Genomic DNA, 72,089 nt, shown 5'->3' with positions numbered 1-72,089 from the left:
GATAACAAAAAGAAGAATTTCAATAAGAATACCAAACCTCAAGGGAAATCCCCTCAAAATGACCACCATCAGAAGGACAATAATTCTCAAGTTGAGAAGGATCAGTGTAAATAGTGCAAGAAGCATGGACATTACTAGAGGGACTGTCCAGACTTCCTAAAGAGCCTTCTGAAGAGAGGTGAGCACCATATTACATTCATAGATGAGTCCTTGTATTTAAGTTATGCAAATTATACTTGGTGGATTGATTCAAGTGCAACGGTTCATGTTGCAAATTCATTACAGGGATTCCATATGAGGAGGACCCTCCAAAGAGGAGAAAGAAGAATTAAAGTTGTAAATGGAGTTGAAGCTAAAGTTAAAGTCATTGGAGATCTCTCTCTAGAATTAGATGATGGTTTTAGACTTCAGCTTTCAGATATTCTTTATGTACCCTCTTTGCGTAGAAACTTGATAAGTGTTTGAAGATTAGATGATGATGGATATGATTGCCATTTTGGTAATGGCAAATGTTGGATTGTGATTAATAATAAGTGTGTTGGTCCTGCCTTCCGACAAGACAAGCTTTATTTATTATCACTTTCTGAGAATGTGAATGTTGTGAGCACTGAGAATGAGAATATTTTCTCGTCTATGAATGCAACAAATAAGCAAAAGAGAGGGTATGATGTATCTTTGAAATTATGGCACTGTCGTTTAGGCGATATTTCGAGGGGGAGAATAGAGTGATTGATTAAGAAATTAATTCTTCCGCCTTTAGAATTTTCAGATTTAGAGCAATGCATTGATTGCATAAAAGGAAAGTACGTTAAAAAAAAAGATGCCAAACGAAGCGTAGGAATTTTAGAAATAGTTCACACAGACATTTGTGGTCCTTTTCCTATGAAAAGTGTGGATGGTTATGATTCATTTATAACATTCACATATGATTATTCTCGTTTTGGCTATATTTATCCAATTAAGGAAAGATCGGAAGCGTTGGATAAATTTAAGATATTTAAGGCTAAAGTAGAAAATCAGTACAACTTAAAGATTAAGGTAGTAAGATCCGACCGTGGGGGGAGAGTACTACGGTCGACACATGTAACACCCTCTGTGTTACATGGTGTTATTCCTGCTAAACATTTCATAAGCATCTGAATTATGTGCATATGTGTATGACATGGATTATAATTCGATGTTTGGCATTTGAAACATTCATACAAAACATGAGTCCGTGGTTACGTTTCATATAATACCGTTCTAATCAAATTGTTCTGGAAACAAAAAGGCTAAAGAATGTTTTGTGAATGGTGATAGTTAGCTAGTCAAGGGCAAGGATAGTTAGATAGTGTGTTCATAGGTCAAAATGGGGATTCAATGTGAAATCGTTCGGGTGCGACGTCGTTTCGCGTAGGTTTACAAATGGGTCGATGAAGCTGCCTTTGGCGATGGTTGTAGAGCGATCAGCTTAGGGTGTGGTGCGATATCTTGGCTCCGTTAGATAGTCCAACATACCCTCTTGTGCATCGAATAGTTAGTTCAGCTTTTGGAGCATCGTGTACGAGTTTTCTGCCTGCTTTAAGAAGCGTGCATGGCACTTGAGTCAGCGCCGGGCACGGTCACCACATGCTTAGCTCGCTACTGGCTTGCCAGCACACTGCCGCACCGGCCGCGTTTGCTGCCACGCTGGTCGCGTCCCTGCGATGCGCCTGGGCGTGGGCGCGCGCGCACGGCACTTGTGCTGCGAGTCTTGGCCGCCTGCCACCGCGCTGTCCGCGACCACCACCACTGCCAGCCTACCGTCCCTACTGACCCGCCCTGCACGTCGAGGCGTAGTCCTCGTCCTCATGCCGCCGTGACGCTGACACGCGCTGACCCTGCGTCTTTGGCCTTGGCCATTTGTTGCCCTGCTGGCGCGCGGGTCATCTCGTCGGCTGTTGCGTTGTGGCCAGGCCGCCGACCAACTCTGCCGCGTCATGCCCTGCTCTGCGCTGCCTTGGCCGGGAGCACACCGGGCCCGCGCTACACGCCACCCGTCGCCATGCCGGTTCTACGCCCGTTGACATCGCTTTAGCTGCTCATGTGCTGGACGACAGCCTACCCCGCTGTCACCTCGGCGTCACATCACGCTGTGTCCCTTGTCGGACGCTACCCGCTGCGTCGCCGTGCCGTTGCCCCGTCGGCTTGCTGCCGCGCCATGCTGACTGGCGCCTGGAGCCACATCCTGCTGCTCCCCCATGGTTGTGCACGCTAGTAATTGCATTGACATCCACCGCAGGTCTGAGCCATGCCACGCCAGAGCCCCGGTCCTCACGGTAGCCATGACCGGTGGGACCTCTTTCCCCCAATTCGCCGCAACCTCAGTACCATAATCAAATTGACCACGTGTTCGACTCCGCCAGATAGCCTGTAGCCCTACCGACCCCACCTCATCGTCTGTAGTTTGGTCCTATGCTCCAATTTCGAATCACCGCTCGCCGGGTCCATAAGACCATGGGGTCCTATGCCGTTGGCTAACCAAGCAACCAAGGCAGCTCGGTCAAATTCCTCGCGCCACTAGCCTCCCTTTCAGTCGGTTGTCACCGTGCTCGCCACAGCCTAGGCCCTACCACCATAGAGCAGCCCCTGGCACACCCATGCCATTGCCGTGCTCCGCCGCACCGCATCACACGCACGTGGCCAGCTCGGCCTGAGCCATCTCCGGTCGATTCATCACGCCTTTCGGTCATGTGGTGAGTCGCTAGTGCTTGTCTGCTACTTGCTTTGCCCTAGCCGTGCTGATGTTCACTAGAACAGCGTCGCCATACTTGTAGGGTGCCCGCCATCATGGTCTGAGCTCGCTGCGATGTCCCAGTGCGTGTGTCTCTGCTCTGCACTTTGCGTTCACGCATAGGTGAGTGTCGGCTCGTTATTTTGGGATGGGGAGGCCTGGGGTGGCCGGCGTGGGTCGCCGGTGCCAGCCCCGTCACGCCGGTGTGCGCGGGTGGCCGTGGGGGTGTCGCCAGTGAGAGGACAAGTAGTTCAGAGGGCATATCTATAAAGCTATAGACTAGCAAAATAGTACCGTAGAGCTTGTAGCAAATACTGAATCATTCGAGGGTGTCTATGCATAATTGCCTTCGCGCGCAGGCCTTCCCCCATCGTGGGTCGTTGGTCGGCTGGGCCGCGCCTCCGCGTGGGCCGCGCGGTGGCCTGCTGATGCACGTGGGCGGGATGGCACGCTGGGCTGGGCCAGCACGAGTGGGCCGAAGGAGTGAGAATCGATTTTCATCATTTCCAGTAAATAAGAGAAGTTTATTTGTTTTAGTTATGAATCCAACTTCGATAAATCGTAGTAAATTGCATTGTTGTCCAAAAATAGTGAAACCAAGTTTGTTAGATTCACAAAAAATGCCATCTATCTGTTAGTGTAGTTAGTTCATAGTTAGCTGTTATGATGATAGGCTCATAAGATTTAAGTAGAAAGCTTAGCGTTAATCGATCAATAATTGCAGGAATTATTGTGGCAAATCGACAATAGCTTTAGCTTTGAAAATTTTACAATAGGTTCCCTAGGCCATTATGTACTTGCTATAAAAATTGGTAGCCGTAGAACGAGTTACTTAATAGCGTAGTATTTATCCTTGCTTTATTGTATGTATCGTAAATCGACGTTAGGAGTAGGAATATCTGTAGTTGCCATAAGAATGTATGTCACGTTCATACTTGTTAGTGGTGGTGGTACGTAGCTTAGCCTTAGTGGGTATACCTCACTTAGTAGTTTAATAGATGTACTTTTAGGCTAAGAGTTGTTGTTGTCATCTTATTAAACATTGCATCATCATTTCATGTAGATCACGAACAGGTAGACTGCGTACCCATCGGTGAGCCAGAGTACGACGAGGTGATCGAGGAGTACAAGGAGGAGCTCTTCGCACAGGAGGAAGTCCAGGAGCCTATTGGTACTGACCTTGCTGACCCGGCACCTGCCCAAGGCAAGCCCCGGTGCATAACCCCTATTTTTAAAAGATCACTAAATATATATATATATATATATATGATATGCATTTACGTTACAGGCATTTTATGGAAACTACATGCATAAGTATATCTACCCATGAGTCCTACTAGTACAGGTCGAGTAGCTGCTATGCTCAGGATATCGGTAGCGTGAGTAACCTGCCGTTACTCGCAAATAGGTGATTAAACTATGATATCATGATGAAATAATGGAAAGGTAAATGGTGACCGGGCAGGGATACGGATTTGGTACTAGTGGGTGTGAGGGGTTGTGTCCTGCGGCCAACAGGGCATAGCCCGGTTACACTTTTTCCCTGTCTGTGTCGATTAAGGACCGGTCGTTGCATATAACTCTAGGCAAGTCACAGATTATTGTCCCGAGCGCATACTTGGGTATGGGCATAGGGAAGGCTTGCTGCTCTCTTGCCATGGATCCGGCTCTTTCCAGATCGACTGATGGGAAGAGGGGGTGGTGGAGGTCCTTTCACCACACTGAGTCCGGGACTCAGGGGTGGGGGCTTGGACTCCAAGTTTGGATGGGAACCTAGACACCTGGGACAGGAGAGTGGTGGGTTAGTCCTGCTTGTGCCTAGGGTACAAGCGGGGCGTGTGTCTTCGGGGCACCCAGCTGGGCACATTGATTCGTGAATCACTGGGCTATCCAATACGGCTTGTCTGTGGTTTAGCACGTAGTAAGAACTAGAAGTGGAAAAGGAGAAGGAACAGCATCGATTGCTCAACCCTTGCTTAAAAGTAGAACAGGTGCTTATATAGATTGACTAGATGAAAACTTAATACGGCTGATGATAATAATGTGTAACACCCCAGGTGTTTGCCATCAGTTAAGCAATGGGTTTGAGCTACAACATGGTATATTAAGTGATGATGAAGATATCAAGGTCAAACCTATAGAAACGAGCCCTAACCTAAACTTGGATATTGCACCTTTGCTCGCCTATAGACCCCTTTTCAAGATATATGCTTGGGTGGTGTTATTGGAATATCTTCATGTGTCTCACATCAATACCCATCTATATTGATCCATGGAAAAGTTTTGTGAAGTTTGGAATCAAAAAGTCACATGAAATGATAAGTTATATCCTTATTGGAATGACTTTGCTAAGTGCTTGAATTGCACTATTAAGTGAATGAGAACATGAGATGTCAACCAAACCTTGCAACCTTGCCAAAATGACTCTAGATGAACTCTACAACAAAAGTCATGAAAGGTTCATATTGGGCAAATGCCAAGAAAATGCTCCAATGGATCAAAAAGGATAATTTAAGCTTCATCGTGATCCTACTTTGGTCAAAGTAGAACAACAGGTTCTATACTAGTTTTGAGGTTGGACCTTAAATGAAAGTTGTAGTACATATCATGTAGAACAAACTTTGTTTTTGGACTAATAGCTAGATCATCTTGGAAGCAAGTCAAATCGAGGTCACAAGATCAAATTTGCTGCTGATTTCAGCACTTAGAAATATTCTAAGTCTGGAATTTCGCTAAGCAACGACGTTGGCATTCCGCGTTCTCCGAAATTCGTTAAGCAACTTGAGTTGGTCCAAAAATAAAAGTTGAAGGTTATATTATGGAGAAGAGCATGCAAAAAGTTGCACTGAGTTTGACCGAGTTTTGACCTCTAAAGGCGAGTTCCCGTGACCGTTATCTACATATTGACACTGTCATTTTGAGGCTTAATTACCCGCTGTTGAAGAGCTCTAATGACCTTGGTCTCTAAATGAAAAATGAAGAGCAGTTCGTGGGCTTCAAACTTCATTTTTGTCCCAAGGACTGATTCGGCCTGGAAGTGGTCCGAATTGGCTCCCCACGTCGCCCTCACCGATGCCCGCCACCTGTTCGGCAGCTTGCCGACGTGGTCGCCGTGCATGGACGCCGCGCACCCCCGCCGTTGCCGCGTGCCTGGCCTCGCTGTCGCGCCCCTGCTGCTTCAACCGAGCGCCTTAGCTGCCCCAGTCCCCATTCTCCTCTCCACTCTCCCTCCCTGGCGCTTTTCCTTCGCGTGCACGCACGCCAGAGCGCGGTCTCCATGGGCGCCGTCGCTGAGCTTGCCGCCGCCGCGTCCTCGCTGCCTCCGGGCTTCCCCGCGTGCACCACCACCTTCTCCGTCGTGCGCCGCTCCCCCTGCACTATTTTTCCAGTCACCGCAGCCGCCGTAGCTCACCGCCGCCGGCGTTGCCTGTTGCCGCATCAGGCCCTCCTGCAGCCTCTGCCGGCCGAGCCCAGGGCCGGGCGTGGCTCTGGCTGGCCCGGCCGCACCACCGGTCGGCCTCCCCCCTCGCGTCCCTGGCTGGCCGAAGGCCCTCGCCGGCCGGCCGAACCGGCAACGATGGCCTCCTCTGCTGTGATTCACGTGGAGGACCTCGCGCGACAATTCGACGAAAGTCAAGGTCCTATCTGCGAAGTCAGTGACTCATGTGAATAGTGCCGTAAGGACTGGTTTGTAATTATTTTGCAGGAACTTTGGAAATTCATAGTAAATCGTAGAAAATTCGTAAAATAGTAAATGAGGACTTTTTGGAATCCTTGTGAAATTGTCTATGCAGTGGATCTATAATATGACATGTTTTAGTTTAAATATTTTGCGGTAAAAATAGATTTGTGCAGTAAGGTTGTAATGCTAGTTGAATTTGTTATTTTTCATAACTGTAGATCTAGGGCTCCAAATGAAGTGAAATTTTTGTGGCATGCTACTCATGTGATAGTTGATGTGTGGTAAAAATTTCATGAGTATTGGATGAAGTATGAGTGAGTTACTGGTTTATCTTGCTCTCACATGATTTCTTGCTTTAGCAACTTGTCTTTTTCATAGAGGTTGCTATACATATTCAAATGGAGTGAAATTTATACAGTAGACTATTGAGAGGATATGTGAGCCACTGTAATTTTTGTAGAAGTTATTGTGCACTTTTGGTATATGTTCATTAAGTCACCCTGTTATCTAAAATAAATTAAGAAATGCATTAAAAGAATTTATTTGGTCATGGACACTAGGTTTTCTGGTGTTCTTTAGTCATGTGTGAAATGTTGGTAAAGTTGGTTTTGCCCAATTATGTATTTGCAACATAAGTTAATAATTATTTTCTTGCCGATGTGGTTTATGGACAGATCTGGGAACTTAGCAAAGTTCTTCATGATAATGTGCTTTGTTGTAAAACTTGTTTATACAAAAGTTGTAGATAATTCATGTATCTAGCTTCTATTAAAATTTGGTGTCATTTGGCCAAGTAGTTTAAGAGTTACAGCTGTTTAAAGTTGGGTTTCAGAAATTACTGTTTTCTGTCAATTGTGGACCAGTTTCTGTAAATGGATATATTTGACTTAGTTAACTTGAGAATCATGCTAAGATGATTAAAGGTGAATTTTAGAAAATTTCATAAGCTTTCCATAATGTCTTCTTGCAAGTCATTTGGATTTGTGTAACTCCAGTTATAGCTAAATCTTGTAGCTGTTGTTTGCATGTCTAGAAATTGGCATATTCCAATTATAGTGTTTGCTTGTATATTGTTAAGTGTGACTTAGGCCTTGAATGATGACTGAGTTAGAGCACTTGAGATCTTGGGAAAACTTGTGTCATGATTGGTGTTGTCGTCTTCTTTGCCATCTTAGCATGATAGATTGTGTGATGTTTAAGTTAAGCATCGCAAAGTACTTAAGTGTGTTAGTGTAAACTATGCTTGTCTTGCTTGCTATTTTGTGATGTGTCTCATGGTACTATTCTTCATATTTATGCACTTGCATATTGCATCTCATCTAGGTACGCTAGATGAACCACGTGAAGGACGTGATGTTGGAGCCAAACCCGAAGACGGTGTTTGATGGATCTGTCCCGAAGATGGAAGGACTAAGCGAATGCTAGGACCTGAGACGTCACTAGGACGGTGCAAGCTAACTGAACTGACTTGTGTCGGATCCCAGGCAAGCCCCGAAGCATTATAAGTCTCCTAATTTATAAAAGCAATTCTTTCTATATATGAGTTATATATTGTTGCATTAAGTTGTAGGAGTTGATCGAAACCGTTGATGCATTTAGAACTATCCTTGCCTACATTATTACCTTTTTACCCTGTCAGGTCAGGATTGAATAACTGCTTAGCCTTGCTTAGACCGGTAGCGATCGGTGATATCCGGTCACCTACATTTATAGGTGGTTACTGGAAGAATTTAGCTATGGAAAGAATGATATCATGGAATTAACCATGTGTGATGGATAATTGGAGACCGGACGGAAAAAGTTGGAGGCAACCAGACAGGGTTCTGGGGTGCTGTTAGTTTCCGTCTGTGTCGATTAAGGACCGACCGTTGTTGGGCCTCGAGTCATGTTGAACGCATGCCTTACATTTAGCTGGCCGGATAAAGTACCTTCTGACCGCGAAGCTGGGAGATTTTTCGGGCCGAGTAGATTGCCCGCAGCGCACTGTGCCGGAGCAGGTGTGGTAGGACATGGGGGTGAGATGATAAGACCAAAGTGCAGTCGGTCGGCCCCTGGGTACATGTGGTTCCTGGCAAACTCGAGATTCCTGGAAAGTTGACTCGGTGATCAATATCTCACTTTAGCGGGTGAGTGAGGTTTATGTAAGGAATAAATCACTAGCTGGTTAGGAATCGATTTGAATCGCCATCGCTCCTGGATAGTGAGCACTTGACTCGAGTTACTGCATCGTAGTAATTATTATGGAACAATGATGGTTATCTGGATGGTATGGGATATGCTAAATCTAAATTGGTAACTGGATGTTATTGGTTAATCAAGTGATTGCTATAGTACAGGTGCTTACCTAGATGGATAGGCCATAATAAAGATGATGCAAAGTACTTAAAATGGTTTCTTCATGATAGCTTATGCTTTTCGCAAACAAGTCAGCTAGCCCACTAAAGAAAGCCTTGCATGATCCTTGGTGTCATTTGTTTTGGTTTTCGACGGGTAAGTCTGGCTGAGTACATTCGAGTACTTAGGGTTTATCCCACCTTGTTGCAGGTGATGTTCTCGACCTGTTGATGATGGTGGCTAAACACCGGTGGGCTCGGTGATTCTATACTTACTTCTCATCTATATGCTTTTGTCGGATGATGTCACTATGCTAGCAATATATTTGGAACTTATATTAATGTAATCATTTGAAAGCTATGTTGTTTCCACTAAGCGGTTTTGAAACCCCAAACTTGTACTATTATTTGTTAACCCCTTTGTAATATTATTTCTGCTGCAACCCGATGTATGTGATGTGTATTTGCTTAATCACGCGATCTTGGTTGTGATGTTGATTTACCGAGGTCTTTCGGGACACTCGGCGGACTACCGGGTTTATATGAGTGAAAGTATGGGTGTGTCAACGTGTTAGCGGGGACAACCGTACTTGATCTTGTATAAATTGGGCGGTTCTGTCACAGCTGGTATCAGAGCGAGATTAAGCATAATACTGTCAAGTACATAGTTTTAAAAGTCAAGTTTTGGTTTTAAAAAGTCTATTTTAATTAAAACTTTAGCTACAGGCAAATTTGTCAAAACTTATTTACAAAACTATGCTAGCGACATCTTCTTTTATGCCCAGTTAAGGACTATTAGGTGGCTATCTAAGTACTAACTTTGAGGGATGTACTGTATTGCAATTTTTCTTTCGTCGTCCATACGGCGTGCTATTGTATGGATGCCATTCGCTTGAATGGTACTGTATGGATCAATTGCCTCTACGCCTAGGTAAGTGTGAGTTGTGAGAGTATGACCGTCCAACTGTCGATCTAGGGGAGAGTTAGCTGTGGTTACTGGAATATTTACATGTTACACACATGTATATATGAAGGTACTTAATTGCGGGTATATGTATCGGGTAGCTATGGATATCAAAGTATATACATCTGGGGATGTATATATGGAGAGTATCTTAGTTTACTGCTTTCATTGTGTGCTTATTTATCTCTTTGTGGAGATGGGCTGCAATGAATTTGCCTGCAGGTACGCTAACCACGAATGCGTAGATTGAATGTAGCTGACGACTAGCTATATATTGAGAGAGTACGTGTTATGCCACCGACATAGAACATGATTGCCACCTTAGGCTGGCAATTTCGTGAGGACGAATAGGACGAGCATGCATCATGATTGTGCTTGTGCATAAATATGCTTTCCTTCCTTTGTTCTAAGTACTAAGTAACTTGTGATCGATGTATTGCACTATCTTCCTTGTGTGGAGTTAAACCAGAATGCCTTGTTCCATGTTGCTTGAATAGGAAGTGCTTGAGAAAAGTGTGTGCTTAGCCTTGCTAGAAATAGTTGTGGTTACATGCTTAACCTATAATGTCCTCTAGTTTAGCCAAGTGGTGGGTATGTATGCTTGTGATCTAATTAGTGCCATAGTTATCACCCCTTTTGTCCTCGGTAAGCATACGAGTGTTGAAGAGCGCTATCCTAGAACCACGTCCAAGTTTTGGTAATCTCATAGTTGTCGTCTCCAGTTAAGTTCTCTCTTAGGAGCCTAAGCCTGTATATGTGGTTGCTAGCCTTGAACATTGCGCTACGAAGACCTTTATCCATGCCTTTGCTTGACCTTAGGCCCAAGCTTGATTCCCTTGAATGCTTGCATGTATCGTGGTTGTCCCACTCCTATGAGGGAGGACCTTGCTCAAAAATCCTTGTTAGATCTCATTGCTCCTTCTTCTACTGATGAGCTGGTGCAATGCTAATCGCTATCTACCCTACTTTGGAACCTTTTTCTCGCAGATCATGTCGTTGCCTTATCAACCGAATCCTTAGTCAGTGCCTTGGCTCTGTCCCTTAAATCTTGTTTATTTTGTCTCCAACCTTCCCACGTCTCGAGATGTCTATCAGTCTTGGTCTCATGTTGTCGCTCAACATGATCAGATCTTATGATAATCTTTCATCTGGTAATCACCTTGGTAGACGCAAGGCGTGCGTGGAATTTAATCAAGAATCTCATACTTAGTTGTCTTTGGCAATTAAGCTATGTTCTCTTGCGCTATGTTTTGATCTTTAGATCACCTCCTTACTGATTCCTAACCTTGTGACTATCCTTGTTTGCTATCCTTCCTTCGCATAGTGCTTGCTCCTATGTAACCCAATTTATGCCATGTGAGATTTCTTGTGGGTTGTACGTTCAGTAATGGTGCCATGATTAGCGATCTATGGTGCCGCGACGAAACCGAGAGCCTCCTGTGGGTGCACACACAGGGCTGTGCTGCTCGGCACACGCTGGTATCAAGGTTTCTAGTCATGATCCATTGCAGAACTGCACCGATATGTTATTCTCACTTGAGCTCTTCCTTGGTTATCTCTCCTTATCATGTCAAGAGATATATATGTCGAACTAGATGCAATAGGACTCCCTTGTGAAGTCGTCCAACGGTTAACCTTTGAAGAGCAGGTCACTAATAGGAACCTAAACAGACTGCAAGAGGGTAGACAAGTGACTCTGCTCGACGTGACTGTCCCTATAATGATGTCGGTCATCTAGTGAGCAACTTATGTCATTTTCATTGGATCAGAAAGGTGCACCACACTTAAGGTTGAACAAGTTATCAGTCGGATGATAAATGGACCAGGATATTATGAGCTATAATAGGTCACCTGGTATATTTGAGATTCCTGTCTAAGTTCTCAATCTTTAGGTGCATAAGGATGACGTAGACGAACCGACCTTCTTTGGTGTGACCCCTTTCTGCTGACTTCAATGGCGACCATCTGTAGGCTTCGACCACAATTTTTATTATCAAGAGTGAAGATTTGGAACCCTTTTAAGTGTTGAGGGACAACTGATTTGTTACCAGTAGGAAAGTTAGTCTTCAGTTAGGTAATGACTATTTGGTAACTATGAAGGCCAGATCTCACAAGACAATGTTGATCAAGGAAACAGCAAACCTGGCCCCACGATGCAAGTGCTACTTCTTCTCCAAATGTGCTATCAAGTCAATTCCATCTTGGACGATCATGTATATAGTACAAGATGTTGTATCGTCTAGGTAGGAGCTAGTGAAAGCACGTCCCTGATTTTAGTTAGCATCTTTGTGCCCCAAGGTGCCACTAACACATGTGTCCAGACTCTATTGGATGAAGTGCCGAAGGATATATAGGAATGGTTCCTTGTCAATGTAGAAATGCCCTACATATGGAATAATGTTTTGTGCCCTGCGAAAACAGCCCACCAGTCCAATGCTTGCGCATCGTCAAGTTGGTGTCTAAAACGATGGTTGAAGTATTACCAGAGAAGCATGTAAGGAAAACTCTCGCCTCCATCCTTAGCTAGGGAAAGGCTGCTGCTACTATGAGAAAAGTAGAGAGTGCAAAACACACACCTCAACGTGTGAAGCAAAGAAAAGGGAGAACACGAAATCTGTCCAGATTTTGTGGCACTAAACCGGTTATCTTCAAGCCGGCGATTAGTGACTCAAATGAAGTTGGATTGACCCCAAACTTGGTGACCTCATTCCTCACTTAGGATAGGTCGATGCCTCAAGTTTGTTGGAGTATTGGTTGAGTAAAACATTGGATTTGAGAGATATCTTGTCAGGCTCGGTTTGCTGCCATTTCAGAACAGAGCAGTTTTGGTAGAGGAATTGTTTGGATGGTCAAACGGTGTTTGGTTGAGTTGAATTTTGGTGAGTAGTTAGAAGACCCATGGATCTACATGCCCACCAAAATTTATGTATATTGGAGTAGTAGTTTGTGAGATATGAATAGAAAACAAAAGGGTACAGAATCTGCAATTTTGCTGTGACTGCGTTCATCATTTGCATTAGACGGTTGTGTTTGTCATTCTGGCCAAGGAATTACAACTTGTAGGTATATTGCTGTTAGACAACCCTCCATACCCTTGAGAAGACTAATTGCACCCCTATGTGCCTTGCCTTTACCCTCTTAGATCCGCAATGCGTGAGCAGTCAAGGTGTTCTAGAAGTCAAAATTGTGCCCTTGCAATTCGAAAGCAATTGGAATGGTGTCAAACCGTAGATTTTCGGATTATGGTTTTTGAGATATTGATTGGCCTAAGAATGGAAGCCTCGATGTCAAATATAGTTCAAGAAAGCTGGTTTTTGCTACGATGCAAGTCAACCCAACTTGCTGTGCAACTGCACCACGAAGGCAAATTGTACTCAACCTGATTGGTAGTGAACTAGTCCCTAGTTTTATGATTACTTGCAACTTGTATTGTCCTCCAAGCCTCGCTAACATCCTTCTACGTCAATGGTTCTCCAATGCTGACATGCCTTTGGTACCTTATGTGTGTTTTTACCCAAGAGATTGCATCAGATTCAACCTAGATCACTGTTGCAACTTGGATACGAAGGCTCCCTAAGGAATGATCATCGAGAACGTTGAGCCGACAGAGTCAGCTACTATGTTTACCACTCACTCAGCAGACTCAGACCATACAATATTGTTATCAAAGAAAGAGCACTGCGCACATGGAACATTATATAGCTTTCCATCAGTTGACATTTGAGTAATTGCACCGCTACAATCAGTTTGGATATTGGTTAACTAGCTTCTCATACCCTCAAAGGATGTTTACCTATTTATGATCACATCCTTTATGAGAAGTTGTGCTCAAGCCACTTTAATAGAGAACTGCTTTTCAAACCTTGGGAGCAAATATAGCACCGTTGCAAGGAATATCCGTCAACCGACTACGGTCTAGTGCAAAGTCCATATGGTCTGTGCTATATCCACTTGGGAAGTAGATGCTGCAAGTATTTAGTCTACGTTTGTATCGCTCTTCGTACATCAAGGGCGAAGTACGTAGGACATTGCTATCTTGGATTCCTCCCAAAGTAACAATACATCATGAAGGCCAACGAAGGAAATTCTTCAGACAAAACTTACTACAAAGGACAAGTATCAGAAAGTGTCTTGACCAAATTAGCCTCTCTTATGCTTGAAGCTAGGTAGCCTAAAGCTATGGCTGATGTTGGAAACTAGATGACATGTTTCTCTTCCCTTAAAAGTCTTTCGCATCGAATCTCGGGACGCGATTCCTTTAAGGGGGGAGGGCTGTAACACCCCAGGTGTTTGCCATCAGTTAAGCAATGGGTTTGAGCTAAAACATGGTATATTAAGTGATGATGAAGATATCAAGGTCAAACCTATAGAAACGAGCCCCAACCTAAACTTGGATATTGCACCTTTGCTCGCCTATAGACCCCTTTTCAAGATATATGCTTGGGTGGTGTTATTGGAATATCTTCATGTGTCTCACATCAATACCCATCTATATTGATCCATGGAAAAGTTTCGTGAAGTTTGGAATCAAAAAGTCACATGAAATGATAAGTTATATCCTTATTGGAATGACTTTGCTAAGTGCTTGAATTGCACTATTAAGTGAATGAGAACATGAGATGTCAACCAAACCTTGCAACCTTGCCAAAATGACTCTAGATGAACTCTACAACAAAAGTCATGAAAGGTTCATATTGGGCAAATGCCAAGAAAATGCTCCAATGGATCAAAAAGGATAATTTAAGCTTCATCGTGATCCTACTTTGGTCAAAGTAGAACAACAGGTTCTATACCAGTTTTGAGGTTGGACCTTAAATGAAAGTTGTAGTACATATCATGTAGAACAAACTTTGTTTTTGGACTAAGAGCTAGATCATCTTGGAAGCAAGTCAAATCGAGGTCACAAGATCAAATTTGCTGCTGATTTCAGCACTTAGAAATATTCTAAGTCTGGAATTTCGCTAAGCAACGACGTTGGCATTCCGCGTTCTCTGAAATTCGTTAAGCAACTTGAGTTGGTCCAAAAATAAAAGTTGAAGGTTATATTATGGAGAAGAGCATGCAAAAAGTTGCACTGAGTTTGACTGAGTTTTGACCTCTGAAGACGAGTTCCCGTGACCGTTATCAACATGTTGACACTGTCATTTTGAGGCTTAATTACCCGCTGTTGAAGAGCTCTAATGACCTTGGTCTCTAAATGAAAAATGAAGAGCAGTTCGCGGGCTTCAAACTTCATTTTTGGCCCAAGGACTGATTCGGCCTGGAAGTGGCCCGAATTGGCTCCCCACGTCGCCCTCACCGATGCCCGCCACCTGTTCGGCAGCTTGCCGACGTGGTCGCCGTGCATGGACGCCGCGCACCCCCGCCGCTGCCGCGTGCCTGGCCTCGCTGTCGCGCCCCTGCTGCTTCAACCGAGCGCCTTAGCTGCCCCAATCCCCATTCTCCTCTCCACTCTCCCTCCCTGGCGCTTTTCCTTCGCGTGCACGCACGCCAGAGCGCGGTCTCCATGGGCGCCGTCGTTGAGCTTGCCGCCGCCGCGTCCTCGCTGCCTCTGGGCTTCCCCGCGTGCACCACCACCTTCTCCGTCGTGCGCCGCTCCCCCTGCACTATTTTTCCAGTCACCGCAGCCGCCGTAGCTCGCCGCCGCCGGCGTTGCCTGCTGCCGCATCAGGCCCTCCTGCAGCCTCTGCCGGCCGAGCCTAGGGCCGGGCGTGGCTCTGGCTGGCCCGGCCGCACCACCGGCCGGCCTCCCCCCTCGCGTCCCTGGCTGGCCGAAGGCCCTCGCCGGCCGGCCGAACCGGCTCCGATGGCCTCCTCTGCTGTGATTCACGTGGAGGACCTCGCGCGACAATTCGAGAAAAGTCAAGGTCCTATCTGCGAAGTCAGTGACTCATGTGAATAGTGCCGTAAGGACTGGTTTGTAATTATTTTGCAAGAACTTTGGAAATTCATAGTAAATCATAGAAAATTCATAAAATAGTAAATGAGGACTTTTTGGAATCCTTGTGAAATTGTCTATGCAGTGGATCTATAATATGGCATGTTTTAGTTTAAATATTTTGCGGTAAAAATAGATTTGTGCAGTAAGGTTGTAATGCTAGTTGAATTTGTTATTTTTCATAACTGTAGATCTAGGGCTCCAAATGAAGTGAAATTTTTGTGGCATGCTACTCATGTGATAGTTGATGTGTGTTAAAAATTTCATGAGTATTGGATGAAGTATGAGTGAGTTATTGGTTTATCTTGCTCTCACATGATTTCTTGCTTTAGCAACTTGTCTTTTTCATAGAGGTTGCTATACATATTCAAATGGAGTGAAATTTATACAGTAGACTATTGAGAGGATATGTGAGCCACTGTAATTTTTGTAGAAGTTATTGTGCAATTTTGGTATATGTTCATTAAGTCACCTTGTTATCTAAAATAAATTAAGAAATGCATTAAAAGAATTTATTTGGTCATGGACACTAGGTTTTCTGGTGTTCTTTAGTCATGTGTGAAATGTTGGTAAAGTTGGTTTTTCCCAATTATGTATTTGCAATATAAGTTAATAATTATTTTCTTGCCGATGTGGTTTATGGACAGATCTGGGAACTTAGCAAAGTTCTTCATGATAATGTGCTTTGTTGTAAAACTTGTTTATACAAAAGTTGTAGATAATTCATGTATCTAGCTTCTATTAAAATTTGGTGTCATTTGGCCAAGTAGTTTAAGAGTTACAGCTGTTTAAAGTTGGGTTTCAGAAATTACTGTTTTCTGTCAATTGTGGATCAGTTTCTGTAAATGGATATATTTGACTTAGTTAACTTGAGAATCATGCTAAGATGATTAAAGATGAATTGTAGAAAATTTCATAAGCTTTCCATAATGTCTTCTTGCAAGTCATTTGGATTTGTGTAACTCCAGTTATAGCTAAATCTTGTAGCTGTTGTTTGCATGTCTAGAAATTGGCATATTCCAATTATAGTGTTTGCTTGTATATTGTTAAGTGTGACTTAGGCCTTGAATGATGACTGAGTTAGAGCACTTGAGATCTTGGGAAAACTTGTGTCATGATTGGTGTTGTCGTCTTCTTTGCCATCTTAGCATGATAGATTGTGTGATGTTTAAGTTAAGCATCGCAAAGTACTTAAGTGTGTTAGTGTAAACTATGCTTGTCTTGCTTGCTATTTTGTGATGTGTCTCATGGTACTATTCTTCATATTTATGCACTTGCATATTGCATCTCATCTAGGTACGCTAGATGAACCACGTGAAGGACGTGATGTTGGAGCCAAACCCGAAGACGGTGTTTGATGGATCTGTCCCGAAGATGGAAGGACTAAGCGAATGCTAGGACCTGAGACGTCACTAGGACGGTGCAAGCTAACTGAACTGACTTGTGTCGGATCCCAGGCAAGCCCCGAAGCATTATAAGTCTCCTAATTTATAAAAGCAATTCTTTCTATATATGAGTTATATATTGTTGCATTAAGTTGTAGGAGTTGATCGAAACCGTTGATGCATTTAGAACTATCCTTGCCTACATTATTACCTTTTTACCCTGTCAGGTCAGGATCGAATAACTGCTTAGTCTTGCTTAGACCGGTAGCGATCGGTGATATCCGGTCACCTACATTTATAGGTGGTTACTGGAAGAATTTAGCTATGGAAAGAATGATATCATGGAATTAACCATGTGTGATGGATAATTGGAGACCGGACGGAAAAAGTTGGAGGCAACCAGACAGGGTTCTGGGGTGCTGTTAGTTTCCGTCTGTGTCGATTAAGGACCGACCGTTGTTGGGCCTCGAGTCATGTTGAACGCATGCCTTACATTTAGCTGGCCGGATAAAGTACCTTCCGACCGCGAAGCTGGGAGATTTTTTGGGCCGAGTAGATTGCCCGCAGCGCACTGTGCCGGAGCAGGTGTGGTAGGACACGGGGGCGAGATGATAAGACCAAAGTGCAGTCGGTCGGCCCCCGGGTACATGTGGTTCCTGGCAAACTCGAGATTCCTGGAAAGTTGACTCGGTGATCAATATCTCACTTTAGCGGGTGAGTGAGGTTTGTGTAAGGAATAAATCACCAGCTGGTTAGGAATCGATTTGAATCGCCATCGCTCCTAGATAGTGAGCACTTGACTCGAGTTACTGCATCGTAGTAATTATTATGGAACAATGATGGTTATCTGGATGGTATGGGATATGCTAAATCTAAATTGGTAACTGGATGTTATTGGTTAATCAAGTGATTGCTATAGTACAGGTGCTTACCTAGATGGATAGGCCATAATAAAGATGATGCAAAGTACTTAAAATGGTTTCTTCATGATAGCTTATGCTTTTCGCAAACAAGTCAGCTAGCCCACTAAAGAAAGCCTTGCATGATCCTTGGTGTCATTTGTTTTGGTTTTCGACGGGTAAGTCTGGCTGAGTACATTCGAGTACTCAGGGTTTATCCCACCTTGTTGCAGGTGATGTTCTCGACCTATTGATGATGGTGGCTAAACACCGGTGGGCTCGGTGATTCTATACTTACTTCTCATCTATATGCTTTTGTCGGATGCTGTCACTATGCTAGCAATATATTTGGAACTTATATTAATGTAATCATTTGAAAGCTATGTTGTTTCCACTAAGCGGTTTTGAAACCCCAAACTTGTACTATTATTTGTTAACCCCTTTGTAATATTATTTCCGCTGCAACCCGATGTATGTGATGTGTATTTGCTTAATCACGCGATCTTGGTTGTGATGTTGATTTACCGAGGTCTTTCGGGACACTCGGCGGACTACCGGGTTTATATGAGTGAAAGTATGGGTGTGTCAACGTGTTAGCGGGGACAACCGTACTTGATCTTGTATAAATTGGGCGGTTCTGTCACATAATGCATCAATAAGGACTCACTATTAGTATTGTTTTTTGCTAAAGAGAACCAGCAACCATAAAGCCTAGCATATCACTTGGAGTCAGGAAAGTATTCCCACTAGTCGAATAAGTCTTGCGAGTACATTGTGTACTCATGGTTTATTTTACCCCTGTTGCAGGTGATGCTTGAGGAGTACCTTGTGTGGAGGATCATTCTGGTGGGCTCAGACGGAATCCTCGTTCCTACCGCTAGATGTTATTTTTAAATTCCGTTGTTTATCATTTCGAACTCTGGTATTTGGGTATTGTAATAATGTACTTTTTAAGAAACTCTAATGTATGAAATGTACTTGTGTTGTAACTCGTTCTCATTATTGGATCCTCGAGAAAAATGTGGATCTTTCGGGTTCTCCCTCAGGGTGTGCCTGACGGACACCACTCGATGTAGCTTGCTTTCGGGGTGCTTAGTGTCTGGTGGAAGATGAGTGCCTCCATAAGTATGCTATTTTGGGCGGTTCTGCCACAACACACCCCATATGGCCAAGTTCATGGACCTTTTGCAAGGTTCTTATAGGAAAATGGCATAGTTGCCTAGTATTCTACACCAGGCGAGCCTCAGCAGAATGGAGTAGCTGAAAGACGCAACCGTACCTTAATGGATGTGGTGAGAAGCATGATAAGTTACTCTACCCTACCGATAAGTTTATGGATGGAGGCGTTAAAACCACCATTCATATTCTTAATCGAGTGCCAAGCAAGTCAGTGTCCAAAACACCGTATGAGTTGTGGACAGAAAAAGAACCCTCGCTTAACTATTTATGTGTGTGGGGTTGTCCAGCTGAGGCTAAAGTCTTTAACCCAAACATAGGGAAGCTAGACTCCAAGACAGTCAGTTGCCATTTTCATTGGCTATCTAAAAAAGTCAAAAGGTTATCGCTTCTATTGTCCCAACAGGCAAACGAAGTTTGTAGAAACAAGACATGCTGTGTTCTTGGAGGATGATATGATCAGGGGGCATGGTAGCGCGAGAAATTAGTTTTGAAGAGAAGCGGGTATACATGCCCACTCCTATGGTTCAAGAGCTATTCTTCACGCTACCTGTTGTTGCTATACCAACAGTGCAAGACACTATAGTAACAGCATATGTTGTTAGTTCTCCTGTGGCAACAATGAATGAACATGAGGAACCTGTCCTTCAAGATCCCCTAGAACCCGTTGTCACACATGAGGAAGAGCAACAACAGCCTCATATAGAACCAACGTCATCTAACGAGGCCCTTAAAAGGTTTCAAAGAGTCAGAAGATCAGCCATTCCTAATGACTATGAAGTTTATGAATGTGAGGAATTTCAAATGGAGGGTGATCTCACCTCATTTGAAGAAGCCATGAGAAACGCTCACTCATCCAAGTGGCTTGAAGCCATGGAAGATGAAATGAAATTAATGAAAACCAACGGTGTTTGAGACTTAGAAATAATTCCTAAAGGAGCCAAGACAGTAGGCTGTAAATAGGTCTACAAAACTAAACATGACTCCAAAGGGAATATAGAAATGTTTAAAGCGCGACTTGTGGCAAAATGTTTCAAGCAAAGAGAAGACATAGATTATAATGAGACATTTTCTCCAATCTCATGTAATGATTCTTTGAGAATCATAATGGCGCTTGTAGCACATTATGATTTAGAATTACATCAGATGGATGTAAAGACGGTGTTTCTAAACGGGGATCTGGAGGGAAATGTTTACATGGCACAACCAATAGGCTTTGTTGTGGAAGGAAAAGAACGCATGGGATGCTGCCTAAAGAAATCCATTTACGGATTAAAACAAGCTTCAAGACAGTGGTATTTGAAGTTTGATAGTACAATAAGAAAGTTTGAGTTTCAAGAAAATGTAGAGGACAATTACGTTTACGCAAAGTTCAAGAATGGAAAATACATTTTCCTAGTCTTGTATGTGGATAACATCTTGCTCGCTAGCAGTGATGTTAATCTACTACTAGAAACAAAGAAGTTCTTGCCCTCGAAGTTTGATATGAAGGATCTCGGTGAAGCTTGGTTCGTCCTTGGAATAGAGATTCACCGAGATAGAGAAAAGGGAGTTTTAGGATTATCATAAAAGGCATACTTAGAAAAAGTTATAGAGAAATATAGTATGCAAAATTGTAAGTCTTCATCTGCTCCCATAGTCAAGGACGATAGATATAGGGAATTTCAATGTCCCAGAAACCAATATAAGATCGATCAAATGAAAACGGTTTCATATAGTTCAGCTATAGAAAGTTTATAGTATGCTCAAATGTGTACTCGCCCTGACTTATCATTTGTTATCGGGTTACTTGGCAGATATCAGAGTAATCCAAGAATAAAACACTAGAAATTAGTAAAGAAAGTTTTGCGTTACCTGCAAGGTACAAAGGATCTCATGATAACGTACAAAAGATCTGATTCCTTGCACATAGAGGGGTATACACATTCTGATTATGCGGGAGATGACAGAAAATCCACGTCAGGATACATATTCACTCTCGCAGGAGGAGCTATATCGTGGAAAAGCTCAAAGCAAACCGTCACTACATCGTCCACAATATATGTCGAGTTTGTAGCATGTTATGAGGTCACAGGGCAGGTGAATTGGCTAAAGAAATTCATGCCTAGGTTGAAAGTGGTAGACGACATACATAAACCAGTCAAGTTATACTGCGATAATAATCCAGCAGTATGTTATACTCACAACAATAAGTCAAGTGGTGCTGCCAAACACATTAACATAAAATATTATGTTGTGAAAGACAAAGTCCGGGATCATATAATTAGTCCATATAAGAACAGAAAAGATGCTCGCGGATCCGCTTATAAAAGGCTTACCACCCAGCGTGTTTAAAGAACACTTAGCCGTCATGGGTTTAAGGGAAGGCATATGATTCCTAGACAATGAGGGCCTAGTTGAGAACCCGTTTCAAAACAAAGAGGTGTATTGTAGCTATTTAATCTAATGGCAACTGACCGTGACGATGAGGCACGCTCTATGCACTGATCTGTGATGGAATGGGAATAAGATAAAGTAAGTAAGTTAAGTTTAAGTCATAAGGTGAGATCAAGGGGGGAATGTTAGATTGATCTCTACCAACGGCCAAGTGGGCCCTTGGATCCGCGCCCTAATCGGGGGCGCCCAACTGCTCTATGGTTGGTTGGCCCCTGTCGCACAGCGCCATAAAAAGAGAGGTGGGGGCCGGGACACAAGGCACAAGAATCACCTGAACCGCCAGACGCTCCACCTACAGTCCCTAAACCCTAAGCCGATCTAGTGAGGGAGCGTTGCCAGCGACGGAAAGACCGCCACCGGCCACCGCCCCCTCTACACCGCCGCCACTGCATCCGCGACTTCACCACCGGACCTCACCACGCCACCGACAAGCACCCCATGACAAGCTCGTCTTCTATAAAGGCGGCCGATGGTTTGCACCTCCACAACTCTCTCTCTCTCTCTCTCACTGTTTCTCGCACTAGCATGTTCTAGAGTTTGCTATTTAATCAGATGTTAGTATATATGCTAGATCTATGGCTAGATGTTCCTGTTAATCTATCAGGTTTGTGGCCAGCCAAAGCTATGTGTGGCAGGCTGCTTACAACAGGGATCCATGTCACCCGCTGGCCGCGTGGGCGGCCACCAGCCACTCAGTGCTACAAAGGGCAATCGTTTTGTGGCGGAGGGGTTCTGCATGATAATACGTGATTGACAAATGATTATACGGGTGAAACTGCACAGAGGAAGTGGTAGGGAGACAAAACTGAGATCGGACCTCTACGTCCATGGCTACCATGCCAATGCCGCCACCCGCCACCATGCATGCCCTGCTGCTGGGACGATCTCGACACCCTCGGCGAGAGGTCCCACCACCACCATCGGGACGTGGCTATTGCGCACGCTGCCAGCTCCACTTCATCTCCCACGCACTGTCCAGCGTGCGCTCGCGGCGCACCACGCTGAAGCTGCTCCACCGCCGCCACTGCGACGTCCCGCCTGGTCTCGTCGCCACGACGCCACGGAAGAGCCACGCCCACCGCTTCGCCTCTAGGTGGGCCAGAAGGTGGGCCCATGTGTTGGCGCTCACATACGGGAGGGGCGAGAGGTGTGATAGTCTCGTATTAGACTCGGAGGCGCACATCAGACTCGGAGGCGCACACACGAAGAGATGTGCACGAAACCCTCTCCTATTATTTAGGTGATAATAGATTTGGATTGGGATTCTCTTTGGTCAACAGAGAAATAGGCAGTCCCGTATTTATATTTTCAGTTTAAAAAGATAATTTCAAATTCTACAAATAACTTATATTAATTTTCTTGCCAAAAAAAACTAAACATGCCATCTTAGTTAATTATTGCCCGTGCGCTGCACGGAGGCTAATTTTTTTGAGTGAATCTTAGTAATTGGACGTGAACTTGTGAACTATGAGGACTTTGTATTGGGCGCAGACACATAGATTTTGTCTTCGTATTGGAATTGGGTAGGATGCGAACGCGTGAGCTTTGAAGACTTCGTATCGGACGCGGACACATAGATTTGGTCTTGGTATCAGGACCGGGTAGAATACGAAAGCTGAAAAATGGAGATATGGTAAAGCAATAATGGTAAACAGTATAAACTCAGCCAACACATTGCCAGGATTGTGGTCTTACCATTTGGGGAATATATGCTCAAATAAATGGGCACAGTTGATATTTGCTTTGTGCGGCCAGTTTCTCGGTCAGTTTCATCTGCAATCTCCTTCCTTACTAGGGCTGTAAAAGCGTGAGTGTATCAGTTATGACTTTTTAAAATTTTATTACTATTACCACTCACCATGCATGCATAACTAAGACAGACTATAGAAATTAAAAAGATAACTGAACCACTAAAGCATGCACTTCTCTCATGAATTATACAATTCAATCCACATTTAAGGAAACGAGATAAAACCACTAAAGTAGTACAGCAACATGAGTGAGCAAACTTAGCCCTGCAGCATTAGCACACGTCATGAGAAACAATATTTGAGGCAACAGAGTGCCATGAGGTTCAATTTGCATTTAGACACTATCATACAACATTGTTCCGCATTGCAGTTGCATTATCTACGGATTGGATCAAACATACCAAGCAACAATTGACTAATTGAGTATAGAATTTACCAAAATCTGTGAATCTTTTGTTCTTAAGGTGCATGAACTCTGCATATTCTCCTGCCCCATCAATCCTGTGGAGTTGCAGAACCAGGGGACGCCTCGTAACAATTCCTGAAGAATTCCAGCATCACAAAAAATTGGACAGAAGGTTTTTGGGAAGATTGTAACCGTGAAATCACTGTACCTGAACCCCGAGGTAGGAAATCCTTCCCAACGACACTCTCCAACACCGAGGATTTACCCGAACTCTGTCACACGTAACAGCAAACGATGGAAGTTGGCATGTCAAAACCCACATTGGTAGTTGAATTCCAAAATTTTGAAATTCGAAACAACTATGAAAATATGAAGTTGAACTATCCTCCGTATAAATGTGGATTAAACTAGTAAACTACTAAGCGGGCATCACAAAAAGCTAGGGTTCCACACCACATATATATAGCCAAAACCCATGCATCGCCGGTTCAGAAAAAAAAAATCGCGTCGAAGAACAAGGAACCAAAAAAGGAAAAGAAAAGGCAAATGCGAGATCGCGCGCTGGTCACCTGGCCGCCGACGACTGCGATAGTCGGTAGCGAGTCCCATAGTGTGGGGAGCGCGCTATCTTCGCCGTGGTCACCGAGGGCGGTACACGCGCGGTGAAGCTTGTTGACGAGGAGATGAGGTTCTCCATGGCATCCACGCCGGAAACCCTAGCCGGCGGAGGCCCTGGGCGCGGTCGATTGTTGAAGAGACGCCAATTACTGGCGAGGATGCGTGGCCTTGCGCAACGGGGTGGTGTTCGATCGTGCGCGCTGCACACGAGCTGACGGGCATTCGTGCCAGTCGAGGAGCTGTTTGGTTTTCTGTGCGCTCTGACGTTTTCGCTTGAGGGTTGCCTCGACTCGAAGTTTTGACCAGGTGCCACGTGTCTTTCTTCTAAAGACCACGGTCCCAACAAGAGTTTTTCATCAATCTATCTACTAGCAAAAATATCAATTTGTTGTAACAAGAAAAACAACGTATCAAATATACATAGGAAATGAGAGCACGACGCTACGTATCTATTCATGCTTTATCCATATAATAAAACTAGGTAGCGTACTCGTGCATTGCTACGGGATAACTAACAATTTATACTAAAAACGCACGGATCGCACGATAAGATAACGATATTGTGAAATTAAATACCCACATTAAAATGACATCAATCCAAAAATCAAAGTTCGTAAAATTAACACGGTCACGAAGAGCACGGCGTCGCAAGCTCACCGACTCTACTATATAGACATTTTCAAATTTTTGTTGACTCAGATAATTAACAAATAAGCAATGCACCGTCACATTTTTATTGACTATTCACGGTGTTTTAAAAAAAACATGTGATGGAGAGATATTGTTGGTTTTTAATTTTTTTTTACATCATCACTAATCCAATTGAAGAGAGAGGGCCATAATTTTTTTTAAGAAAACAATGTCTATGAATTGTCACATTCTCAGAAAACTGAACTGGTTGTCATCTTCTTATTTTTGCCAGTAAAATTATCTGAGCTTTATATGTATAACCTAAAAACTGAATTGTTTGTCATCTTTCTATTTTTACCAGTAAAATTATCTGAGCTTCATATTTATAACCTAGACTTAACATGACCATGCTAAGACATAAAAAGTTACCTTAGTTACAATATCATTATATTAAGCTCAATAACATGTCAGCTGATTGTGCTTTGCATTAAGCATCAGTGTATCAATGTCAACCATTGACTCATCCTCTAGAGTTTACAAATGTAAGCCATGGTAATAAATTGCAACAATTCAGGGCAAGTTCAGTGAGAAATCCCTCTTTTTCAAGGTTTAACTTCAGTGAGAAATCATCATTGTTTTTCTTGCCTGCCTACATCAGATTGTTCAAAAATAAACAAAGATCAATCCACAGACATTTTGCAGTGCAGAGATAACTTTGTGACCTGGCTTGGTGTTGCTGTTACAGGATCACCAATTCAGCGAGCGAGGTCTAGAGGTGCAAAGGCCTGATGCCAAACATCTGAATACCATCTAGTGTAATAAAAAATTAGCAAGCCAAAAATTCAGTGTCCATAAAAAAAGTTGACAAGAGACAAATATCTAATATATTTTACCAGTAAAGTATCTAACATTGGTACACCAAGCTCATGAATTGAGAGTATCAGTAAATATAAGGCTCGAGCTACTTGAAACGAGATTGGTATAGACAAATGACTAACTATGCTAAAAAAACAATAGCATCCAAATGTGCAAACACACAATATCGAAAAAATAGATGATTAACTATATAACAAGAACGTCTACAACATCATGAACTATGGTTGTGTAACATCATGAACGGCGAGCGATGGAGGACGGGCGACGTCAATCGGTTTACATATGCGAAGATGACGGCTCGGGTGCACGACTCAGGTGGCGTCGAGGTAGCAGCGCGGTAGCCGAGGACGACGGCTCGGGTGCATAGCGCGGGCAAACGGCGAGGACTACAGCGTGGTCGTCGTGGAGGCGGCGGTGTTTCCAGGTGCACGATGCGGGCGAACGGCGACGACGGTGGCGATATGTCGTGGAGGCGGCAGTGTGGCGCACAGGGAGGATGACGGTGCGGGCGCACAGACTAGACGATGGAGCAGGTCATGGAGGGGAGATCGCACGAGGAGGTGATCTTGCGGCGACCTTGTGGCGATCGATGATATAGCCACAGGTGCATCCACCGGTAGTTAGACGGTGGATGATCCATTGCTGTTGCTTCTCCACTACACGACGAGGAAGAAGTAGGGGCGGCTCGATCGTGCTGGGGCTTAAGGAATGGGGAACGCGACGATCGTCTCTGTGCAGCGACCAGTGACGCGCTTGAGTCCTACCAAGAAGACGCGTTCGATCGTGCAGCGACGAGCGACGATGGTCTTCCGTGTTTGTAGCGCACGCAAATCAGGGTCAAGAATTTTATATTTGTGGCACGAGGGCGGTATGATCGAGCGTGAGACGTGGGTGATCGCTTTCCTTGTTTGAGGCAATTAGGGTCAAGACTTTCCGTGTTTGTAGCGCATGCAAATCAGGGTCAAGACTTTTCGTATTTGTAGCGCATGCAAATCAGGGTCAAGACTTTTCGTGTTTGTCGCAAGAGGGCGTTGCATGCGGGAGATGTCGTGGGATCGCAGGCGTGGGCAGACGAACGAACCAAAACAAATATCGCACCAAAAAATATCCACACTTTGTTCTTTTTAGTCGTAGGAGAAATAAAAACATACTCCCTCTATTTAAAATTAAGTAATTCTGACTTTTCTAGGTACATAAAAAAATTGATACCACCTCGAGTGGGAGGTACGAGCCTGAACTGTCTAGATATATAACTTTTACTATATACCTAAATATTTGATATATACTTCATTCGCCCAAAATAAGTGTTGTTCTCGTTTCATAATTAGTATCATTAGATAGCTCGTTGAATCTATTTTCATAATAAACTTATTTATATATACAAATGTTGCCAAAAAATTTATAAACCTAGTTAAACTTAACCAAGTTTGACTGACACGAATACCATAACAACACTTATGCATAACAAGAACTATGTATTAGAAAAAGCAAAATGACTTACAGTTAGAACGAAGATAGCACATATACCTATGGATGAAAATGAGGATACTTTCTGCTACCAATCCATTGAAAAAATAGATGATTAACTATATAACAAGAACGTCTACAACATCATGAACTATGGTTGTGTAACATCATGAACGGCGAGCGATGGAGGACGGGCGACGTCAATCGGTTTACATATGCGAAGATGACGGCTCGGGTGCACGACTCAGGTGGCGTCGTGGTAGCAGCGCGGTAGCCGAGGACAACGGCTCGGGTGCATAGCGCGGGCAAACGGCGAGGACTACAGCGTGGTCGTCGTGGAGGCGGCGGTGTTTCTAGGTGCACGATGCGGGCGAACGGCGACGACGGTGGCGATATGTCGTGGAGGCGGCAGTGTGGCGCACAGGGAGGATGACGGTGCGGGCGCACAGACTAGACGATGGAGCAGGTCATGGAGGGGAGATCGCACGAGGAGGTGATCTTGCGGCGACCTTGTGGCGATCGATGATATAGCCACAGGTGCATCCACCGGTAGTTAGACGGTGGATGATCCATTGCTGTTGCTTCTCCACTACACGACGAGGAAGAAGTAGGGGCGGCTCGATCGTGCTGGGGCTTAAGGAATGGGGAACGCGACGATCGTCTCTGTGCAGCGACCAGTGACGCGCTTGAGTCCTACCAAGAAGACGCGTTCGATCGTGCAGCGACGAGCGACGATGGTCTTCCGTGTTTGTAGCGCACGCAAATCAGGGTCAAGAATTTTATATTTGTGGCACGAGGGCGGTATGATCGAGCGTGAGACGTGGGTGATCGCTTTCCTTGTTTGAGGCAATTAGGGTCAAGACTTTCCGTGTTTGTAGCGCATGCAAATCAGGGTCAAGACTTTTCGTATTTGTAGCGCATGCAAATCAGGGTCAAGACTTTTCGTGTTTGTCGCAAGAGGGCGTTGCATGCGGGAGATGTCGTGGGATCGCAGGCGTGGGCAGACGAACGAACCAAAACAAATATCGCACCAAAAAATATCCACACTTTGTTCTTTTTAGTCGTAGGAGAAATAAAAACATACTCCCTCTATTTAAAATTAAGTAATTCTGACTTTTCTAGGTACATAAAAAAATTGATACCACCTCGAGTGGGAGGTACGAGCCTGAACTGTCTAGATATATAACTTTTACTATATACCTAAATATTTGATATATACTTCATTCGCCCAAAATAAGTGTTGTTCTCGTTTCATAATTAGTATCATTAGATAGCTCGTTGAATCTATTTTCATAATAAACTTATTTATATATACAAATGTTGCCAAAAAATTTATAAACCTAGTTAAACTTAACCAAGTTTGACCGACACGAATACCATAACAACACTTATGCATAACAAGAACTATGTATTAGAAAAAGCAAAATGACTTACAGTTAGAACGAAGATAGCACATATACCTATGGATGAAAATGAGGATACTTTCTGCTACCAATCCATTGAATTACGTAGCACGAATTCAAGGTGAAAAAGAACAATTATGTATATTAGTATCCATATATATCCATATGTATTCTACTCTTTGCATCCTAAAATACAAGAGATTTTGAGTCGCCATAAGTCCAACTATCATAAATTTGATCACGTTTATAGAAAACAACAGTGATGTTTGTGACACCAAATTGGCATCATTCGGCCTGTTTGCTGGTTGGTTTCTGGGCTGATAAGCCCGGCTGGTGCTGGTTTGTTGTAAGAGAAAAACACTATTGACTGACTAATAAGCTCTTACTGAAACCAACAAGCGAATTGGCTGATTAAATATGCGATAATGATTCCTCGTACCCATCTCGCGTCGCGTGCCCATGCTTGTCGCGCCTCACTCCGAACCTGCCTCGTGTTGCGCGCCCCTGCTCCTCGCGCCTCGAGCCAGACCCACCTCGTGCCTTCTGCTGCGCACCCCACCCATGCCTCGCGTCGCGCGCCGTTCGCTCCTCGCGCTCGCGCCCCCATTCGTTCCTCACGTCGCGCGCTGCCCATGCCTCGCACTCCGCTCCCCCGCACCGTGTCAACGAGCTCCATTGGGCGAAGGCAAGTAGTTGACCACATGTTTGCAGCCAATGCGTTTCAAACGTATGTTGCATATATTTTATCTAGAGATTTTAAAAATAGATCTGGTGTTGCATATGTTGCAATGACTATACACGTATATTGCGAGTGTATGTTTTAAATGTTTTAGCTATTTCAAATGCATGTAGCAAGTGTTTTATTTGGATGTTGCATATGTTGTAGTGGCTATACACGTAGTTACAAGTGTATATTCTAAATATTTTAGCTGTTTTAGAAATATGTTGCAAGTGTTTTATCTAAATATTGCATATGTTGTAGTGACTATGCATATCTGTCGGGTTCATAAACCCAGGGTCCCTCGGGAACCGACTTCTGCGCCAAGGCTCGCCCTAAGAGTCTAAAAACAATAGGGCAAAGGGGCGGTCTAGCAACCGACCGGAAGGCCAGGCCCAAGAAGAGCAACGCCCGCTCGTCGGCTACTTCGGCCCACCTATCCGACCGAAGCGCTCGAATCGGGCTCCAGTCGTCTCTGGACGGCCTCTCCGATCGGAAGGTCTGCCCCGAGCCCTACTTCCGACTCCGACCCCGCGTCCCTCTGACCGGGGCTCGTAGGGACCCTGCTCACCGCTCTTCTCCGACCGGCGCACTCAGAGCCGACTGGAGCCATCCGACCGGGGATGCCCGCTCGGTAGGAACCAGAAGACGTGCGGAGAAAGGCAAGGCAAGGCTCACAAGTCAAAACCACTATACCAGGGACCATACCCTGCACAGAACAGTACTCTACAGCCACCTAACACAAACAGTAATGTAGGCGCCGACATCTCCCTCTATAGTATTGTAGGGGCTACTAAAACTCTCATACGGAATGACCCCCTGCGTGTCTCTAGACATCGATAGCGGTATGGGCACCAGGATGTACCATATCAGGTGAACATAGCGAGACTCCTCACATACCTCTAGGCATCAAACAGTATTTACAGGTACCGATGTCCACCATCCCTAAAAAAGGCAGCACGACCTCCCGGGTGCATCTGACATTCTACAGCGACAGCAACAGTATTGTAGGCGCCTACCACTATCTTATACCCGCCGGTGTGGGCAACAAGGCTCGGTAGGCGTGGGCAACAAGGCTCGGCAGCATACGTACCCTCACCCTCTCACTTGTAAAGCCATCCCCTTCATCTATAAAAGGGGATGCGCTTCCTTCAACAAAGAGGACAGACCGATTCTAGGAGGCCAGAGTTCCTTAGATCGATAGCTCACAACCATAGAACCACCAGGTTCGGACCTCAAGCACCCGCTTGAACACTTAGCTCATAGCGAAGTTCCTGTCACTCTCGGCCCTTCCGGTCGGAGCCGACCGAACCTCTTGTACACCCCATCTTTCTCCCTCTCGTTTGTAACCCCACTGCAAACTTCGAGCACCTAGGCTCAGGAATAAAGTCACCGACCGACCCCGACTAGACGTAGGGCACGTTGCTTGAACCAGTATAAATCCTGTGTCATTGAGTACTAGGCCACCTCCGATCACAACGTACAGCAAAACTACAAATATTCACTAGTTGGTCACTTTCTGCACCGACAGTTGGCGCCGTCCGTGGAGAGGACGCTGTACGTTCAACACTTTTTTGGTCATCGGATGGCCCATTTTCCCGCCACCCCCACTGTGGCGGGCATGGGCGATACGATTCGCTTCGGCTCATTGGAGTTTCCCGCACTCTCGCCCATCGGGATGTGGGTTCCACCCGTCTTTGAGCCATCCTAGGCCTTCCTCTTCGGAAGCCTAGACTTCGTCGCCGACCGACTCGGCGTACTCCACCTCCGCGAGGAGACTCGTGACCCGGCACCCATCGGGGAGACGTCCTCCATCGAATCCGGGACATGCGACTTCAACGACGCGGCATCTGCGCTTCATTCCAAGCAAACTCTCTGCTCAAACCCCGCTGTGAGTAATATACACGCTGTTATTTACTTAATATTCTCTATCTTCCGCCGATTACCTGGTGGAACCCCGTTGTCCCCAACGCAACCGTCGTACGACCGATTCCCCTACGGCCTCGCGTCTTCCACAGACGCATACGCCCGGGGACTCCAAAAGATGCTGGCGCCATACCCTCTCACGTCTGAGTTCGTGGGGATGGCGAGCTATGCTCCCACCTGTTTCCTCGACATCATGGATGACGGCGTCAGGAGTGACGGCTCTAGCATCGGCGACATGGCACCTAGCCACCGTCCATCCTAGGAGTGCGTCATGGCAGACCCTTCGGGACACCCACCGGCAAAAGCAGAGTCCTCATGGACTCTCACACCTCTTTGGACCCTCACGCGGAGACCCCTGAGCTCACACTTGATCACGGGGAGGATCTACGACGATAGTGGCCGCATCAGCCACCGACTACACCAGCGCGTTCGGTGCACCACACTGTGCCCCGTGCGCATAAACCGGTGAATGGCGCTCAGGGTGGCGCCCGTCAGGTCCAGCACAACACCCCAGTTAGGGGGACCGATCCCCCATAGTTCGCTCGGGCCAGTTAGAACATTGCCGCCACGGCAATGCTCCTGTGCGGCCTGTCCGAGCCGAATGACCCTCGCAAACGGGCGATCCACCGAAATCTCTGAGCACTGCTGGAGACCGCCGCCATTCAACAAGCAGAGTGCTCCGTATCACGACGCCGACTCGCGACCCCACTCCCTGTTCGAGGAACAGGGACGCAACAGATGGGGCACTACACCCTATCACCGCAACAACCACAGAGTGCGGCACAGGAAGCCACAATGGCACCTCACCTCGACTTGATGACCGCTCTGTGCCGACCGCTTGTCTATGCGTGGCTCGGGCCAAACCGAGACACACGCAGCGTCGACCGGAGTCCCAGCCCTGAGAGCCTGGGACCATGCACCTTTGTCCAACACCTCCAGCAAGCGTCGTTCCCACCGCGCTTCAATGGTGGCCACGGCAAAGGTAAGGCCAAGCGCTAGGATCAAGACGAAGGCCCCTCCACACAGAGGGGAAAAAGAACAGAAAGGATCGCCCCCGACCGGTCGACTCCGCGTCGGTTGCCGCGACCGATCACACGGGCACATAGCCCCAGCAAGACCCTCCGGGCCACTTTCACGAGCTCATGGAGAGCCCATGCACCAACCACGACTATCCCTTCAAACATCTCTACAAGGACTGCCAGCTCCTCAAGCGCCTGCTGAGGTAGACTGGCCTGCCAGGTAGGGAAAAAGGCAAAGAGGCAGCAACTGAAGAAGGGGGCGTAGCAGGCAAGGATCTAGTCGGACGCCTACCGACTAAAGGACAACGACGACGGCGCTCTGTCCGAGCACCTTGGAACAGCTATATCATTTTTTTCTTTTCCTAAGTTTCAGTCTTACCTTTGTTTACTTAGCGAACGCTCTTATAAGAGCACCCTGACCCGAACACTTTTTGGCTCGGGGTGCTCGGGGGCTCCACTAGGGGGCTCTACTACCTCTCTATTTCGTTTACTGTCGTGTGGAGAAACTCCTTCTTACCCTAGCAAAGGGGTGGTTCATTCCTATAATTTACCTTATGTAACTTTGCTTTAAAACATTCCGACTGATCGCACCCCGCCTTTTCCTATGGTTACGAGCGGCCAAGCCTCGCGGGCCACGCCCCAGGCTCCTAAGGTTGCAGCCTATGGAACAAACGGGTAGGTACGAGAAAGAAAGAATAAAAAACAAAATTATGCTAAGGGAAAACTAAGGAACGAAAGGGAACAGGCTCCCCCTAATGGAGTGACTCCATCACAGAAAACAAAAATACCATTATAACCGTTAAGCACACAGAAACGTTTACACGGGGGCTCCCCCATGAACTTAAACTTTTTACGTTTACTAACTACTTATATTCTGCAAGCTATTAAACTGGCCCGGCGGCATCTGCTGACGGCGCGACCGGTCGAAGGACGACAATGACGCCCCTCTCTCCAAACTACTGGAACAGCTATGTCATTTTTCCTAAAGCTTCAATCTTACCATTATTTACTTAGTATATGCTCCTACAAAAGCGACCCAACCCGAACACTTTTTGGCCCGGAGCGCTCGGGGGCTTCACTAGGGTACACTACTATCATTATGCTTAATGACTACCTCCCGGTTTTGTTTACGTGTGATGGAATTCCTTCCTACCCAACCAACGGGATAGTTTATTCCTTAGTTTTACCTTACGTAGCTTTGCTTTAAAACATTTCGACTGATCGCACCCCGCCTTTCCCTACAGTTACGAGCAACTGAGCCTCGCAGGCCACGCCCTAGGCTCCCAAGGTCGTGGCCTATGGGACAAATGGGCAGGTATGAGAAAGAAAGAATAAAAAACAAAATTATGCTAAGGGAAAACTAAGGAATGAAAGGGAACAGGCTCCCCCGAACGGAGCAATTCCATCACTGAAAACAAAATCGACGGTAGTCATTAAACACACAGTAATATTTACACGGGGCTCCCCCACAAACTTAACTTTTACATTTTCTACTACTACAAATACTACTGCGACCGCAAGGGATCCGCTTGGTTCCGCTCCCTCGGCTTCGTCAAGCACAACAGGTAGGAAGCGAAGGGACGCCCCATGTAGGCCATGCCAACTCCGTCACGAACGACGAGCGCGGGTCCCGGTCGGACATTTCCGACTGAAGCTCTCCGAACCCCGTCACTCAGGTCATCAAGGTCCTAGTCGGACATTTCCAACTGAAGCTCTCCGAACCCTGTCACTCAGGTCATCAAAGAGAGCATGTGTTCATTAATACAAAAACTGTTCACACAAGGGCTCACCCACGATTGACGAGCGTAGGTCCCGGTCGGACATTTCCGACTGAAGCTCTCCGAACCCCGTCACTTAAGCCATCAAAGTGAGCACTACCAACCCCCTCTATTTCCTTACAATCATTTCATACATCCATACGCGTATTCGTTCCATACGCCCGTGCCTCCCGGACGATTCAGGCCCTGAACCGCCCGGGGCTCGAGAACTAAGCATCGCACATACAGCGAAATACATCAGAACGCTCTGTGTTACGTCATGAAGCGGCGGTTGCCTCATTCGACATGAGTAACCAATAGAGCCAGGGGAGAAAACCATAGATGAGCACCGTGCGGACCTAGCTCGGTCCGGCAGACCAGGTCATCTCAACCTTCTCGTTCGATCCTGAACCTCTCGTCAGGCCCACAGAATCTCCATCGAGGGGGGACCGTTAGGCCACCCGGGTCAGTCTCCGAAACGACCTAGGCATCTGCCGGGTTGCAGGTAAAGGAGTAGTGGAATGTCACAAGAGGGCTATGCCGACCCCATCATGAACGACAGACCCGGATTCCGCTCGATCACACCCATTAGCGAACTCACCGAGCTAGTCTTCGAGCCCGAGCGATCGGGACCAGCGACGAAACTCAGCCCCTCTAGTTTGTGAGGAACCGGATGGGGTAACGCACAGAACTCACATCGACCCCCATGAAGGCCTGATAGGGCTCGAGGGCTCAAGACAAACCCCAAGGAAGCGACCTCGAACTCGCCAGATCCACGACTATGACTCGCCCGGTCCCACGACGCGCACCGACGCCAATATCCGCGAGCACCGCCTCGTCCGATCTTTAACTAACTAACTACGCTTCGTATGCACTCCAAAAAATCCAGGGACCGTGACTCCGAACTCGCGTCGACAGGATCTATGATATCCGGCTATGGCTTGGGACCGCAACTCCGAACTCGCGTAATGGCTTCACTTCCGACTGCGCTCCAAAAATCCAGGGACCACGACTCCAAACTCGCATGAAAACTAACTAAACTAACTACCTCGGCCGCCCAGGCTGCACCGAGGCCAGGATCCACAACTCCGACCCGCTCGGTCCCACGGCGCGCACCGATGCCAGGACCCATGGTCTCGGTCTCGTCCGACCCCTAAACTAACTATTTAGAAACCACGGCACACACCAACGCCAAGGTTTGTCAAAACTAACCCCCTCACCCGATCCCACGGCGCGCATCGACGCCAGGATCAGTGAGCTCTCTCATGACCGAACTAACTGCCTCACCTGATCCCACGGCGCGCATCGACGCTAGGATCAGTGAGCTCTATCTCGTCCGAAACTAACTGCCTCACCCGATCCCACGGTGCGCATAAACGCCAGCATCAGCATGCTCTGACTCATCCAAAACATGACTCCGACTCGCTCGATCCCACGGTGCGCATCGACGCCAACATCAGCGAGCTCTGTCTCATCCAAACACGGACTCCCTCCCTCGATCCCATGGCGCGCATCGACGCTAGGATCAGTGAGCTCTGTCTCGTCCAAAACTAACTGCCTCACCTGATCCCACGGCACGCATCGACGCTAGGATCAGTGAGCTCTGTCTCGTCCGAAACTAACTACCTCACCCAATCCCATGGCGCGCATCGACGCCAAGATCAGTGAGCTCTATCTCGTCCAAAACCCTTGACTAACTCCCTCGCTCGATCCCACGGCGCGCACCGATGCCGGGATCCACAAGCTCCCTCTCACCCAATCTCTCAAAATAAACTAAAAAATGCCTCGGCTGCACAACGACGCCTTGGTTGACAAAATTTCATCTCAGACTAAAAACACGCACACACGCCCGCTAAAACAAAACCCCCCAGATGGTTTCGCCCGAACCGCCCGGGGGGCACGGGGGCTACACCCACAGGTGCGCTCGCGTGCACCCGTCGACAAGACAAAAATCCCCCGCTCGGGGGCTCCTATCGGGTTCATAAACCCGGAGTCCCTCGGGAACCGGCTTCTACGCTAAGGCTCGGCCCAAGATTCTAAAAACAACAGGGCAAAGGGGCGGTCCAGCAACCGACCGGAAGGCCAGGCCCAAGAAGAGCAACGCACGCTCGTCAGCTACTTTGGCCCACCTATCCGACCGGAGCGCTCTATTCAGGCTCCAACCATCTTCGGACGACCTCTCTGATCAGAAGGCCTGCTCCGAGCCCTACTTCCGACTCTGACCCCGCGTCCCTCCGACCGGGGCTTGTAGGAACCCTGCTCATCGCTCTTCTCCGACCGACGCACTCAGAGCTGACTGGAGCCATCCGACTGGGGACGCCGGCTCGGTAGGAACCAGAAGACGTGCAGAGAAAGGCAAGGCTCACAAGTCAAAACCACTGTACCAGGGACCATACCCTGCACAGAACAGTACTCTGTAGCCACCTGACACAAACAGTATTATAGGCGTCGACATCTCCCTCTACAGTATTGTAGGGGCCGTTAAAACTCTCATACGATAAGACCCCCCGCGTGTCTCTAGACATCGATAGCGGTATGAGCACCAGGATTTACCGTACCGGGTGGATATAGAGAGACTCCTCACATACCTCTAGGCATCAAACATTATTTGCAGGTACCGACGTCCATCATCCCTGAAAAAGGCAGCATGACCTCCCGGGTGTATCTGACATTCTACAGCGACAGCAACAGTGTTGTAGGCGCCTACCACTATCTTGTACCCGCCGGTGTGGGCAACAAGGCTCGGTAGGCGTGGGCGACAAGGCTCGGCAGCATACGTACCCTCACCCTCTCACTTGTAAAGCCATCCCCTTCATCTATAAATGGGGGTGCGCTTCCTCCAATAAAGAGGACAGACCGATTCCAGGAGGCCAGAGTTCCTTAGATCGATAGCTCACAACCACAGAATCACCAGGTTCAGACCTCAAGCACCCGCTTGAACACTTAGCTCATAGTGAAGTTCCTGTCGCTCTCGGCCCTTCCGGTCGGAGCCGACCAGACGTCTTGTACACCCCATCTTTCTCCCTCTCGTTTGTAACCCCACTGCAAACTTCGAGCACCTGGGCTCATGAATAAAGTCACCGACCGACCCCGACTAGACGTAGGGCACGTTGCCCGAACCAGTATAAATCATGTGTCATTGAGTGCTAGGCCACCTCCGTTCACAACGTACAGCAAAACTATAAATATTCACTAGTTGGTCACTTTCTGCACCGACAATATCTATTGCAAGTTTATGTTCCAAATGTTTCACTTATTTCAGTAGCAGCAAGCGGGCATGCGTAGGCACGCATCAGGCGTATGTAGGCGTGTGCAGCCCAGTAGTGCGCAGCAGGCGGGCGTAGGCGCATGCGGGCGTGTGCAGCGCCCAACAGCAGCATGCGTAGGCGTGCAGCAGCATCTTGCGCAAGCGGGCGCGTGCAACTGGTAGAGCATCGTAGGCGCGTAGAGTATCGGACGCATGCGGGCGCGTGCAATCGGTGGGGCATGCAGCAGTAGCATGTATAGGCGGAGCAGGCAGGCACGTGTGGACGTTCGGACGCTAGCCATGTCATTAAATGTGTTATGAATTTTTTTTATAACTTAAGTCTTTGTTATTGAAGAAGTTTTGTCCCGTCCGGACTGTCCGGCCGTTTGTCTGCCCTTAAATATGTTATGAAATATTTTTTTATGACTTAACTTTTTGTTATTGAAGAAGTTATACTGTCCTTCTCTATACTTAGTTAAACTTAGAACTATCTCTAAGAGAAAAAAAAAGAAACTAAAATACTTGACTTATAATATGACAACTAAAAATCCCCAATATTTCAACAGCACACGTTTTACTAGTACACAACGCTCAACGCTGTAGAAGAGTGCCGCCTCTTCAAGGCAGAGGCTGCGACCATCGACGCCCCGAAGGCAGCCAGCCAGCCACGTGTCTGGCCGCACATTCAGAGCACGCCGCGAGACGAAACCGATGCCGTTTATTATACGCACGCGAGTACGCAACGCGACGCCATGCGCAGGCTGCGCAAAAATTACCCGCAGGCCGCGGCGGCCGCCCCGGTCGACGATCCTTCAGTCGCGTCGAGTTTTCACCGGTCAGAGTCCACTCGCGCCCACCCTGTGGCTACGCTCGCACGAAAGCAAGCGCAGTGCGCAAGTTGCAAGCCAGAGAGTCGTCCACGTCACGGACGCCACTGCTAGCTAGCTAGCTACTTAGCAGAGGAGACCGGAGAGTACCACCATGCGTGAACAAGAAGAGTATACGCCGCCGAGTCGTCCACGTCCGAGCTAGGAAGAAGGCACACGTACGCTCACGCGACGCCGATGGATCGCGGCGGTGCCGGCAGCGCCACGCTGCTGCGGAAGCGGTCGCTGTCCGTAAACACCACAGCGTCGGCGGCGGCCGCGGCGATTGATCAGTTCGGGAGCATGCAGGCCGGGGGTGTGGCCGCCGCCGTCGAGGAGGAGCCGGTGAGCCCGACGGGGCGGCTGTTCCGGGAGCCGCACTTCCGCTGCCACATCGTGTCCGTGTTCGGCCTCGGTGCGCCGGTCGACCTGCCGGCGCTGCGGGCCGTGGTCGCCGCCACGCTCGCGCGCCACCCACGCTTCTGCAGCGTCCAGGTACGTACATACGTCGTTCACCATCCACACTCCCCATCCGGTGCACTGTTTCCTGCGCTACGGTGGTCGTGAATCCCGATGAATGAATGAACAAGGAAGAACTAGGCTTCGTCTCTTTCTCTGCTAAGCTCGCGTCCAACGGTACAACGTAGTGTGTGAAAAGGAAAAGGAGGAGTACATATGTTTGTTCGCTAGCTAGTAGCTATGACCTGCCTACCTTAACTTCTATCTTTTGCCTGCTACTGAGTAGGAGTATGTATGTGTCACCGCTGTCTTGTGTTTTCGCTATATATGTGTGGCATATATTAGGCACGGGTTGAAGTTGGCTTCATTATGACATGGCTGTGTGTAGTATACACGTACCAGCTACGTGAAAGGAACATACCATGGCCTCGACTCGTCTCTCCTAAAGCGCTAGTCGTAGGGTAGCTTCATTGAAACGGTTATCGCGAGAGCTGGTGAAGTGCCAATTCGTGCGTGGTTCACTCATTATAGGATCATGTCAGATTGTCAGATCACGTCTGGAGTCTGCTTTTATCCACGGACCACGGGTACGATCTACGATCTACGTCTTGCGGCAGAAAAGTATGGAACTGGGGATTTTTTTTTTGGTTAGGTTTTCTTCATGGAAGAGAGAAGTTAAATCATCTTAGTGTTTTAGAAGAATTTAACACACGAACTTTATTGACATAGATCCAACGTTATCGTAAACAGTCTGTTACTTGTTGTATTTAGCTATTATTCGGACTAAACGGACAAAATGACTATTTAAACGATAGAAATGGGCAATTAAACGAAATAATATACTGCCGCGTAGCTTTTAAAAGGATGTGTAAACTGACTAGACGATCATTTAGGCAGCCAACGTCTAAATCTGCCTCAAAATATTTGTGCTTAATTAACGGTGGTGAGTATAGAGTTCTAGTGTTCTATAGTATCCGACGGAGATACATATTACAGGTCATTTTATCTTTCTTCTAAATTAAGTTTCTTTATAAAAGGTACACTAAGATCTACAACATCAAATCAGTTTCACTAAATCATTCATAAAATGTGTCATGGACTCATGGTAGTGCATTTATATTTGTAGAATTGTATGTGTTAATAGATCTCCAATCGGCAAACCACAATTCGATGAATTGATAGAGGTGTTTCTTGTTAGAGTGCATCTTACTCTCATGAATTCTTCCGATGCACTCATTGTTGTAGCCCATTGAACATTGTCTATCAAGTAAGACCCCATTTAGTTCCACTTCATTTTGCAAAAATTTTCAAGATTCCCCGTCACATCGAATCTCTGGACGCATGCATGAAGCATTAAATATAAATAAAAAATAAAACTAATTACACAGTTTAGACGAAATTCACGAGACGAATCTTTTAAGCCTAATTAGACTATGATTGGACACTAATTGCCAAATAACAACGAAAGTGCTACAATACCATTTCGCCAAAAATTTTGCAAACTAAACAAGGCCTAAGAAAGGAAAGCAAATTGTCTACAAGATTTCCCTCAAAACAACCTTAGACTGTTGCCACTAAATAAAAACACAATACTTCATGGTGGAAGCCTCGTACTATACTAAACTGAAACGAATTAAATGTATTCTTGCGTTGCAGCCCATTTGATTTGTGATAGGGGTGCATGTGTCTCTAAATGTGGATGGGAGTTTACACTTTACAACATGTTTGTGCACGTCTCTTTTTGTTCTTTGTTTCTTCTTGGTTGTTTTAGAGAGAGAACAATGGTTGCAGGTGTTAAATGAGTTGGAAAAGGACGCCAGGCCGAAGTGGGTACGGACAGCGGTGAACGTGGATGACCACGTCATCGTCCCCGAGCTGGACCCCGCCGCCACGTCGGCGGACCCGGACAAGGTCCTGGAGGACTACGTGTCGTCCCTGTCGACGCGGCCCATGGACCACTCCCGACCGCTGTGGGAGGTCCACGTCCTGGACTTCCCCACCGCCGAGGCCGCCGCCGCGGTCGCGCTCCGCGTGCACCACTCCGTCGGCGACGGCGTCTCGATGCTCTCCCTCTTCATGGCCTGCACCCGCAGCGCCGCCGACCCGGGCGCGCTCCCTTCCCTCCCGCGGGTCCGGCGACGCGCGGGCCCCGTCTACGAGGTGCGGCGGCGGCCGCTCTCGCTCTCCTCGGCCGCGGCCGCGCTCGACGCGCTGGCGGCGCTGGCCGTGTGGCTCCTGTCCTTCCTCGTGCTCGCTTGGCACACGGTGGTGGACGTGGTGTGCTTCTTCGCGACGGCAGTGTCGCTGCTGGGCGACGCCCCCACGGTGCTCAAGGGCAAGGAGGGCACCGAGTTCGAGCCCAGGCGCTTCGTGAACCGCACGCTCAGCCTGGACGACATCAAGTACGTCAAGAATGCTATGAGCTGCGTACGTGCTCCTCTTCTTCGTTCCACTGGCCACTACTACCTCACTGTTTCTTTTTTTCTTTTCCTTTTCCTTTTTTCACAACACAATTGTTTGTGGTGGTTCTGTACTTTTTCAGACTGTAAATGATGTTCTTCTTGGGATAACCTCTAGCGCTCTATCTCGGTACTATTTCCGGAGAACAGGTGAGCAAGTGCTGAAATGGAATGCATTGATTGATAGATTCATCAGATGGTTGTGGACCATTTGCAAGTGAATAGCTGACGCCGTAACCAAAATCTTCAGGTGAAAGCGACAGTAAGAGCATCACGGTGCGGTCCGCTGTTCTCGTAAACTTACGGGCGACGCCAGGCATACATGTGAGCTTCTCTTCCCTACCACGTCCTCTTTGATCACAGCAGACCAGTGGGGAAGATCTCTTCTTCTTGTTGTTGACAGCTAACACAGTTTCCATTTTTTGATACTGGTAGGCATTGGCAAGCATGATGGAGTCCAGCAAGGACAACGGCGCGAGATGGGGAAACAAGCTGGGCTACATGCTAATCCCCTTCCACTTGGCCAAGCGCGATGACCCCGTCGAGTACGTCCGGACGGCGACCAAGGTCGCGCGCAGGAAGAAGAGCTCCATGGAGTCAGTCTTCACCTTCTGGAGCGGGGATATGGTTCTCAAACTTTTCGGCATCAAGGTGCGCTGGGTTTCCTTTCCTATCTCCATCCGGCGCCGCTGCCGCTGCCGGTGCCGTGACAGGAGGAGAACTGAGCGTTCTTGCCGTGTCAGAGTTTGCAATCTTGATTCTTCACCGCATCCTGATTCCTGACAGAGTTCGCGAAAAATTTGTGTTTGTGCAGGCAGCAGCTGCGCTCTGCTATGGCATGTTCACGCACACCACCCTGTCCTTCTCCAACATGGTCGGGCCGACTGAACAGGTGCTGTTCTGCGGCAACCCCATCATCTACATTGCACCCGGCATCTACGGGCACCCACATGTAAGTGAACTCAGCATATCCAGCGTCCCTTCGGTTGTTGTTTTATACGACAGCACTGCTCTTTTTCTCCCCGTGTGGCTATCCGTACGCGATTGGATCTGAATCTGAAGAACATGCAGTGACCGTGGTTATAATCGTGTCGTGTGGTCTGGATACATCTGTGTGCAGGCGCTGACTGTGCATTACCAGAGTTACATGAACTCCGTGAAGCTAGTCCTGTCGGTAGATGAAGCACAGTTTCCGGATAGCCATCAGCTCCTGGACGACTTTGCCGAGTCCCTCAGGCTCATTCGCAAGGCAGCTTCAGGAAAACCTGCAGGGGAGACGCAGGATGCTGCTTCCAGAGTTCCAGTTGAGCATACATAGACAAGTGTGTGTATATATAAGCAACAGCAGAATTTCCAAGCATTCTTGTCGTGCTGCAGGTGTATGATCAGTGCAGTACTGATCAGCTAGCGCCTAGCGGTGGTCTCATATGTGATATTCAGAATTCAGAAATATCAGCACTGGACAGAAGAAACATAGCTCACACAACAAACAGAACCTATCTGTCGTCAAATTGTGCAGATCTGCGTGAAGTTCTTGCCTCTCCCTTTGTGTGTGTGTGCGCGCGCGCATTTGAGATCTTGTTGCTGGTCGTCACAAATGACAAACTTTTTGGGTGGCTTTTGATATATAGTCTACGACAGAGGTTCAGGTTACTTAATCTTTCAACTTGGATAATGCAAGCAACATGAAAGGCAATGATCTTTGGAAGCAAACGATTAATAAGTTTGCATAGAAAATGTTTCTTTTCCGCTAAAGGTCGTGCTAGGCTTACGCATGTGGTCCACTTGTAGCTGCAGACCTCACTTTTGATTTTAGAAAATGAACCGCAAAGCCTTCCCCACCGACGACAAAGAACCATAGAAAATGGAGCAAAAACTCAGATACACCAGTACACGATACTGCCTGGTGCGGTAGTGCCTACCGACACACATCGTGTTGGATTCATTCAGCCACAACCAGAGTTTAGTGGACTGCGTCGAACTGAATTTGCATGTAACCCTTTTTTCCATAGTTCATTCATGTTCATTTTATCAGGGAGGGGCAGGAACTTAGTAAGATCGATCGATATTTTACAGCCATCTCGATCTCTCAGTTGTGTGAAATGCCATCTCTGAACGCTGGTGAATGATGGATTCCTTGATTCCTTCCTTCACAGTTCAGCCCTTGTTTAGTTACCCCAGAATCTAAATTTTGGCACTATGTAAAAAGAAGATTCTCCATCACATCAAACTTGCGGTATATGCATGGAGTACTAAATGTTGACGAAATCAAAAACTAATTGCACAGTTTGGTTGTACTTTGCGAGACGAACATTTTGAGCCTAATTAGTCAACGATTGGACAATTATTACCAAATACAAACGAAACGCTACAGTACCTTGGATTTTTTGCGGCGCCAACTTTGAGGGCAAACTAAACGCGCCCTCACACACTGCGATGACGACTGGCTAAAGGATTGACATCTAACCAGGACACGACTGAAGATTCAATATTTTATTAGGTAGTTGCAGCGAAACCACCTGCCACTAGGGGCCTTTTATGCTTGAGACGGGGTAGGAGAACATGCCTGCATGTGTGATGGGCAGGCGTGAATCTGACTGTTTTATCGAAGACCCCAACATGGCAACATGTTTTCAGTGGCGTATTATGCGGCCTTGCAACATTATTCCTCTGATGAAAATGTTCCGTTCCCCCGCACCCCCCCCCCCCCCCCCCCCCCCCCCCCCAAAAAAAAAGGATCAGAATTAGAATTATAAATCTGATGTCATATTTTTCTTAATTTATTTTAAAATTTAATAACAGTGGTAAACAAAGTGTCCATCAACAGTGAGGCCTGGCTAGCCAACGGCTGTCGTGGCAATGACTTGGGCAGGCTGGAAGGTCGTGAGTGGCCGCTGACCAGCTAGGGCGTGGATGGGCCAAGCCAGGTGTGCCTCTGATGAGGCCGCCACTCGTGGCAGGCTAGGCCAAGGTAGGCCCACCCTTGACGCCAGTGAAGAAGACCCTCCACGACCAGTGGCTGCCATAATAGCAAGTTAAGCTTCGTGGACAGCCAAGCCCAAGAGAGAATATTTGGGATTCAAAAAAGGTTTTCGTCTAGTATATAATTATCAGATATATCCATTCCATCCATCACATTATTGTTGGAGGAGTGCATGTGATGGCCGAAAAAGGTGTAGTGACGGCTAGGGCTAGGTGGCGCCAGGGGGGGAGAAGAAAGGTTGGAGAGGGAGCGCTACTGTACTGGAGAAGGAAGAAATGAGATATACTGAATTACCCTGGAGAAGCTTAAAAATGCGAAATTAGCACTCCCCCCTTCCCCCTCCACGGTTTGGGTTTTCCCTAGGGCTGTGTTTGTGCCGCTGTGCTTAGCAAATGAAGTTGGAAGTAGAGCTGAAAAACTTAGAGCAAAATAGTCTGAAACACACTTTTAATTTTTACTGGATCCTAAAATCCCATCAAATAGGACCTAGATGTTTTCAGAGTACATCTCCACACCGAGGGCTTGAAATTTTGAGTAAAGTTCTATATGGGTATTTAAGATTTATCAAGATTTCATAGTGCAGCCTAAATCAGAACAAAACATTGCACATAAAAAAAGGATCACATTGAAGACAAAGCTAGCTCAACCCAAGAAAGCTTCTAGAGTAGTGCGTGCACGGTGCAGGTGCACAACTGCACACACATGGATCCCTTTTGCCTGCCTGTTCGTTCTAGATCTAGCGATTAGCGACACTTGCTCGCAGGAGATTCTCGCGAGAACAGCTCACCGGCACTAGCAACATGGCAATATCATAAGCACAATCGCAAGCTGCATCCTACCTCCTCCAGGTCGCAGCTGCCCACCCGGCTACCAGCATCCGGGACGTACCCAACTCCCACGTGTTAGTCAGGGAGTATCTATGTAGGGTAGATTCGAGGTAAGCTTTTTGTCTAGATGATAAAATCGTAGATGTACCTTCGTCTAGGTCACCATTAGGTCTATGGCGCCACAACAGCTTGGATGACGGTGTTACGGTAGCTCGGCGCAGTGGTTCCAGCGTGGTGGCGATGTAGAGGCGACGACGGAGTCGGTTGGTGGCTTTCCCGTCGCTGGCAGCACTACTGTAGATCGGATTAGGTTTTTTTGTTGGTGGATCACGGCGGCTCAGACCAACCTCGTAGTTAGAGCCGTGATCCACACCTCTCTTTTATATGTGCTGTGCGACAGGGGCCCACCAACCATATTAGGATTGAGCGTCCCCGATCAGGGCACAGAGACAAGGGCCCAATAGGCCGTTGGGCCCGATCGTGTTCTTTATCACAGCCAAACATTTCTTGTCGACAGTGACACACTTCCTATGCTCAAGGGCATAGGACATCTTTCGGGATTTAAAATCCCTCTCTTTAGTTGCACAAGTGGCATCAGCCTCGTTTATCTCTCTCACCGGTGCCACAGGCTCTGAGGAATACGGTAAGGTGACTACCCAGTCCACCTTAGTCAGGATGAAGGCCAGGTTAAACCTTTTCTTCACATAAAAAATAACAACAATTGCATGCCTTGATTCCAACGTTGGTTAAAATCAAGACATATAACTGTTCTTATATATTAAATCTACATCACCGTTGGGCAGAAATAGAAATAATGCATAAATCATTAAAATTTACAACTGTTCTTATACACTAATTCTACATCACCGTTGGGCAGAAATAGAATTAATGCATAAATCATTAAAATTACAATATTGTTATTAACAACGTTGGTCAGAAAATAACAACATCATAATCATGTCAAAATCTCTTTTTCTCCAATTAAATATCACGTTGGTTCAAAATAACTGGAGAATAAACAATTTCTTTGGCAGCGGAAAACGTATACTCAGTCTCTTGAATTTTACCCAGAGGGAAAAATTACCTTTTCTATTTTCTTTGAGCTATTTTTTATTATCCAGAAATAAGCAATTACTGGAAAATAAAAAGAAAAAAACTGATCTTGGACCGGAACTGTCACAGTGGGCCGGCCCAGCTCTGGCCTTTCACATGCGCACGCGTGCGCTGCGCTGACCCAGGCCGCAACCTGGGCCTAGGCCGGCAAAGCAGCCCGGTGCACTCGCCCGCCTGGGCCGAGAGCGGCCCGTTGAAATCTCACCGTCGGATCTCATCCGACGGTCGAGCGCAGGCTTCGCGGGATCAAAACCCTCTCGGTCGCGTCGGCCAGAAAACCCTAGCCTCATTCCGTTCTTCGCTCTCTCTCTCTCTCTTCGCCGCACTTCTGTCTCTCCTCAGCACAGCATCTCCGAGCAGCCGAGCGAAGAGCAAGCAACAACGAGAGCGAGCAAGGCCTCGACGCCATCGCCGCCCCCCTAGCCGGCGTGCGCGCTCCCCAGCGGGTGAGCGCGCCGCCGTCGAGCAGCCTCGCCGCGGCGCCTCCTTGGCTAGTCCTAACGAGCAGCTGCCCCCGGCTCGGCCTTCTTCTCCCGCGCCGGCGAGAGGTTATCCCGACACACGGCGAGGTAGGATCATTTCCTCTTCTTTCCCGTCCCCTTCTTCTTTTGGATTTGGATTTGGATTCTTCTCTTATCCGAACCGGTGTTAGGGATTAGGGTTTAGATCTAGGGCGACCCACTGTTCTTTTTTCCCATGCGCCGGCGAGCTGCACTACGGCGGTGTCAGCAGCGGTTGAGGCAGGCCTCCCCTTTCCCTTCTTCCCTTCATGATTTGGTGCACCACTGTTCTTCTCGGATTCAACCGTTTTGGGATCTAGGGTTAGGGTTTCTTTTCCCGATTCGATTCATTCGATTTGGTTCATCTCTTTCATTCGATTTCTTTTCTTATCTATTTGTACTGAATCATACTCTTTCCCTTCCTCGTCGCGAGTTAGGGTTAGGGTTCGGTTGAACCTGATTCGGTTTTCTTTCGGTTTGGGTTCAAGATCTTCGAGATAAGCCCCTTCCCCTCTACCCTTCTCTTTTAGATCTTCTTTCTTTTCTTTTCGGAGGGGAACTGATTTGGGTTAGGGTTAGGGTTAGGGATTACTGTTCATCTTCCCCACGGTGCTTCGTGGGTTAGGGTTCGACTTGGAGTGCCGGGACACCTATCTCTTCTCTTCTCTGATCCGAACACGGATGTTCTTTTCTTGCCGTGCGCCCACGAGTACAGTAGTGCGGCATCTTTCCCGCTCAGTGGCGGTGGTGACCGGGAGTTGGGTGACATCCACCACCCCCGGTCTCTTTTTTGTTTGCTCTTACCCGGTTAGGGTTAGGGTTGAAAGTGCATCTAGCCCTTTAGTGGGTTTTGGATGATTGAATGACAACGTGATTAAAGGACTAACCCGTTTGCTAAGTGTGAACAGGTAATAGGTTATCTCACAGGCACTTAATAAAAGCCAAAATGATGTGTTGTTGTATAAACAATCTAGTTCAAGCACAAGACAACAATGCAAATGGAATTCATGTGAAGGCTTATTTCTTGTGGGATTTCCATGTACTATGTGAAAGCAAGCTCATGATTATTAGTTAATGAGACATGAGGGATTGCATATGGAATGGTCTCATATTTGAAGCTTGCTAAATTAAAATGAAAAAGATAACAATACATATGAATGGATGATTCAACACAAGATGTGACTTGATGGCTTGAGATGGTGAAGATAGCAAGGAAAGGCTTCGAGGTACTAAGCAAGGGTGAAGGGCAAGCGACGGCTTGGCGGCCGAAGAACCTAGCTAGGGTGACGAAGAAAGTACTTGCATTTAGTTGAGGTACTAATCAAGCTAAGATGGTCATATTGATGTGAAGGATCAAATCTATAATGAAGTATTTGATGGAAGTGACTTGATACATTTGGGATTATTCAAACTTGATGAATGGAATCAAGTCACATGCTCAAGATGGCTATGCTCAAGTGAAAAGATCAACATCAACATGTTAGCACCCTTACTTGATGAAGATTGGAAGGGACGGCATCAATTCAAAAGAACAACTCAAGTGGTACAAATTCATATTTCCGTTTATCTTGAGTTTAATAGGTATGCCGTACTATTAAGAGGGATGCATCATGTTGATAGATAATGTTTCATAAGTGCTCAAGCCAACCCATGTGAGTTTTGAGTATTTGAGCGACAAAAGTGCTAACTGATTTCTTGCTGGTCTGGCAATACCGGACGTGTTCGGTATTCATACCGGACGTGTCCGGTATTTGTCCAGCAGCTGTAAAACTGTTGTTCTCGGGTTGGTTCGTCGGGAGTTCCGACGTAGGTTGGGAGTTTCGACGATCGGGAGTCCCGGCATGGGTCAGGAGTTCCGACGTGTCGCACTTCGACCGATTTGGAGGGTTCACTGTCCTTGTCATACCGGACGTGTCTGGTATTCATACCGGACGTGTCCGGTATGGATGACCAGAAGCCAACGGCTAGTTTTCAAAAGTCGTGAGGGTCGGGAGTTCCGACGTGAGTCGGGAGTTCCGACACCTCACTAACTTTAACTCAGTTACATGTTTTTCAAAATTACTGAGGGTCGGGGGTTCTGACTTGAGTCGGGAGTTCCGATGGTCGGAAGTCCCGGCATTCTTCGGGAGTTCCGACGCCTCACAACATCGCTGTAACTTAGTTACCGTTGGCGCAGTGTGAGTCATACCGGACGTGTCCGGTATGCATACCGGACGTGTCCGGTATTGCAACGGCTATAAAACAGCTAGTTTTTCAAGGGGGCTATAAATACCCCCAAGCCTCCACCTTTGGAGGCTGCTGATTCTGCTGAGATAGACACATGTTTTTGAGCCTTGTCAACTCTCCTAAACCCTCTCTTAGTGAGTGTGTGATCCAAATTGCAAAATCAATTTATGGGTTGAGAAAGAATTTGAAAAAGAAAGCAAGCCACCACTTGAGCACTTGTGCATATTGTCAATCTCGTGATTCGTATTTGTTACTCTTGGACTCTTCGGTCCTAGACGGCTAGGCGTCGCCGGAGAGCAACCGAGAGATTGTGGTTGCTTCGGAAATTTTGTAACGGCCGATTACGCCGCCTCGGAATCATTTAGTGGAAGGAGGAAAAGGAGTTGGAAAAGACTCCGGCTAGAGTGACCTTCGTGGTACCCTCTAGGGCTGACCTTCGCTGGGTCGCCCGCAGCCCCCTCAACGGAGAGTAGGACTCGAACGAGTCCGAACTTCGATAAAACAAATATCGTGTCTTAATTCGCATTTCATTTAAAATTTGTGTTGCTCTAGCTATTCTGCAGGTTCTCTGTGTATATTACTATCTTTAATAGTTTCCTGCAGTTTGGATTGAGATAGAAATCAAAAGGAGCAAATTTAGGGCTGTTCTACAGAAGTCGTGAATACCGGACACGTCCGGTATACCTACCGGACACGTCCGGTATTAGCCCCTGCGCCAAACTGATTTGTATTGTGTTCTAACTCTTTGGTTGCAGGCATTTGGCTCCTAGATTTATTTAGTATCTTTTATATACTCTGTGGCTAACTTGTGAGGGGTGGTACTACTTGTTATTTGGAGTTTCCATTTTGGAAACTCTCTTTACTTATCATTTCCGCATTTAGAGGTGTTAATTATAAAAAACGCCTATTCACCCCCCTCTAGACGGCATCCTAGGTCCTTTCAAGGGTCTCAATACGAAACGGATTGGACCCTTGTTATTGTTGATTTTTTTCAATGCTCTACCCTATACTTTGACCTTGGCTCTTGATATCATTGTTAGTATCAGGGAGTACCTCTGTAAGGTAGATTCAGGGTAGGCTTCTTGGTCTATATGACAAAACCGTAGATGTACCTTGGTTTAGGTCACCATTAGGTCTATGGTGCCACAACAGCTTAGATGACGGTGTCACGGCAGCTTGGCACAGTGGTTCCAGCATGGTGGCGATGACCAGTGGCGATGTAGAGGCGACAGCGGAGTCGGTTGGTGGCTTTCCCGTCGCTGGCAGCACTACTGTAGATCGAATTAGGTTTTCTGTTGGTGGATCACGGCGGCTCAGACCAATCTCGTAGTTAGAGCCGTGATCCCCACCTCTCTTTTATATGTGCTGTGCGACAGGGGTCCACCAACCATATTAGGATTGGGCGCCCCCGATCAAGACGCAGAGACAAGGGCCCAATAGACCGTTGGCCCTATTGGTGGAGATCAACTAAGGCCCTCCGCAATGTGTTGCTTAAGTGCTGCCTAGAAAGGACAGAGAAAAGTAGAGCACCGCTCCTAACACTGTGAGAGGTGCTACCAACTCTGAGCGACGCCAGGAAAAGAGAGAGCGGTGAAAGTTCTTGCGCCGGTTCCAACTTCTTAAAAAATTATAAATAGACGGTAGAAGTTCATCCACTTCAGGAGGAACGGGAGGACTGAGGAAATTTCTAAAGCGCGACTGAAACGGATGGTGGAGAAGATGATGATATTTTATTGAAGCTGTGGGTCCCACTTAAATACGTAGCATCGGTTTCACCTACCTTACCCACTGCAGCTTTACTTGGCTGGTGCTTAATTTGCTGTAGCTGGACCCACAAATTTTCTAGCCACACTCCCGCATTGTGGACGGCCTAACACCACGCAGCTCGGTTCAAGGTTCAGTAAAAGCAGCAGCGGTGGTTGGCACGTCGCAGTTGATACGCAGGCGTAGCCGCGTAGCTGTACTGGTTCTCCCGCGTGGGCGTCGCCGGCTGTCTCCCTCCCGGGAAGATGGTAATGGGGCGCGCGTCCGCCGGCTCGCTGCTCCTCGCGCTCGCCGTCCTGGCTCCGGCGGTGACGGCGCAGACCTGCGACGACGAGCTGCCGGCTCAGCTTGCCGGCAACTTCTCGGGGCTCGCCTGCGCCCCCGTCTGGAACAACTTCGTGCTCCGGGTATGTAGTACCTCTCGCCATTGCTACGATTCGCGAGATTCTTGCCGCCTGGCGCTAGATCCGTGGCGATCCGGTGCAGCCCTGTGCTCGTTCTCACTGCAACTCCTCTGCTATTCCCTGGCCTGGACTGCAGTTCGCGCAGGGCAGGGACAACGTGCTGCGGGTGGTGCTGTCGACCATGTACAGCACGGGGTGGGTGGGGATGGGGTTCTCCAAGAACGGCCTCATGGTGGGCTCGAGCGCCATGGTGGGGTGGATGGGCAAGACGGGGCTCCCGCACATCAAGCCCTTCTCGCTGGGGGGCAAGACCCCCTCCCAGGTGGTCGCGGACCAGGGCTTCCTCGTCTCCAGCGACCACCACAAGCCCACCGTGCTCGTGCAGCAGGCCAAGATCTACCTCGCCTTCCAGCTCAGCTTCACTGAGCCGCTTAAGCGCCAGATTGTGCTCCTCGCCTTCGGCTCCGCCATCCCCGTCAACGACCGCCTCTCCGAGCACCAGGACAAGACCTCCATCGTATTCGATTTCACCACAGGTCCGTTTGATTGCTTCATTCATTCTAGTGCCTTTTACTATGAGAGAAAAATCAGTCCATGACAAAGTAAAATTTCAGTCAGTTTAGGTCTGAAATCGTTGGGGTTCTTTTTGGTAAAACCTGAAAGATAGATGCCTCTGCTTCGTGAACACATTGTCATTTGAACAATTGCAAAGTGCTTGTGCAATCCAGTGTGATCTGATCTACTATGCTTCTCAAATCAGAGAACCATAGCTCAGACAAATGACAAACAACTGACGAATGCACTTCTGCTCTGACGTCCCAATCACCAATTCTTTCTTCTCACTGAAACAAACAAACAAACAAACAAACTGTGGCTGTTTGCAGGCAGCTCTTCAAGCTCGTCATCCTTCTCGGAAGGTCTGAAAAGGATCCATGGGGCGCTCAACTTGTTCGCGTGGGGTGTGCTCCTGCCAATTGGCGCCATTGTTGCAAGGTACTGCAGGAGATGGGACCCTCTGTGGTTCTACCTCCATGCCGGTATCCAGTTTGTCGGATTCATCCTGGGTCTGGCCGGCATTGTGGCTGGAGTTTCATTGTACAACAAGATCCAAGCTGACGTCCCGGCGCATAGGGGCCTCGGCATATTTGTGCTTGTGCTAGGCATTTTGCAGGTATGTGCTTTCTGCTTCTGTATAGCTGAAATCATGCCATGATGTCAAAACAGTTTGGTGTTTTCAGAACACCCACGGTAGTTATGCATCCGTGACTGAGTGTTAAAGCTGTTCAAATAACGGTTTGCACTGCAAGTAGACATGCTACACAGATCTGAATGTCTGTCTACTTCTTCAGATTCTGGCAATTTTCCTGAGGCCCAATAAGGACTCCAAGTACCGCAAGTTCTGGAACTGGTACCACCACTGGGTCGGCAGGCTCGCCCTCTTCTTTGCAGCCATCAACATTGTCCTCGGGATCAAGGTCGGCGGTGCAGGAAACTCGTGGAAGATCGGCTACGGTTTCAACCTGGCCGTCCTTCTGATCACCATCATCACCCTGGAAGTCCTGCTCTGGACAAGGTGGAAAAATAACAGCGGCTCCACGGGGGCATATTAGCGACTTACCGATTTAGGTGTTCGTGATGGTCACTGAAGGAGGTTCATATTCTTTCTTTATTTTCAAGTGTAATGTTCGCGTGTGCTGCAGGATCTTTTATAGCGGCAAAGATCTGCATCTGCAAGACGAGTAGGCTATGTGCGTGATGCGTTTTGGTGTTTGTTAGAACTGGACAGAAAGGCATGATACCATGATAGGATTGATAGCTCTAACATGATCCACTGACCATAGATCTAGCATATAAACTAACATTTGATATATGGTAAAACTCTAGAACGTAATCTAGTGTGAGGAAATAGAGAGAGAGAGAGAGAGGGATGAGGAGTGGCAAACCATCGGCCATCTTTGAGGAAGACGAGTTGGCCATCGCGTCGGTGTCGGTGGAGACGCGGTCGTAGGGCGGCGGTGCAGAGGTGACGATGTAGCGGCGGCGGTGGCCGGTGGCGTTGCTTTCTGTCACTGGCAGCGTCCTCTCTCTAGATCGGCTAGGGTTAGGATGTAGGTCGGGTTATGACGGCATAGGTGAACCTCGTGCCTTGTGTCTCGACGTTCATCTTTTTTTATAGCGCTGTGCGATTGGGGTCCATCAACCATGGATCGGTTGGCGTCTCCGATCAGGGCGTGGATCCAAGGGTCCAATTGGTCGTTGGGTCAACTGGTGGGATTAATCTAACTTTCTCCACCTTGATCTCACCTTATAATTTTCTCCCGCATAATTAGAATCTGTATATCCCTCTATGTGCATGGAATTAGATCTTTTGTACGTTAGCATGAGACCTTTCGTACCTTGTAGGTAACACAAAACTTTCTTTTACTAATTTTTCAGTGTTTTATTCCTGGATTACTCTGATATCTGCCAAGTAACCCGATAACAAATGCTAAGTTAGGGCGAGTACACACTTGAGCATGCTGTAAACTTTCGACAGCTAAACTATATGGAACCGTTTTTATTTGATCGATCTCATATTGGTTCCTGAGACATTGAAATTTTCTATATCTATCGCCCTTGACTATAGGAGCATGTGAAGACTTATAATTTTGCATACTGTATTTCTTTAGAACTTTTTTAAGTATACCTTTTGTGATAATCCTAAAATCCTCTTTTCTCTATCTCGGTGAATCTCTATTCCTAGGACGAACGAAGCTTCACCGAGATCCTTCATATCAAACTTTGAGGACAAGAACTTCTTTGTTTCTAGTAGCAGATTAATATCACTGCTAGCGAGCAAGATGTCATCCACATACAAGACTAGAAAAATATATTTCTCATTCTTGAACTTTGCATAAACGCAATTGTCCTCTACATTTTCTTAAAACCCAAACTTTCTTATTGTACTATCAAACTTCAAATATCACTGTCTTGAAGCTTGTTTTAATCCGTAAATGGATTTCTTCAGGCGGCATCACATACATTCTTTTCCTTCCACAACAAAACCTTTCGGTTGTGCCATGTAAATATTTTCCTCCAGATCCCCATTTAGGAATGCCGTCTTTATATCCATCTGATGTAATTCTAAATCGTAATGTGCTACAAGCACCAGTATGATTCTAATAGAATCCTTACATGAGACTGGAGAAAATGTCTCATTATAATATATACCTTCTCTTTGCGTGAAGCCTTTCGCCATAAGTCACGCTTTGAATCTTTCTATATTTTCTTTGGAGTCATGTTTGGTTTTGTAGACCCATTTTACAGCCTACTGTCTTGGCTCCTTGAAAGCATCTAGGCCTCTAGTTGGATTTCGGTGATTAATGACAATACATGATTACTATGACTAACGTGTGTTTTGCAGAGGCAATTAAGTTAGATCATGGTAATGGAGATCGATTGGGCTATCATGGTGGTCATGCCCCTACGATGAAAATTGTTTCAGTTTTCAGAGGATGGACGTCAAGGTTAAAGATGGACTAGTTCTAAGTGTCGTTTGATGTTGAAGAGACACTTAGAGGAGTTTAGCACTTTGTTTTTCCTTTGGTCGTACTATTAAGGGGGTATGGACATGTAGCTTGACCTAGGTGAGCCTAGTGGGCTAGGTGTGGTGCACACTTGCTAAACCTAGCACTAGGTAGCTCCTAAAAAGCCCTTAGATCCATTGGAGCAAACTTCATTCACGTACGTTCGAAAGTTGAAAGTGAATGTAGGGTCAAATACTGATCGGACGCTGGCTTCGGTGTGACCGGACGCTGGCGCAGAGTCCGGTCAGTTCATTTGATCAAAGTGAAGTTGTCTGGAAGTGACCGGACGCTGAGGGCCAGCGTCCGGTCGACTCCAGTAAGGTTCCAGAGAGGGAAAATCACGATCGGACGCTGGCCAGCGTCCGGTCACAATTTAAACACTGGAGTTCGGGGTGAACTGACCGACGCGTCCGGTCAATATGACCGGAGTGTCCGATCACCCCGCAAAGGCACATAACAGTTCGTTTTTTAGCCCATATTATAAATACTTCCTCCATTCATGTGTGGGGATACTTTTGCTCAATTCATCAGCTGAGAAACACCTTTGAGAGTGCCAAGAAGAGCAAGGTCCTAGTGAGGTGATTGAGATTTGAGAATCCCAAAGAGAGCCCTCATTAGTGAGATCAAGAGTAGCAAAGTGTGCATCCATCCTTCTCATTAGGCTTGTTGTGGTCAAGTGAGAGTTCGTGCCTGTTACTCTTGGTGATCGCCATCACCTAGACGGCTTGATGGTGATTGGGAGCTTGGTGATCATCCAGCGGAGCTTGTGGATGACCCAACTCAAGTTGTGAGCGGTTGTGGGTGATTCACCATGATGGAGTGTCGAAGAATCAACCCGTAGAGAGCACTTGATCCTTGCGCGGATCAAGACGAAGCTATACCCTTGCGCGGGTGCTCCAACGAGGACTAATGGGGAGTGACGACTCTCTGATACCTCGGCAAAACATCGCCGCGTTCCTCCTTCTCTCTTTACTTTGAGCATTTACTTTGAGTATTTACTTTGAGCAATTCAATACTTGTCTTTACATTCATAGAATTGCCTTGCTAGAGTAGGATTGAAACTTAGGTTGCAAGACTTTTTATGCGATAGAACTTTAGAAACACTTTCTAGGCACAAGGAGTACATTGGGCTAACAATATGATTTAATTATTGAAAGAAATTTAGAATTAGCCCAATTCACCCCTCTCTTGGACATCTAGATCCTTTCAATTGGTATCGGAGCCTCGTGCTCACGTATTTAGGCTTAACCGCCTAGAGAAAGATGTCTCACGGGGATGGACCTTCTCCTATCTTTGAGGGGGGTGATTTTCCATAATGGAAAATTTGCATGGAGGCATACTTAGAAGCTCTAGATGTTGGAATACTTAGAGCCACCTCACAAGGCTTCCCAAAACCTCGAGATGCTACTAACCTACAAGGCGATGAAGTGAATTACGAGAAATGGAATGCAAAGGCTCGAAACACCATCTTTAGAGGCCTTTGCAAAGATGTTTTTAACCGGGTGAGGAACCACAAAGACGCCCATGCACTATGGTCGGACGTTTGTGTGCTCCATGAGGGAACAAAGAGTGAGTGTGAGGAACGCTATCATCTTGTCATGAAAAAGCTTAACTCTTTTGAAATGCTTCCTAAAGAATGTGCTAATGAAATGTATTCACGCTTGAATGTTCTTATAGAGGAAGTCAATGGGCTTGGACTCACTCAAATGCAACCATCCGATGTTGTAAGAAATATCTTGAGTGTTCTCCCCTTTGACAAATATGGGCATATTGTGATCGTGTTTCACCAAGGTGATCTTTCCACCGCTACACCGACACAAATCTTGGAAAAGATCAATGCTCATGAGATGTACATGCACATCACACCTTAAGATGGCTCATCCTCTATAAAGAAGAAAGAAAAGGACTTAGCATTCAAAGCTAGCCAAGAGAAGAGCAAAGCAAGACTTGAGTATGAGAGCTCAAGTGAGGATGAAGTTGATGATGCAAGTCTTGCTCTCATGCTGAGAAAAACCACCAAGATGCTAAAGAAGCTCAACAAGAGTGGCATCAAGTTCGATGGCAAGAAGAAAAAGTTCTTCACTAGCTCTAGAAGAAAGCCAATCTCCGAGATGGATTGCTACAATTATAGAGAACCTGGTCATCTAGCACACCAATGCACCAAGCCCAAGAAAGATAAGTTTAAGAACAAGTACAAGGACAAGAAAGATGACTCAAGTAATGAAGAAGAAGAAAAACAAGCCATACAAGAAGAGAGATGGCAAGAAGAAAGACTTCCACAAGAAGAAGAAGAGTGGAAAGGCATACATCATCGGTGATTGGCTCATGGATATTGATTATTCTAGTGGCTCATCCGATGATGATAGCGACAACGAGAAGGTGGTCGCAATTGTTATTGACTCCTCATCATCTTCACCGCCATCACCGCCATCATCCTCTACACACCTATACCTCATGGCCAAGGGTGAACGCAAGGTATCAAATAATGATGATAGAAGTGGTGATGAACATACTAGTAATGATGATAGTGATAGTGATGATGATGAATATGAATCACCTTCTTATGATGATCTTGCTAGATTGCTAAAACAATACACTAAAATCATTATAAAGACTAGAGCTAAGAATAAAAAACTAGAAGCAAAGAATGATTCACTTTTAGCAAAATGTGATATGGCCGAAAAGGCTAGTATTGAGCTTAGAGAAGCAAATGATGCTATATCATCCAAACTCAAGGAGCTCAAATCTTCTAAGAAAGAGCTTAGAGATAAACATGATAAACTTGAGAGGATACACAATGAGCTTATCACTAGCCATAACAAGCTAAAAGAAGAATACATAACTCTAAAGATCAATCATGATAATTTTGTCATTGCTCAAGAATTCTTATCCAATGAGCCACATGATGCTACTAACGATGTTGTTAAGATTGATATAGCTACATCATGTGATGATTTGATCATTGAGAGCATTGAGCAAAGTTCTAGTAGCAAGGGCAAGCAAGTTGTGGAGGCCGATGATTATGATGAGTTTGTCAAGCTCAAGAATGACAATGAAAAGCTCAAGAAAGATCTTGAAGAACTCAAAACCACCAAGTCTATAGTGCTAGAAACTCTTGTTCATGATGATGGTTTGATCCTTGAGAATAAAAAGCTCAAAGAAGAGAACAAGAAGGTCAAGGAAGAGAAAAACAACGATGCTCTCAAGGAAGAAAACAAAAAGCTTAAATTGGAGAAAGAGCATCTCAAGATTGGATTGAGCAAGTTCACAAGAGGCAAGTATCTACAAAGTGAGCTACTTATGAACACCGTCATGAAGATGGGTAGAAGTGGCATTGGGTATTTGGCAAACCAAGAAAAGAAGGCTCAAGCTCAACAACAACACAAGTCAAAGCCAAAGCCAAAGAGATGCTTCGAGTGTGGACAAGAAGGTCACTTTGCCCATGAGTGCCAAACTCCACCACCATAACCCTTGCCCAAGCATGCTAGACCTTTTGCCTTCAATGCTCACTACATGCTTAGAAAGGATTCTAGTGGAAAGATAAAAGTCATGTTCTTAGGACCTCCCAACAAGAATATGCCTAAGAAAATTTGGGTTGCAAAGTCACTTGTTGAGAAGGTGAAGGGCCCTCAACAAGTTTAGGTTCCTAAAGCTTGATCTCTTGTGTATAGGTGAACTACAAGACCAGTGGAAGTCATTGGGTTATTGATAGTGGTTGCACACAACATATAACCGGTGATCCTCTTATGTTCACCTCACTAGATGAAGAAGTAGATGGACAAGAAAGAATCACATTTGAAGATAATTCAAAGGGCAAGGTTAAAGGATTGGGCAAAGTAGCAATATCAAATAATCTTTCTATATCAAATGTGCTATATGTTGCTTCATTGAGCTTCAACTTGCTATCCGTTGGGCAATTGTGTGATCTTGGCTTCCAATGCTTGTTCACCGAGAAGGAAGTTGTTGTATCTAAGAAGGATGATGATCAAGTAATATTCAAGGATTTAGATACAACAACCTATATCTAGTGGATTTCACCTCCAAAGATGCAAATTTGAAGACTTACCTATTCACCAAAACAACACTTGGGTGGCTATGGCATAGAAGACTTGCTCATGTTGGGATGAGCTCATTCAAGAAGCTAATGAAGAATGATTTGGTGAGAGGGTTGAAGGATGTGAAGTTTGAAAAGGATAGACTTTGTAGTGCATGTCAAGCCGGCAAGCAAGTTGCAAATACTCATCCAACCAAAGCTTTTATGTCAACCACAAGAGTGCTAGAACTCCTTCATATGGATTTATTTGGACCAACAACATACAAGAGTTTGGGAGAAAATCTTTATTGCCTTGTGATTGTTGATGACTGTTCAAGATACACATGGATATTCTTCCTTCATGACAAATCCGAAGTTGCATCTTGCTTCAAAAAGTTTGCCAAGAGATCACAAAATGAATTTGAAGTGAAGCTCAAGAAGATCAGAAATGACAATGGGAAGGAATTTGACAACACAAATATAGAAGCCTATTGTGATGAAGTTGGGATCAAGCATGAGGTCTCCACAACATATACTCCTCAACAAAATGGTGTAGTTGAGAGAAAGAACCGAACATTGATCACTCTTGCAAGAACAATGCTAGATGAGTATAATACCCCCGAAGCTCTATAGGCGGAAGCTATCAACAACGCATGCTATGCATCCAACCACCTATTCCTTCAAAAGTTTCTTGGCAAGACACCTTATGAGTTGCTCAATAGGAAGAAGTCGGATGTCTCCTTCTTTAGGGTGTTTGGTTGCAAATGCTACATCTACAAGAAGCGGCAACACCTAGGAAAGTTTCAAAGACGTTGTGATATTGGTTTTCTTGTTGGTTACTCATCAAAGTCCAAAGCATATAGAGTATTTAATCATGCCACCGGCTTGGTTGAAGAAACATATAATGTGGAATTTGATGAATCTAACGGCTCCCAAGGAGCACATGAGAATCTTGATGATGTAGGTGATGAACCATTGAGGGAGGCTATGAAGAACATTTCGGTTGGAGACATCAAGCCTAAAGATGATGAAGATGATGTACAAGTGATTGATCCACCTTCTTCATCAAGTGTGCCACAAGATGATGATAAAGATGAGAGAGTAGAAAATGAAGACACCCATGTCTCTCATGATCAAATGGTGGTACAAGCACAAGATGTTGATGCTCCACAACCTCCTCCTCAAGTGGTCAATAGAAGAAATACACCTCTACTACAAGATCATCCACAAGATCTCATCATAGGGAGTCCATCAAAGGGTGAAATGACTCGCTCACAAAAACTTGCTTTATTTATTGCTCATCACTCTTTTGTCTCTTGCTATGAGCCTACCAAGGTAGAAGAAGCTCTTCAAGATCCGGATTGAATAAATGTCATGCATGAAGAGTTGAACAACTTCACCCGCAATGAAGTTTGGATTCTTGAAGAGCAGCCAAAAGGTGCAAGAGTCATTGGAACAAAGTGGGTGTTCCGCAACAAGCAAGATGATCAAGGCATAGTTGTGAGGAACAAGGTAAGACTAGTTGCAAAGGGGTTCTCTCAAGTTGAAAAATTGGATTTTGGAGAGTCCTTTGCACTGGTTGCAAGACTAGAAGCCATTCGTATCCTCCTTGCATATGCATCATATCATGAAATGAAACTATATCAAATAGATGTGAAAAGTGTATTTTTAAATGGCTTTATTAATGAACTAGTCTATGTTGATCAACCTCCCAAGTTTGAAGACCCTAGATATCCTAATCATGTTTATAGGTTGTCCAAGGCATTATATGGGCTTAAGCAAGCCCCAAGAGCTTGGTATGAGCGCCTTTGGGACTTTCTCATAAAGAAGGGATTCACTATTGGGAAGGTCAACACCACACTATTCACCAAGAAGCTTGATGGGCACATCTACATTTGTCAAGTGTATGTTGATGATATCATCTTTGGATCATCAAATGAAGATTCTTGCAAAGAGTTTGGTGAATTGATGTCAAAGGAGTTCGAGATGTCAATGATTGGAGAGCTTACATTCTTTCTTGGTTTTCAAGTCAAGCAAATGAGAGAAGGGATTTTCATCTCTCAAGAGAAATATACAAATGATCTTCTCAAGAGATTCAAGATGGATGTATGTAAGCCAACCAAGACACCAATGCCAACTAATAGACATCTCGACCTAGATGAGAGAGGTAACACGGTTGATCAAACTCTCTACCGCTCTATGATTGGTAGCTTGCTATATTTAACCGCATCTAGACCCGACATCATGTTTAGTGTGTGTATGTGTGCTAGATTTCAAGCTAATCCTAAGGATTGATTGTTGTTAAAAGAATCCTTAGGTATCTTAAGCACACACCAAGCATTGGCCTTTGGTATCCCAAAGGAGCTATATTTGAATTAGTTGGCTATTTTGATTTGGATTATGCCGGTTGCAAAGTTGATAGAAAAAACACATCCGGAGGGTGCTATTTGCTTGGTAGATCACTTGTGTCTTGGTCCTCCAAGAAACAAAATAGTGTGGCCTTGTCCACCGCCGAAGCGGAATACATTGCCGCGGGTGCTTGTTGTGCACAAATACTTTACATGAAGCAAACTTTGCTAGACTATGGTGTAGTTCTAGAAAAAGTACCTCTTTTGTGCGACAATGAAAGTGCGGTAAAACTTACAAATAATCCGGTTCAACACTCTCGCACCAAGCACATAGATATCCGCCATCACTTTCTTAGAGATCATGTTGCTAAAAATGATATATTATTAGAAGGTGTTAGGACCGAGGATCAATTGGCGGTTATCTTCACTAAACCGCTAGATGAGGCGACTTTTTGTCGATTGCGGAATGAGCTCAATGTTCTTGATTTTAGTAACTTCACTAAAAATGAGCTTGTGTTGTCCCTTGCATTGCATTGTAATATACAACTTGTTTAATTTTTGGTAATGCATATAGGGCTTGTCTAACATGGTTAAGATAACCGCCGTAAAGCATGTGAAGAAGCTTAACCTTAGATCAAACTTGACAAGCAAATAGATTTACTTTCAAGTATTGCATTTCATATGCATAAATGTTGCTTTATCGTTTATCTTCAATTGCCCTCTTATTGCCTATTTTCATAAAAAGAATTATAGCCTAAGGCAAAATATTTTTCAAAAACATAAGGGTTTGAGAGAGGTCACTCACTTCAGTCCTAATTGGTATTTATTTAGATATTATTGAAGTTGGGACTTGATTGGGAATAGGCAGCACAAAGGACTCTAAAGATTTGCTGGAAAAAGAGTGACCGGACGCTGCACCGGACTCTGATGTCCAGCGTCCGGTCAGTTCATAGGAGGTGAACCTGCTGCGAAGGAGTCACCGGACGCTGAAATAGTGTTCTCCCAGCGTTCGGTCAGATGGCGATCCAACGTCCGGTCGAATGAAGACGATGAAGGCAGCTTGCACCGGACTCTGGTTGCGTCCGTTCAGTGTTCACCGGACGTGTCCGGTCGTGATTCCAGGGGATTTGGACCTCTCTGGAATCGACCGGACGCTGGGTGCAGCGTCCGGTCGCTGCCACCGGAGCGTTCGGTCAGTAGAAAACGTGCGGGATTCAATCTCTTATCTTGTTTCCTTTTCTATTCCGCGGGGGACCCCATATAACGCAGCGCCACGCCTAGCCCGTGCCCTAACTTGCACCGCCGCTGCCCATGCCTCCGCTCTCGCCGCTCCACCACCGCCACCGCTGCCCGCGCTGCTCCGTGCCTGCTCCACCGCCGGCGCCGCCGTTCTCACCATCATGCCCGTGCCGCCGGCCGCCGCTCCCGCTCAGCCGCGCCCACGCCGCCAGTCCATCTTAGCCGCCTTGCCGTCGTGCCCTGCCCATGCGCCAGCACCGCCGAGGCCTTCCAGCGCCATCGAGCTCTTGTCCTAGCTGCGCCGCCGTCTTGCTTCACGCCGCCGAGCTTCCACCCCAGCTGACGATTCACTACGCATTGCGAACCCTAATCTCTAGTTGTCGACCCGGTGGTTCCCCGATTCGCTTCTCTTCTTGTCGTTTCACCGGTTCGTCAGGTGGAAAGCCCTCGTTTCTGATTCCATGTCCAATTGCTTGCTTTATTAGGGTTTTATATCTCTAGATGTATAATTAAGATTATTTGTATACCCTCTATTCTATCGTGCAGCGAGTCGGTGCTGTTGTGGTCCTTTTTGCAGTTGTCAGTCAACTCGGGGCCAAGCTCGCGAGTACGGATCGAGGCCAAGCCTCGAAAGTGGCAGTTGATCTTCGTCAGCGGTAGTTGTTCCTTTCAAATCCATCAGATGGTTCGGGTCAAGAGTGTTGGAGGTGGTCCCGGTGATGAGGATTCAAGACACCCGCCTCGCCTGCCTGCAGATCCAAAAGGCAAGGCGACAAAGAAGCTTGCAACAAAGAAGCGGAAGTATCCAGATGCAGATACAGCTAGTGCAGCCATAGAACGTGTAGAGGTAGGAGGTGCTAGGAGTGGAGTCCAGATCATAGATCAGCTCTCTCCTTGTACTAGAGCTGCACTAGAGCAGGTTGAGCGCCATCATGGTGGTACAGCTAGGACTGTTATGGTTGCAGGACGACGAGTTGTCTTGGATGAGAGTCAGCCTTAGGGGGGTCACAGTAGGAGCCATAGCCAGCAGCGTAGACTTAGGAGGGAGAGCAGGCCATAGAGATAGAGCAGGCACCTCAGCCATAGCTTCGCCGCTCTAGATGTACCCATGTGCTAGTCACTCCGAGGCCTAAGACTCAGCGGAGGGGTTTACGTCCACCGCCTAGACCACAGGGTTCGTCCCTAGTGACCCACTTGGATTTGAGGGCCACCACGGCCAAGCAGGTTCAGTAGCTCTGATTCGTGGACTTTGAGCAGTGGTTTCCACCCAGGCGGGATGAGCGCGCTTCAGAGGGTTTCTACACACCTTTGCAGGAAGATTTCTATAATGCATATCTTAATAGTGGGGCTGTATTCAGATCTCAGAGGATGTGTAACATTGAGACCATTGTTGTAGCAGCTGGAGAGCACATTCACCCCTACCTTTCTTACCTGCCCAGGCTATCAGATTTACTTGGACGGATAGGCTTATATGTTCCATCTTGGGTCTGTTAGTTCTATGCTTCTCTCTAGATTGACCCACAGCACAGATTAATACACTTTGCATTCAGTGGCAGAGATTATAGGCTGACGAGCACTAGGGTCAGAGAGATACTCATGCTTCAAGAGCAGCCCATCCGGCTACATGAGGTTTGCTATGGACAGACAGCGCCCCCTAGATGCCCTCATGGCGGTATGGTGCCCCCTACAGATCTAGTCCGCCATTGGTTCACAGAGCCATTCGGCGAGGGGTCTAGCAGGACACCCTGTGGTCTCACTCTCACTTCTAAAGTACTTGATGTCATTATGAGGAGGACACTGCTTCTGAGGATGGGTAATCGTGAGGGCTTGACTTGCATATAGTTGTGGTTACTGAACTGTCTGATGCAACATACAGTGTTTGATATTTGGGATCTCCTTCTATCAGAGATGGAGGATACTATTGCAGAGAGGTTCAGGGGTCATCTTTAGTTGCCCTATGCTCACTGGATCACATTTCTTATTCATAGGGCAGTTACAGTGAGGCCGCCTAAGGTGCTAGCTAAGTACAGTGGTGCTACTACAGAGTTTCCTGCATATAACTGACTCAGATGATCCGCCATAGTACACCAAGTGCACCTAGCCAGCCACGTCGTCGTCCAGAGGTGCCAGAGACTATAGCCCAGCGGGATGATACTATCAGGGGCATAGCAGCTATAGAGGAGGAGCAGCTTGATGCTCAGTAGGAGGGGATGGTTGAGAGCAACCCCAGCGATAGCTCAGATGAGGACTATCGCGATATCCCTTAGATGCCTCCTTGATGACATGATCATGAGGCCAGTAGCTCTAGTTCAGCTCCACCTGCACCATAGACCGACCCCGCTCTACTTGCCATACTTGAGCGGATGAGGCAGGATCAGGCTCGCCAGGCTCAGGAGACCGCCGCTACATTTGCATAGTTTTAGACTCAGTACGATGAGTTTCAACAGCAGCAGCAGGCCATACAGCAGCAGCAGCAGGCCATGCATTAGTAGTAGCTTCTCATGGAGCAGTAGCTCCTTAGATTTATGCAGCATGTAGTGATAGCTATTGGGGTTCCACCGCCATAGCCTTCACCCTAGCTTGGTAAGCCTGCCACCACTTGTATGACTCCAGCTTTACAGCCTAGTGGGCTTCAGAGTCAGGGACAGCCACCAGCACAGTTTGCTTCACTTATAGAGCAGGTGTCCTAGTGGTTTGCTTCACCCATCTTAGCCCCACAGTTCACACCTCTATAGACGGGTTGAAAGGTCCTAATATGGCTAGAGGGGGGGGTGAATAGCCTATTTAAAAATCTACAAATCAACTAGAGCAATTTGATTAGTATGACAAATAGCGTAATGCAAACTTGCTCTAGCTTTACAAGGGTTGCAAGCCACCTATCCAACAATTCTAGTTACAATGATTACTTAGGCACACAAACTTGCTATGTAATTACTCACTAAGAGCTCTCAACCTTGCTACTCTAAAGAGGTCAACTAGATAAATGTAAATAATAAGGCAAGCTCTCAATTCTAATTACACTAAAGAGCTTGTGTCAACTAGTTTGCTAGAATGTAAATAAGTGAGTAGGGTGATTATACCGATGTGTAGGGGATGAACCAATCACAAGATGAATATATAGTCAATCACCGGGAGAATACCAAAAACAAGAGACAATCAATTTTCTCCTGAGGTTCACGTACTTGCCAACACGCTACGTCCCCGTTGTGTCGACCAACACTTGGTGGTTCGGTGGCTAAGAGGTGTTTCACAAACCTCGTCCACACGATAGGACACCGCAAGAACTGACCCACAAGTGAGGTAACTCAATGACACGAGCAATTTACTAGAGTTACCTTTTGGCGCTCTGCCGAGGAAGGTACAACTCCCCTCACAATCACCGGAGATGGCCACGAACAATCACCAACTCATGCTGATCCTCCACCGCTGCACCGAGCCATCTAGGTGGTGGCAACCACCAAGAGTAACAAGCGAAATCCGCAGCGCAACACGAATACCAAGTGCCTCTAGATGCAATCACTCAAGCAATGCACTTGAATTCTCTCCCAATCTCACAAAGATGATGAATCAATGATGGAGATGAGTGGGAGGACTTTGGCTAAGCTCACAAGGTTGCTATGTCAATGAAAATATTCAAGAGAGTGAGCTTGAGACGGCCATGGGGCTTAAATAGAAGCCCCCACGAAATAGAGCCGTTGTACCCCTTCACTGGGGACACTGCGGGCTGACCGGACGCTTCGGTCAGACTGACCGGACTCTAGACCCAGCGTCTGGTCAACCGATGTAAGCCACGTGTCATCCCGCGTTCAATAGGAGTCGTCTGATCTCAACGGTCATGACATGACCGGACGCGTCAGTTACAAAGTGACCGGACGCTGGATCTCAGCGTCCGGTCGTTTCCAGTAAGCTTCCAAACGTGAGATTTCACGACCGGACTCGTCCGGTCATGCTTGACCGACTCACCCAGCGTTGGTTACTCAACTTCTCTTCTGTATGCCCTACATCAGCGTACGTCAGCACTGAGCGGATGCACCCTACCAGCATCCGATCGCTTCTAGCGCCAGCGTCCGATCGAGGACCAAAACACGCGCCCTCTGCTACCACTGACCAGACGCTCTGGTCCAACCAAGGCCAGCGTCCGGTCACTTACAGTGACCTCCAATTTTTCTATCTAGGGCGCCAGTGGCACCGTTGGACTGTCCGCACTCTACGGGCGGACACTCCGCCGGTGGAGTTCCTTACTCTTGCTCCCAAACTTCACCACCCTTGATCAAATGTGCCAACCACCAAGTGTATCACCTTGTGCACATGTGTTAGCGTATTTTCACAAACATTTTCAAGGGTGTTAGCACTCCACTAGATCCTAAATGCATATGCAATGAGTTAGAGCATCTAGTGGCACTTTGATAACCGCATTCCGATACGAGTTTCACCCCTCTTAATAGTATGGCTATCAATCCTAAATGTGATCACACTCGCTAAGTGTCTTGATCACCAAAACAAAATGGCTCCTACATTTTATACCTTTGCCTTGAGCCTTTTGTTTTTCTCTTTCTTCTTTTCCAAGTTTAAGCATTTGATCATCACCATGCCATCACCATCGTCATGATCTTTGCCATTGCTTCATCACTTGGAGTAGTGCTACCTATCTCATAATCACTAGATAAACTAGGTTAGCACTTAGGGTTTCATGAATTAACCAAAACCAAACTAGAGCTTTCAATCTCCCCCTTTTTGGTAATTGATGACAACCCTTATATAAAGATATGAATTAAAGTTCATTTGAATCCATGTTGCTTGGCCAAGCATATTTACCATGTGTAAAGGATATGGGCAAGTTTCATGAACTCCACATGATAGCAATTGCTCCCCCTACATATGTGCTAAGAGTTTGGATTGAAGCTTGCACATATGCTTAGATAGGAAATATAGGAGACAATTTCTACCAAATGATGCTAAGGTGTAAAAGATGGACCTTTTGAAGCGTGATACCAATCGGAGTGCACCAATATACCATCCTTAGCACCACTAGTAACAAGACATATACAAGAACTAGAATACCTCGTGAGATCAACATTACATACAAGGGTCTAGTTTCTATAGAATGAACATAAGTCTAGTTACTTAGTCTATGCATGCTAATTTTTCATTTCAACATTCAAACCTACAACTAGCATACACCACACAAGCATGGATATTTGAAATTAAAACTTATGCCATGCAAGCAAACATATGTAATGCTCATTCAAATGCACCATACAAGTTTATGAGCTTGCTCCCCCTATTTGTATGCTCAAAATTTTAATTGATCCTCTTCTTTTGTCATATATTATCTCTCCCCCTTTTTTCACTATCTTTGTACACTATTTCTCCCCCTTTGTCATCAATGACCACAAAGGCTTAAAGTATAGATAGGGGTGACCTCAAACTATAGATATGTTGGGGTGAAACCATGTGAAATGAGGATCATTTTCCCAATTTGTTCAATCTAGAGTACTTGCAAAAGTTATTTAACTCGGTTTGATCCAAGGACAAGCTTCTTCACACCTCCAAATAAGGGTTATCTTGTACCATGTTGAGTTAAACACTTATAGCTCATTTTCTAAATCAAACACTAGGTTTACAAGCCCACAAACATGTCATATGCAACCACTAGATCATTTCAAACATACAAGCAATAGTGGTACCATACAAGCATCAAGTTCATTTAATCTTCATGAATGAGCCTATTCAAATGTGAAATATGCCTAGATGCACTAATCATGTCCTTAGCAAGGATGTATGCCATGCCAATCAACTTTTACCTTGGATTGCTCGAAGGAGAGGCATGTCAAATAATGGGGGTGCATCAACACATATTGGAGAAGTCAAGTATGTTCAATTCATTCCTTAGCTTGCAAAACCTCTTCTCATCAAGTGGCTTGGTGAATATGTCGGCAAGTTGATCTTCGGTGCCCACACTCTTTATGCAAATGTCCCCCTTTTGTTGATGATCTCTTATGAAATGATGACGGACATCTATATGCTTTGTTCTTGAGTGTTGAACCGGGTTGTTGGTGAGCTTTACGGCACTTTCATTGTCACATAGCAATGGCACTTGCTTGAACTTGATTCCAAAGTCACTCAAAGTAGCCTTCATCCAAAGTAATTGAGCACAACAACTAGCGGCCGAAATGTACTCCGCTTCGGCGGTTGACAGTGCTACACTATTTTGCTTCTTTGATGACCAAGATACAAGTGATCTTCCCAATAGTTGATATGTGCCCGATGTGCTCTTTCTCTCAATTTTGCATCCCGCATAATCGGAATCCGAATATCCAATCAACTCCAATCTTGCTCCTTTGGGATACCATAATCCAACATGTTGTGTATGCTTCAAGTACCTCAATATTCTCTTAGTTGCCTTCAAATGACTTTCTCTTGGTGAGGCTTGAAATCTAGCACACATGCATACACTAAATATCACATCCGGTCTTGATGCGGTCACATAGAGTAGGCTTCCAATCATAGACCGATACATCTTTTGATCCACCATGTTGCCACTAGCATCACTATCCAAGCTTCCACTTGTCCCCATTGGTGTACTAATAGCTTTACTCTCATCCATTTCAAACTTCTTGAGCATGTCCTTGATATACTTGCCTTGACTCATAAATGTGCCATTCTTCATTTGCTTGATTTGAAGACCAAGGAAGTAACTAAGTTCTCCAATCATAGACATCTCAAACTCACTTGCCATCATCTTGCCAAACTCCTCACAAAATTCTTGATTTGTTGATCCAAAGATGATATCATCAACGTAGATTTGTATTACAAACAAGTCATTCCCAAGCTTCTTGGTGAAGAGAGTGGTGTCAACCTTTCCCATTTTAAATCCCTTAGAGAGTAGGAAATCCCTCAATCTCTCATACCATGCTCTAGGTGCTTGTTTCAATCCATACAAAGCTTTTCTCAACTTGTAGACTTGGTTGGGTTTCTTCTCATTTTCAAAACCGAGAGGTTGCTCAACATACACAAGCTCATTGATGTACCTATTTAGAAATGCACTTTTCACATCCATTTGGTACAACTTGATGTTGTGGGCACAAGCATAAGCTAGCAAGATCCTAATTGCTTCTAATCTTGCAACCGGGGCATATGTTTCTCCAAAGTCAAGACCTTCAACTTGAGTGTAACCTTGAGCCACTAATCTTGCTTTGTTCCTTATTACTATCCCATCTTGATCTTGCTTGTTCCGAAAGACCCACTTAGTTCCAATCACATTATGATCCTTAGGCCTCTCAACTAAATCCCAAACTTGGTTTCTTGTGAAGTTGTTTAGCTCTTCATGCATAGCATTTATCCAATCAACATCCCTCAAAGCTTCATCTATCTTCTTAGGTTCAATGGATGACACAAATGAGAAATGCTCACAAAATGAAGCCAATCTTGATCTTGTTTGCACACCTCTTGAAATATCACCAATGATAGTGTACAATGGATGATCTCTTGCAACATTGGTTGGTTGAAGCACTTGCACTTGACTGCTTGTATTTGATAGATCACTTGGTTGAGATGATGAACTAGCCACTTGTTGTTGATCTTGCACTTTGTCATCACTAGTTCTTGCTTGAACTTGATCATAAGAACCACTAGCTTGCACATTTGAGTTAGAGAGTACTTGATTCTTGTAATCTTCAACATCAATCATCTCTCGAGGCCTTATATCACCAATGTCCATGTTCTTCATTGCATTGACCAATTGAGTGTCTCTTACATCATCTAGATTCTTATCTTCCTCTTAGGAACTATTTGTTTCATCAAACTCCACATCATGAACCTCCTCAAGAGTACCTCCAGCCAAATTCTAAACTCTATAAGCCTTGCTAGTAGTGGAGTAGCCAAGCAAGAAACCTTCATCACATTTCTTTTCAAACTTACTTAATCTAGTGCCTTTCTTCAATATATAGCATTTACAACCAAAAACCCGAAAGTATGCTATGTTTGGCTTTCTTCCATTCAAAAGCTCATAAGGTGTCTTCTCCATCATGGGGTAACAATAGAGTCGGTTGCTATAGTAGCAAGCCGTATTGATTGCTTTGGCCAAAATGAATGACTCACATTGTACTCACTCAACGTTGATCTTGCTATATCAATCAAGGTTCTATTCTTTCTTTCAACTAGCCCATTTGATTGAGGAGTATACTTGGCCGAGAATTAATGTCTAATTCCAAATTCATCACACAACTCATCAATTCTAGTGTTTTTTAATTCACTACCATTATCACTTCTAACTTTCTTGATGGTTGTTTTAAACTCATTGTGAACGCCCTTGACAAATGATTTGAAAGTTGCAAACACATCACTCTTGTCAATAAGAAAGAACACCCATGTGTATCTAGTGAAATCATCCACAATCACAAATCCATATTTGTTTCCACCAATGCTAGTGTATGTGGTTGGTCCAAACAAGTTCATGTGAATCAGGTCAAATGCCTTGGATGTGCTCATCATGCTCTTCTTAGGATGTGTGTTACCAACTTTTTTTCTGGCTTGACATGCACTACATAGCTTATCTTTCTCAAAAGTGACATCTTTCAAGCCTCTAACTAAGTCATGCTTGATTAACTTGTTTAATTGTTTCATTCCAACATGACCAAGCCTTCTATGCCATAACCAACCCATGCTAGACTTAGTGATCAAACATATTGACAATTGAGCTTCTCTAGCATTGAAATCAACTAAGTATAGATTCTCATATCTAAATCCTTTGAATATCAAGTTAGAGCCATCTACACTTATGATCTCTACATCATCCACACCAAATATGCACTTGAAACCAAGATCACACAATTGAGCTACCAACAATAGGTTGAAGTTCAAGCTCTCTACTAGTAGCACATTGGAAATGCTCAAGTCATTGGATATTGCAATCTTACCAAGCCCTTTGACCTTGCCTTTGCCATTGTCACCAAATGTGATACTATCAATTCCATTGCTCTTGCTTTCGTTGATTGAATTGAACATTCTTGGATCACCGGTCATGTGTTGTGTGCACCCACTATCAAGTACCCAATGTCTTCCTCCGGCTTTATAATTTACCTACAAAAGAAGATCAATTCCTTTTAGGTACCCAAACTTGCTTGGGTCCTTGTAGGTTAGTCACCAAGGTCTTCGGTACCCAAATGGCCTTCTTCTTTGGGCCCACAATTGGTGTACCAATAAATTTAGCCTTCACACAATTGGTACCCTTATAAAGCATATAACAAGAATCAAATTTAATTGAGAATACATTAGGTAACTTGTTCTTGTTGGTCTTGCAATTTTGCTCTATATGCCTAACTTGCTTGCATCTATTGCAAAACCGACCATTGCCCTTCACAAAGCTAGCTTTGGGAGTGACAAAGGCCGCCTTGCCTTTCTTGGGGGTATAGCCTAATCCCTCTTTATTGAGAGAAAATCTTTGGCTACCCAAGCACTTTAGCAAGTGGGCTTCTCCACCATAGGCATTGCCTAAGGCACGAGTGAGCTCATTTACCTTCTTCTTGAGGTTCTCATTTTCCACCATTAGTGATGTATCATTCATAGGTGGAGTAGTAATGGTTTTGCTACAAGAAGTATTAGTGAGAGCAACAAAAATAGATTCATCAATAAGATCACATGTTAGTCCCACATCACATGTTATGATCACTTGCTCCTTCTTAGCTTCCTCCACTTTGACTTGCTCAATAAGAGAGGAGTGAGCCTTTTCAAGCTTAGAGTGAGCTTTGCCAAGCTTCTCATGGGCTACCATTAGCCTCTCATGAGTTGCATTGAGCTCATCAAGGGATTGCTCAAGAAATTTGACTTTCTTGTTCAATTCCTTGCACTCCTTTCTCTTCATCTCAAAGCAAGTATGCACTTGCTCACACATGTCCATGAGCTCCTCCTTGGAGTACTC

The 72,089-nt window shown here is 46.0% G+C and overlaps 2 protein-coding genes across 2 annotated transcripts; both read left to right on the top strand.

Annotated features, from left to right (window-relative positions):
• The first annotated feature begins 38,205 nt into the window (after window positions 1-38,205).
• On the top strand, window positions 38,206-42,803 carry LOC136458722 (wax ester synthase/diacylglycerol acyltransferase 11-like). Its single transcript, XM_066458647.1, has 7 exons — window positions 38,206-38,744; window positions 40,500-41,135; window positions 41,251-41,317; window positions 41,418-41,491; window positions 41,603-41,818; window positions 41,982-42,119; window positions 42,288-42,803. Exons 1-7 carry the CDS (start codon window positions 38,448-38,450, stop codon window positions 42,483-42,485), a joined length of 1,626 nt encoding a protein of 541 aa, XP_066314744.1. The 5' UTR covers window positions 38,206-38,447; the 3' UTR covers window positions 42,486-42,803.
• Window positions 42,804-50,719: 7,916 nt separating this feature from the next.
• Window positions 50,720-52,806, top strand: LOC136458721 (cytochrome b561 and DOMON domain-containing protein At3g61750-like). The gene is made up of 4 exons (XM_066458646.1): window positions 50,720-50,987; window positions 51,121-51,520; window positions 51,869-52,155; window positions 52,334-52,806. The coding sequence occupies exons 1-4, from the start codon at window positions 50,826-50,828 to the stop codon at window positions 52,592-52,594; spliced, it is 1,110 nt and encodes a 369-aa protein (XP_066314743.1). The 5' UTR covers window positions 50,720-50,825; the 3' UTR covers window positions 52,595-52,806.
• Window positions 52,807-72,089: the final 19,283 nt, after the last annotated feature.

Source organism: Miscanthus floridulus, chromosome 6 (assembly GCF_019320115.1).
Source record: "Miscanthus floridulus cultivar M001 chromosome 6, ASM1932011v1, whole genome shotgun sequence".
Lineage (NCBI taxonomy): Eukaryota > Viridiplantae > Streptophyta > Magnoliopsida > Poales > Poaceae > Miscanthus > Miscanthus floridulus.
Note: the sequence above shows the minus strand (reverse complement) of the source record. Positions and strands in the feature narration are given on the sequence as shown.

What these genes read in the sequence shown, in the direction of transcription:
- LOC136458722 (XM_066458647.1), top strand. Translation starts at nt 38,448, where the DNA reads ATGGATCGCGGCGGTGCCGGCAGCGCCACGCTGCTGCGGAAGCGGTCG. An exon ending in TCAAGAATGCTATGAGCTGC is followed by an intron (nt 41,136 to 41,250) that starts GTACGTGCTCCT and finishes GTACTTTTTCAG; the next exon opens with ACTGTAAATGATGTTCTTCT. An exon ending in TCAAACTTTTCGGCATCAAG is followed by an intron (nt 41,819 to 41,981) that starts GTGCGCTGGGTT and finishes GTGTTTGTGCAG; the next exon opens with GCAGCAGCTGCGCTCTGCTA.
- LOC136458721 (XM_066458646.1), top strand. Translation starts at nt 50,826, where the DNA reads ATGGTAATGGGGCGCGCGTCCGCCGGCTCGCTGCTCCTCGCGCTCGCC. An exon ending in GGAACAACTTCGTGCTCCGG is followed by an intron (nt 50,988 to 51,120) that starts GTATGTAGTACC and finishes CCTGGACTGCAG; the next exon opens with TTCGCGCAGGGCAGGGACAA. An exon ending in TTGTGCTAGGCATTTTGCAG is followed by an intron (nt 52,156 to 52,333) that starts GTATGTGCTTTC and finishes CTACTTCTTCAG; the next exon opens with ATTCTGGCAATTTTCCTGAG.